At 42.0% G+C, this 72,089-nt stretch overlaps 1 protein-coding gene and 1 non-coding gene across 2 annotated transcripts; both read right to left on the bottom strand.

Annotated features, from left to right (window-relative positions):
• Positions 1–20,017: 20,017 nt before the first annotated feature.
• Positions 20,018–69,616, bottom strand: LANCL2 (LanC like 2). Its single transcript, XM_041723010.1, has 9 exons — positions 68,514–69,616; positions 58,993–59,110; positions 36,919–37,126; positions 35,937–36,084; positions 34,700–34,846; positions 32,929–33,111; positions 25,183–25,359; positions 24,850–24,922; positions 20,018–22,669 (listed from the first exon to the last, which is right to left on the bottom strand). Exons 1-9 carry the CDS (start codon positions 68,715–68,717, stop codon positions 22,566–22,568), a joined length of 1,362 nt encoding a protein of 453 aa, XP_041578944.1. The 5' UTR covers positions 68,718–69,616; the 3' UTR covers positions 20,018–22,565.
• LOC121472469 lies at positions 48,287–48,392 on the bottom strand. The gene has a single exon (XR_005982933.1). It is a non-coding gene; the product is annotated as a U6 spliceosomal RNA (small nuclear RNA).
• Positions 69,617–72,089: the final 2,473 nt, after the last annotated feature.

Below are 72,089 nucleotides of genomic sequence, written 5' to 3'. Positions count from 1 at the left end.
CCCCATCAGAAAGGAGAATTACAGATCAATATCCATGATTAACATGGTTGCAAAAATTCTCAACAAAATACTAGGGAATATGATCCTACAGTACTTTAAAAGGATTATCACCATGACCAAGTAGGATTTATTCTTGAGCTGCAAGGATGGGTCAATATTTGCAAATTAATCAACATGATACATCACCTTAATAAAAGAAAGGACAAGAGCCATATGATCTTCTCAGTAGATGCAGAAAAAGCATTTGAAAAAATATAGCATCCTTTATTGATAAAAACTCTCCACTGTGTAAGGACAGAGATAATATACCTCATTATCATAAAAGGCATACACAAAAGACTTACAATGACTAAGAGCTTTACCCCTAATGTCAGGAGCACAACATGGATGCCCACTCTCACCATGGTTGGAAGTCCAAGCCTCAGCAATCAGACAACAACAACAACAACAACAAAAAGGCATCCAAATCAGCAAATAAGTCAAACTTTCACTCTTCACAGATGACATGATACTTTCTGTAGAAAATCCGAAAGACTACCAAAAAATTGCTAGAACTGATACAGGTATTCAGCAAAGTGGCAAGATATTAAAATCAGTACACAGAAGTCTGTTGCATTTCTGTACACTAACAATGAAGCAGCAAAATCAAGGAATCAGTCCCATTTACAATTGCACCAAAAAACAAAAGAGACCTAGGAATGAACTAGGTCTATGAAACTAGAACACTTATGAAAGAAATTGAAGAAGACACAAAGAAATTGAAAAACATTTCATGCTCATGGATTAGAAGAAAAAATGTTGCTAAAATGTCTATGCTACCCAAAGCAATTTACACATTCAGTGCAATCCCTATCAAACTAACAGCAGCATTTCTTTTAAAAGATTTTATCTATTCGTGAGAGACACAGAGAGAGGCAGAGACATAGGCAGAGGGAGAAGCAGGCTCCTTAAGGGGAGCCTGATGTGGGACATGATCCCAGGACCCAGTACCATGCCCTGAACCAAAGGCAGATGCTCAAATGCTGAGCAACTCAGGTGTCCCACACCAGCATTTTTCACAGAGGTGAAACAGTTCTAAAATTTGTATGGAACCAGAGAGATCCTGAATAGCCAAAGTAGTGTTGTAAAAGAAAACCATAGCTGGAGTCATCACAACCCCAGACTTCAAGTTGTATTACAAAGTTATAGTCATCAAGAGAGTATGGTACTGGCACAAAGACAGGGATCAATGGAACAGAACAGAGAGCCCAGAAGTGGACCCTCAACTGTATGGTCAACTAATCTTTGACAAAGCAGGAAAGAAGATCCAATGGAAAGAAGACAGTGTCTTCAGGAAATGGTGTTGGGAAAATTCAGTTACATACAGAAGAATGAAACTGGGCCACTTTCTTACACCACACACAAAGATAAACTCAAAATGGATGAAACACCTAAATATGAGACAGGAATCCATCAAAATCCTAGAGGAGAACACAGGCAGCAACCTCTTTGGCCTCAGCCACAGTAACTTCGTCCTAGACACATCTCCAGAGACAAGAGAAACAAAAGCAGATGAACTATTGCACGTCATCAGGATAAATAGCTTTTGCACAGTGAGCGAAAAAATCAACAAAACTAAAAGACAACTTACAAAATGGAATGGGAAAGGATATCTGACATATCAGTTAAAGGGCTCATATCCAAAGTCTAAGAACTTGAACTCAATACCCAAAAAATATAAAAAATCAAGTCAAGAAATGGGCAGAAGACATGAATAGACATTTCTCCAAAGAAAACATACAAATGGCCAACAGACACATGGAAAAAATGCTCAACATCACTCATCATCAGGGAAATACAAATCAAAATCACAATGAGATACCACCTCACACCAGTCAGAATGACTAGCATTAACAACTCAAGTAACAACAGATGTTGGCAAGGATGCAGAGAAAGTGGAACTTTCTTACACTGTTGGTGGGAATGCAAACTGGTGCAGCCACTCTGGAAAACAGTGTGGAGGTTCCTCAAATTTTAAAAATAGAACTACTCTAAGACCCAGCAATTGCACTACCAGGTATTTATCCAAAGGATACAAAACTAGTGATGTGAAGGTGTACATGCACCCTCTTGTTTGTAGCAGCAATGTCCACAGTAACCAAACTATGGAAAGAGCCCAGATGTCCATCAACAAATGAATGGATAGAGAAGATGTGGTATATTTATTCAATGGAATATTACTCAACAAAAGGAATGAAATCTTGCCATTTGAATGATGCGTTGAGGTATTATGGTATACATAATACCACAAATGGGTATTATGTTAAGCAAAATAAGTCAGAGAAAGACAAATACCATATGATTTCACTCACATGTGGAATTTAAGAAACAAAACAGATGAACATCAGGGAAGGGAAGGAAAAATAAAGATAAAAACAGAGAGAGAGGCAAACCATAGGAGACTCTGAACTATAGGGAATAAACTGATGGTTGCGGGAGGGGTGAAGGGTGGGGAGATGGCATAATTGGGTGATGATCATTAAGGAGGGCACTTGATGTAATGAGCATGGATGTTATATGCAGTTGATGAATCACTAAATTCTATCTCTGAAACTAATACACTATAAGTTAATTGAATTTTTAAAAAAAGTTAGAAATAGATCTACCCTATGATCCAGCAATTGCACTACTAGGCATTTACCCAAAGAATATGAAAACATGAATTCAAAGCAATACATGCACCCCTATGTTTATAGCAGCATTATTTACAATGGCTGAGATATGAAGGCAGCTCATTTGTCCATACATTGATGGATGGGTAAAGAAGATGTGAGATCTCTCTATCTATATATAATGGAATATTATTCAGCCATAAAACAGAATGAAATATTGCCAATTGTAATGACATGGATCTACTATAGCATATAATGCTAGTGAAATAAGTCACTCTGGGAAAGACAAATACCATATGATTTCACTCACATGTAGTTTAAGAAACAAACAAAAATAGCAAAGGAAGAAAAAAAACACAAATTAAGAAAAATACTTTTTTTGGCATATTTTTTATTTAAATTCAATTAGCCAACGTAAAGTACATACTTAGTTTCAGATGTAGAAATAGACTCTTGGGACGCCTGGGTGGCTCAGCAGTTGAGCGTCTGCCTTCAGCTTAGGGCATGATCCCAGAGTCCTGGGATCAAGTCCTATATCGGGTTCCCTGCATGGAGCCTGCTTCTTTCTCCTCCTGTGTCTCTGCCTCTCTCTGTGTATGTCTCTCATGAATAAATAAATTAAATCTTTAAAAAAAATAAAGAAACAGATTCTTAATTGGGTAGAACTGATGGCTACCAAAGGGGAGTGGAGGGTGGATGGGTTAAATAGGTGATGAGAATTAAGGAGTTCACTTATTGTGATGAGCACAGGATGATTTATGGAATTTTTGAGTTACTATATTATACATCCAAACCTAATATTACACTTTATACTAACTGGAATTAAAACAGAAACTTAAAAAAAGAAGTAGTCATGCCAAAAATGTTTATTCTGTATATAACTCTCAAGTGTAGTGTTATCCAATAGAATATTCTACGATGATGGAAATGTACTGTATTTGCACTGTCCAATACAGTAGGTACTAGCCACGTGTGGCTATTGGGCACTTGAAATGAGGCCAGTGAGATGGAGGAACTGGATTTTTTTTTAAAGATTTTATTTATTTATGAGAGACATAGAGAGAGAGGCAGAGACACAGGCAGAGGGAGAAGCAGGCTCCATGCAGGGAGCCTGATGTGGGACTCGATCCCAGGACTCCAGGATCACACCCTGGGCTGAAGGCAGGCTCTAAACTACTGAGCCACCCAGGGATCCCCAGGAACTAGATTTCTAAATTAAAGTTAATCTTGACATTAAAGCAATTTAATGTCAAATATTTATATGTGGCTAGTGGCTACCATTTTGGAAATGTAGCTCTAGGCTTCCAAGTTACAGGAAGTGGGAGATGGCAAAACATGTTAAATGACACCATGGGGAATTAGACTAATCCACAGGGGGAAGTTTTCTAAGACACTGGAGTCCTCAGAAAGTCGATGTCATAAAAACAAATTAAAAAAAAAACAACACAGGTAGGGATGAAGAGATGAACAAAACATACAGCATTCACCTGGGTTGGATCTTGATTTTAAAAAAACCCCAACAATACAATCTTAAAAGACAGATGCAACATAGTATTATAAAATCATTGCTAGTTTTCTCAGATATAATATTGAATTGTAATTATGTGTCAGGGTATTATTTTTAGAAGATGCATGATGAGTAAAGGGTCGTATGGTCTACAACTCACTTTAAATGATGCAGGAGATATATGAGTATGTATGCGTAAAGAGAGCTAGAGAAACCTAAAGCAGACACAACAATCTTTTTTAATAGTCCGGGCATGCATGATATCTCTTCTAAAAGAGTAGAAAATGTACCTATTAAACTGACTGACTTACAAGATTTCCATGCAGAATCTTCAAGATGCTGTCTGGCTTCCTCTTACTCTTTAAAGTACAGGCATACTTCATTTTATTATACTTTGCCTTATTGCACTCTGCAGATATTGCATTCTTTACAAATTGTTTTATTTTATTTTATTTTTTTATTTTTTACAAACTGAAGGTCATGTCAAGTTAGTCTATTGGCTTGATTTTCCCAGCAGCATTTGCTCAGTATATATCTCTGTGTCATATTTTGGTAATTCTCAGAATGTTTCAAACTTTTAAATTATTATTATATTTGCTTTGGTGGCTTCTGATCAGGAATTGACCTGCTAAAAGCTGAAATGATGGCTAATATTTTTTAACAATAAAGTATTTTAATTAAGATACGTACATTATTTTTTCAAACATAAAGCTATTGCACAATTAATAGAATTCAGCATAGTGTAATTATAATTTTTATATGCACTGGGATATCAAAACATTCATTTGACTCACTTTATTATGGTATTTGCTTTATTGAAGGGGTCTGGAGCTGAATCAGCAATATCTCCAAGGTATGTCTACAAAATATATATGAGCTGAGAAAGAAGCTAAAGAAAGGACTATTAAATATAAAGGGGTCATGACTTCCTGGTTTTGAAAATTCTCAGACCTCTATATGGCAAATAATGTTAAAATTAAGAAATGGCTTCCGAGCAGAGCTTTATCTCAGAAAACTATGGTGTAAGGAAGGCAGAGTGTAGCTATAAAATATTTTGTTAAGAATTGTGTTAAAAGAAACTTCTAGGGTCAAACCTCAGACAGTTGTTCAGATAAACAAAAAAGCTAAGAACCTGAAGGTCATTGTGTTTAAAAACCTAACAGAAGCCAGTGTTGTAGCGGGATGAGCATTTAGGAGGCCTGGGGAAGGGATGAATATATTTTTCAAGTGGAGAAATGTGTATCATGTAGCCAGCCTCCAAACTGGCCCTCGGTGATCCCAGTTTCCTGATATTTGTGCCCTGGTCCAATCCCCCCACACTGAATACAACACAGTGGATGTGATGGTATGTGACATCTGATGTCTGGCTATAAATGAATGGCCTTGGCTCTCTTAGATCCTTGCTCTGGGAGAGCATTTGCCATGTCATTTAGACTGTCAAGCAGCTCTATGAGGAGGCCCAAATGGAGAGTGCACTCTGTTAGATACTGTTCCCTCCAAATTTATGTTCTTTCTAGACCCAGATATGACTTTATTTGGAAATATGGTCATGTAATCAGTTAAGATGATGTCATACTGGAGCAGGATCAGCCCATGATCCAATATGACTAGTGTCCTCATATGAGTTAAAAAAGGGGCACAGACTAGGATGCCTGGGTAGCTCAGTTGGATAAGCATCCGATTCTTGATTTTGGCTCAGGTCATGATCTGAGCCCCATCTTAGGCTCTGTGCTGAGACTGTGGAGCCTGCTTAAGATCCTCTCCCTCAAAATAAAATATGATGAAAACAGAGAGGGAGGCAAACCCTAAGAGACCCTTAAGTATAGGAAACAAACTAAGTGTTGTTGGAGGGGAGGTGGGTAGGGTGATGGGGTAATTGGGTGATGGGCATTAAGGAGAGCACTGAGTATTGTATGCAACTGATGAATCACTGAGTTCTACCTCTGAAACTAATAATATAGTGTAGGTTAATTAAATTGAATTTAAATTAGAACTTTTTAAGAAAGATTCTTTCTCCCTCTGCCCTCCCCCCCTCCCAGCTTGCATGCACACACATGTTATCTCTCTCTAGGTGTAAAAAAAAAAAAGGCACAGACACACCAGTGTAGAACAAAGGTAAAGACAGAGGCAGAGATTGGAGTGATGAATCTGCAAGGCCAAGAGTGCCAAGGATGGCTGGCAACAGCAGAAGCCAGGAGAAAGGCAGGGACCAGATCCTATAGATCCTCCAGAGGGAGCATGGCCCTGAAGACACTGGTACTTCAGATTTCTAGCCTCCGGAACTGTGAGAGAACAAATCTATTGTTTTAAGCCACCCAGATTGTGGACGCTCAGGGAAATGAATACAGAAAGTAACTGAGGCCTCCTGCCAGCACAGCACCAAATTGCCAGTCAAGTGGGCGAGCCATCTTGGAAATGCTCCTCCAGCTTCAGGCAACATCTAACTGCAACCTCACGAGAGACCTAAGCCAGAATTGCTCAGCTAAGTTAATCTTGAATTTCTGTTCTATGGACATAAATATAATACATTTTTTGTTCTTTTTAACCCACTAAATTTTGGGGTATCAGCAATACTGCAAAGATCTTGGGGGAAGGCCATACCTTTAAATGAATAAATAAATAAGTTCAGTTATTTGATATATTTACTAAATTATGTGCTCTGGTCTAGAGCTTTGATGATGGTTTGGACGCTTGGCCCGAGTAAGCAACTGAAACTAGAGATTATCAGAAAGAGTGGTTTGGGAAAATGGCATTACTTAAATTGCTTTAAGAGTGGTTGAAAGACCGTAATTCCATTCCATTACTGTCTGTCCACTAGGCTTTAGCTATTGTGCTGTCTCTGTACTGCTCATATTAACGGGTTCTCTTCCTTCACTGCCCTCACCCCTCAGCAAGAATGGAAATTAGTTCCATTTTCATCCTTGACCTTGAAATGTCTGATGCTACTCCCATAAATTTGGGTCTGGTTGAACACTGAGCTGCTCTCCTGATCCTAAGCTGCCTCATAGCTAGTAAAATGTGGCTCAGAAGCCTCCACACAGACTTTTGTAAGGCCTGAATGGGGTAATTGAATGCAATGATGCTTATCAAGTGCTTCACACAGTGTCTAGCTCAATACATGATCGATATTATTACTATACATTAGAAATAAAATGCACTCAAGTGATTAAACCCATTAAATGTATGAGAGCCTAGGAGAAAGGATGTGAAGAATCCCTATTGCTATACTCCTTGAGTGGGCCATTGGGAACATTACCAATGACTCAGAATGGGCTAGTTTAAAATTAAATACTACATCTCTTTGGAAGAGCTAGCCATATGTGGGATATGTGTGTGCTGAAGCTGCAGCATCTAGGGGGAGGAGCAAGAGCGCCCTGAAGAAAGATCTCGTGATTACCAGAAGCAAGGAAATGGGGCTGGAATGGAAAAAGAATGATAAAAGCTACCTGGCTTACTTCTGGGGTAGCAGAGGCAACCTGTTCCATTATTACAAACTTCTTTCCTTAGAGAATCACCCCTAATTCAGCTGTAAAGGTGACATTGATTTTGCAAACATTTTTACTGTGTCAGCTGCTCTGCTCAGATTATTTAATTGCCCCCTAACAACCCCATAAGGAAATACTGAATGCGGCAAAGCCGAGACTAGAACCCAGACTCTGACATTAGAGACTATTCCTATCTCAGTGCCTGTAAATGTTGATGAGCTGCTGAATAAAATGTACCTCCATCTCCCCAAGGCGCCTTAATGTTACAGCTTCTCTCTTGGTGTGGAGTGCAGGAATTTCAGGTGTCAGCATCCTGTGTATGGTTGACTAGTTTTCAAAGCGGGGGGAGGTTGAGTGCGGAAGGAGGGTGGCTTGCTTTGCAGCTGTCCTGCAGGCCCATTGCAGCTCCCATTTCCTTTCTCTTCCCACCTGCCCTACCCACCCAGCTTCTGTTCTTGTTGACCTTCAGGGTCTCTTCTTTCAGAAATGGCTAATATTTGTGATGGTAAAACGATTGAGAAACTCTGGTGTTTTGTAAACACTTGACATTCTTCATTTATGAATTTTCCCGTTTGACAAAAATATGGGACAAAATTACAAAACTAAGATGTTAGCAAGACAATTGAAACCAGAGTGGCCTGGGGCATGCAGGGTAGGAAACAGCACCCATCCTTCACTAGTCCCTGTTTGAACACAAGACAGTGATGCTGACAATTAAGTAGAGGGATGTTTAAATTCTGCTCAATTTGTGATGATTGTGGTCGCTGGGCAGTGCTTAGTATATTTTAGAAAGAGTCCCAGGAAAATTATGGAGACAAAAACTATTGAGGGATCAAAACCACTGGGCCATTCTTGGCCCCTCAAGCCAGCCAGGGAATCTCAGGAAAGTGAAGCTGCAGGGTTGAGGGGCACACTTGGGCTCTCTCCCAAAGTCTCCTGGAAAGCAGCCATGCCCTCTCTCCACCCCAGTGTATTTTCACAAAGAGCATGAGATCAAGAGGGGAAGAAGCAGCCACATATTTGGGGAAGCCGAAAAGCAAATGGATGAATGATTAAAGACTGAGCAGAGGAAGGCCAATGGGAGGAAGGAGGGGCAAAGTGAGCCCAGAGCCCCCAGCAAGGAGAGCAAGAGCCACCTGGCCAGTTACCCAGACCCCACTCAAGGCTTTGGGACTGACAGCTCCAGGCCCTCTGGATGGCAGTGAGGAGGTTGAGTCTAGTTGGTTTTGACCCCAGTCAGTTCTCTAGATGCCTCCTCCATCTACCCAGTGGCATCACAGCCTTCTCCCCAACCCTAGCACAAAGTTGGAAGCTTCTTTTCTTTCTTTCTTTTTTTTTTTTTTAAAGATTTTATTTATTTACTTATTTATGAGAGACACAGAGAGAGAGGCAGAGACACAGGCAGAGGGAGAAGCAGGCTCTATGCAGGGAGCCTGAAGTGGGACTCCATCCTGGGTCTCCAGGATCAGGCCCTGGGCTGAAGAGGGCGCTAAACCACTGAGCCACCTGGCTGCCCAGAAGCTTCTTTTCTGAAAAAAAGTTCTGTCTTTGGCCCAGAGGACACTGGATCTAATTGAAGGTCGGACTATCTGATGAAGATAGTCACCCAGCTCACTGTCCCTACTTCCTTCTGTCACCTGCTGGCAGGAGGTAGGGTCATCTTAGCAGGGATTGAGGAGCCCCAGAAACTGAACCCAGCAGTTCCCCGACTGAGAGGATAATGAGATCGTACCACATGGACCAGAATTTCCATCTGTTTCAGTCTCTTGTCATAGCTCAGTAGTTTTGGAGTTGATGGGGTTAAGATGGCACAGTAGTAGGGAGACCCTATGCGTGCTTTGTCCCTCAAACACAGCTGGATAAGTATCAGATCATTCTGAACACCCAAGAAATCAATCTGAGGACTGAGAGAACTGCACAACTAGAGTGAGAAAAGAGGCCACATTGTGGAAAACAGGAGGTAAGGAGACTAACGATTTGGGAAAGAAAAGGATCATGGATGCTGTAGTGGGGAGAGAGCCCTGATTACTTAGAGAGGAGAGAGAGAGCCCGAGATAGCAAGCACAGTGCACAGGGGATTGCACAAGAAAAATAATTCCCCAAAACCCTTGACTGGGAAAACGAGGGAAAACGAGGGGTTGACTCTCATGCATTTTTACCACCAGTGGAGCTCAAAGACTGAAGCTTTAGAAGTCTCGCCATGGCCAGGATGGAGCCCGACACGTGCAGTGGTGTTCCCACGGAGAAAGAGGGCAGAAGCCTGGGAGCAGACAGCATGGTCTCTGGATCCCCTGGGTCACACTGGAAGGATAGTTCCCTTCTCGGAGTGCATTTGGAGGTGTGGCACTGCCTCTCAAGAGATGAGAGTGGTGGGTGCCATTCATTAGCACAGGGGCAGAGCCACCTGCTGAGGGCAGCTAGCCTGGACGCCTGAGTTTTGCTATACTTTACTCTAAGCTCCAACCTCCTGTGTATTGGTATGACTACCCTTCTGGGATAAACTGGCACCAGCCCCAGTATGGTGAGACCCCTCCCCCACAGAGGATCACCACAAGTCCATGCTGCCCTGGATCCCTAAAATTTGGAGTTTTGAAACTCAGCCTGTATACCTGAGATAAGACACAAGTGCAGTGCACTGCCAGGCAGGCATGTGGCCCAGAGAGAGATGGGGTGAAGGCAGGGATCTGAGGGATGCCTAGGACACATGAGCAGAGATTGCTTGCTCTTCTGTGAGGGCTTCCTGCATGGTGCAGGGTGCAAACTCCTCCCTCCAGGGACAAGGGAGCAGGCTGGCACCATTCTTCTCCCCTGTCCATCAGCAGACAGACTTCAGTGAGTAGCACAGCACCCAGAGTGGAGGCTTGAGCCTCTTACACCAAGCCATGCCCCCTAAACTCTGCAGGAGCTTTGGTACTAGGGCACGTGTGGCTGAGAGCTAGAGCAGGAGTGGTCCCCCCAGCACAAACACCCTACATACACCATGTCTACTGATCATAGGGGTGACCAGGTGGCTCAGTTGTTTAAGCATCTGACTCTTGATTTCAGTTTAAGACATGATCTCAGAGTTTTGAGATCAAGCCCTTCATCAGGCTCTATGCTCAGCAGGGCGTCTGCTTAAAAATCTCTCTCTCCCTCTCTCTCTCTTGCCCACCACCTGCTCTCTCTCTCTCTCTCTTTCTCTCTCTCCAAGATAAATAAATATGTCTTCAAAAAGAAAAAGTCTACCAAGTATAGACTGCTGCAAAGCTTCAGCTCTATTGGAAATAGGCCCTGGCTTCTTTTAACAAGCAGACCAGAGCACACCTAGTTAAAACTTGGCACACACTGGACAAGGTCCAAACACTCCCCACTGCAGGCAAGGAGAAACTCTGCAGAGGAGTAACCTGAGGGAAAGAGCAGTCAAAACACAGCAAAGTACACACAGCATATACTAGAAAGACTTCCTGAAGGCCCTAGACAGCGTATGACCTCTTTTAATATAACTTCCAGATGCAGGAAACATAACAGGCTTTCCTAACCCAGAGAAGCAGAGACTTACACAAAATGCTAAGATGGAAGAGTTCATCCCAAAGAAAGAACAAGAGGTCATGGCCAGGGATCTAACTGAAACAAATACAAGTAAATATGCCTTATCCAGACTTTAAAACAAAAATCGTAAGGATTCTAGCTGGGCTTGAGAAAAGCATAGAGGACACCAGGGAATCCCTTACCATAGAGACAAAAGACCTAAAAACTAGTCAGGCCGAAATTTTAAAAAATGCTATAACTGAGATGCAAAATTGACTGGATGAAATGACCATGGGATGGAAAAAGCAGAGGAGTGTGTGATATAGAAGATAAAATTCTGGAAAATAATGAAGGTGAAAAGAAGAGGAAAAGAAAAATATTGGATCACAAGTATAGGCTTAGGAAACTCAGTTACATCATAAAGCATAATAATATTGGTATCATAGAAGTCCCTGAAGAAGAGAGGGAAAAGGGCGGGGAAAGGTTTATTTGAGCAAATTATAGCTGAAAACTTCCTAATCTGGGGAAGGACCTAGACATCCAATCCAGGAAGCACAGAGAACTCCCATCAAAATCAACAAAAGCAGGCCAACACTAAGACACATCACAGTAAAATTTGCAAAAATACAAAGATAAGAAAAAAAAAATCCTAAAAACAGCAAGGGAAAAGAAATCCCTAACTTACAAGGAAAGACAAATTAAGTTAGCAGCAGATCTATCCACAGAAACTTGGCAGGCCAGAAGAAAATGGCGTGATATATTCAACGTGCTGAAGGGGAAAATAGCAGCCAAGAATTCTCTATCCAGCAAGGCTGTTGTTCAGAATAAAGAGAAAGAGTTTCCCACACAAACAAAAATTAAGGAGTTCATGACCTACCACTAAACCAGACCTACAAGAATAATTAAAGTGGACTCTTTGAAAGATCAAAAGTGATGGAAAGAAACAGAAAATCTTCAGAAACAATGACTTTACAGATAGTACAATGGCACTAAATTCATATCATATCTATCAATAATCGCTCCTACTGTAAATGGACTAAATGTTCCAATCAAAAGGCATAGGGTGTCAGAATGGGTAGAAAAACAAGATCCATCTATATGCTGCTTATGAGAGGGTCATTTTAGACCTAAAGACACCTGCAGATTGAAAGTGAGTGAATGGAGAAACATTTATCATGCTAGTGGGCATCAAAAGAAAGCCAGAGTAGCCATATCTATTATCAGGAAAACTAGATTTTAAACCAAACTAGATTTTATAACAAGAGGTGAAGAAGGGCACTATATCATAATAAAGGGGTCTAGCCATCCAGAAGATCTAACACTTGTAAATATTTATGCCCCCAACTTGGGAGCACCAAAATATATAAGTCAGCTAATAACAAACATAGAGAAACTCATTGATAATAATACAGTAATAATAGGGGGTTTGAACACTCCAGTCACAGCATGGAAAGATGATCAAGGCAGAAAACCAACAAGGACAAAAGTCCACACTCTTGTCCCACAGCCTGCATGTGTGCCACCGGGGGCCACTGTCCTTGCGGCTGTGGCCTCTTGCTCTGTGTAAGCCTTCTCTCTGCTCCAGTGAGCCTGGGTTCCCTGTGGGGCAAGGTGCTGCTCACTGAGAATGTGGCACCAGATGAAGGAAAGCAGGGCCTGGACCCAGGGCCTGGTCACACGTGGCTTCCCAGGCAACCAGTTCCAACATCAGGAATGCCAGGAAGGAGGAGATCTTGAATTCCCTCGAGTACATCCCACCCCACACAGGTGGTAGTTGGAGCCCGCCTTTACACTTTTTGAGAAGTGTGAGGTGAACAGAGTGCACACACACCCTCTTCACCTCTCTCCGCCCCCAGTGAAAACACCACTGTGCTCATGACCCCTCAAGTTCACTTGGTCTAGGATATGGCACAACAATGTTGCCTGGAATTTTGAGAAGTTCCCGGTGGGCCCAAACGGTGTGCCTGTGAACGGATACAGCCGCTGCTTTCCAACCATTAATACTGAGCCTGATGTCAAAGCCCTGCTGTCCCAGGGGCCCAGCTGTGCCTAAGCAACCCGCCTATTTCTGCTGCTTGGCAGTCACAGCACCACCCTCTGGGGATTTCATCCATGATAGTGTTTCCTCGAAATCTGCTTGGAGGAATGCCCAATTTCCAAGAAAATCCCCTGAGATGAGAGCTTCTTGTCCATCCCAGTACCCTCTCCCCAAGCCAAGTCGTCTCACTAAAAAACTGTTGGATGTCAGGGAAAAAAAAGAAAAGAAAAGAAAATCAACAAGGAAATGAGAGCTTTGAATGACACGCTGGCCCAGATGGACTTAACAGATATATTCAGAGCATTTCATCCTAAAGCAGCAGAGTGCACATGGAACATTCTCCAGGATAGATCACATGCTGGTCACAGGTCAGGTCTTAACCGGTACAAAAAGACTGAGATCATACCATGCGTATTTTCAGACCACAACACTATGAAACTTGAGGTCAATGAAAAGAATAAATCTGGAAAGACCACAAATACATGGAGGTTAAAATAACATCATACTAAAGAATGAATGCGTTAGCCAGGAAATAAAGAAGAGATTTAAAAAAAAAAAAAATACATGGAAACAGGGACGCCTGGGTGGCTCAGCGGTTTAGCGCCACCTTCGGCCCAGGGCGTGATCCCGCAGTCCCAGGATGGAGTCCCATGTCGGGCTCCCTGCAGGGAGCCTGCTTCTCCCTCTGTGTCTCCCTCTCTCTGTGTGTCTCTCATGAATAAATAAATAAAATCTTTAAAAAAAATACATGGAAACAAATGAAAATGAAAACACAATAGTCCAAAATGTAGCAAAAGCAGTCCTAAGAGGGAAGCATATAGCAATCCAGGCCTTCCTGAAGAAGCAAGAAAAGTATCAGTAAAGAAACGGAATCAGCCATCAAAAATCTCCCAGCAAGCAACTCTGGGCAGCTCTCTGCTGCATATAATCGAGGACCCTAAAATTTGAAAGGTAAAAACGAAAGCCAACCAATAGAAAAAAGCAACTCAGCTCAACTAAACTAAAAGGCAGGCTGAATGCGGCAGGAGAAAAACTCCCAGGCCACGGACCGGGGCTCACGAGCCTGTGGCCCTGGGGTGGGGGTGGGGGTGACACCGTCCTGGCGTCCTCACAGGCATCCTGACTCTGCACCGAGGAACGGGGACGATCAGCAGTGTATTTCCTGAAGTGTGGGGTGCCTCAGTCAGCAGCACTGGTGTCGCCCTGGGGCTTGTCAGCAAATTCTCGGACTCCACTCAGACCTAGTGAATCAGGCACTAGCCCAGCGATCTGTGTGTTAACCCGTCGGTCGCCTCGTGATTTCTGAGCACGTGGCTGTTTGGGAGCCACTGATGCCTGTGCCGCTCCCCTGGGGAATGTCCCCTTTCTCTTCCCTCGTCCCATCCCAACACTACTGCCTCCTCTATCGTCCCCTCGGCAGATGCTGCCTCATTCCCTACTTCGCTGAGAAGACTGAAGAAGTCGGAAGAGGACTTCCACAGCTGCCACCACCTGCCACCCACGCACCAGCACCTGTGCTCCCGGGGGCCAAGCTCCTGTCCACAGCTTACCTGCGCTCAGGCACTGGCTCCCACCTCGTCCACCTCCTAAGGACATCACTCCAGTGCTGTCCCCGGTCTGTCCAGGGGCACTTAAAAAAAAAATCTACTCAATTGTTCACACTCATCCACTTACAAACATGCTATTATTTTTCTGAACTTAAAAGTTTTTTCTTGATCTTATTTCTCTCACCAACTATGGCCCCATTTCTTTCTTTTACAACAAAACTTCTTTATTTATCTTAATTTTATTTATTTATGAGAGAGAGAGAGAGAGAGAGAATGAGCCCAAGCAGGGGGGAGAGGGAGAAGCAGGCACCCCGCTGAGCAGGGAGCCCCACACGGGGCTCGACCCCAGGACCCTAAGATCATGACCTGAGCTGAAGGCAGACGCTTGACCGACTGAGCCACCCAGGCGCCCCTACAATAAAACTTCTTCAAAGTACTGTCTACACCGCTGACAAATTCACCAGTGACCTCTAACTAACGAGTTATGACTATGATCAATTCTTAGCCCTTCTCTTACCAGAAGCACGTGGCTCAGTTGCCCTTTCCTGCACGCACATCCGTTTTCCTCACCGCTTCCGGGAAACACGCTCCCTATCCCAGTGACTGCTGCTTCTCACCGTCTTTGGCTGGTTCTTTCTCTTCTCCCAACTTACCGCTGGTGTGGCCCAAGCTCTTTGGCCTCTTATCCTCTTCCCCGGTCTCTATCCTCCCTTCCTGGGGGAGCTCATCCAGCCCTGTGGCTTTCGGGTAACACTGACCTGACTCCAAAGGGACAGCTCCATCCTGGATTTCTGGCTGAACTCCAGACTTTCCAAGTTTGTCACCTCTAGCTCAATACGCTTAAGATGGAGCCCTCCCTCCTCTTCCTGCCTGGCCTCCTCCACCCCTGGGCTTCTGGCCGCGCCCCACCTCTGCTTCAGGTTGCTCACCGTGATCATCTCACCTCCGAGCTGTCTTTGTCTGCTCTTTCTACTCTGCCGCTGATTAGAGGGGATACAGGGAGCTCTACCGAGCCTTGCTGCAGGGGATTCTGGCCACTTCTTACCAACTCCACTGCTCCCCACCATGACAGGGGCGGGGGGTGGGGAGGAGCCACCGCCACCATTTCTTCCTTGGATTGGCTGCTGATTTCCCTGCAGCTACCCTGCAGCCTCCCGAATGACCCCTTTAAAGCACAGACCAGAAAATGTCCTTCCTTCACTCAAAACTCCACAGTGGCCCTCTGCCTCGCCTGGAGTGAGAGCCGTACTCCCAGGAACGGCCTTCCTGGCCCAGCCCTCCTGTCCTCTCTCACCTTCCTCCTCACTCTTGCAGCCAGGCCTTCTTGTGTTTCCATGAACATGGGCCGCATGCTCCCACCTGAGGGCCTTTGCACAGGGAAGTCTGTCTGCGTGCCCTCCCACCATTCATCTGGCCGACTTCTTCACTTGCTTCATGTCTTGGCTCAAATGTCACACTGTCTAGTCTTACTCTGATCATCCTGTTTTTTTTTTTTTTTAATTTGTATTTATTTATGATAGTCACACACAGAGAGAGAGAGAGGGGCAGAGACACAGGCAGAGGGAGAAGCAGGCTCCATGCACCGGGAGCCCGATGTGGGATTTCATCCTGGGTCTCCAGGATCGCACCCTGGGCCAAAGGCAGGCGCCAAACTGCTGCACCACCCAGGGATCCCCTATCATCCTGTTTAAAATAGTAACATCTTCTCTCTACCACTGTCAATCCCAATTATTCTGCTTTATCTTTTTTCCGTATTATTACCTTAACATGAGACAATTTGCTTATTTGTATTCATTGTTCATCTCTCTGTGCTATACCTCAAACTCTGCAAGGTAGGCATCTTTGTTTTGTTCACTGATGGATTCCAAGTGCCGAGAGTAGCGTGTCTGGGGTTGAATAAGCTCTTAATGACTATTTGTTGGGATGCCTGGGTGGCTCAGGGGTTGGACATCTGCCTTCAGCCCAGGGCGTGATCCTGGAGACCCCAGATGGAGTCCTACATGGGGCTCCCTGCATGGAGCCTGCTTCTCCCTCTGCCTGCGTCTCTCTCTCCCTGTGTTTTTCATGAATAAATGAATAAAATCTTAAAAAAAATTACTATTGAATAAGTTAACATCCTCAGAGAAATAAGAAGACAGTACATATATAAGGTACCTTAAGTACAAGGAAACTCCTGGACATGAAGAAAGGAAATACTCAATGGAAGGAGTGGAAAATAGAGTTGAAATCTCTTGGAAAGTAAAGCAAAGGACAAGGGGGTGTGAAAGGGAAAAAAAAAAAAAAGCTAGAGACCATCATAGGAGGTTTAAAACTCAAATAACAGGTGTTCAAGAAGAAGATAAGAACATCAGAGGGGGAAAAAACATTAAGAAATAAGAAAAGTTCCTAGAATTGAAAGACACATGTTTCCAGGCTGCAGGGACCTACCAAGAGCCCAGGACCTGCTCATTATTGTGACAGAGAAAAGACAAAATCTGCACCTTGCAAAATGATTACGTACAAAACACAAGATCACGCATAAAGAAAACAGGATCACAGTGGCTACGACATTCTCAGAGGCAACGCTGGAAACTAGAAGACAGTGCAGCAATGCCTTGAAATTTCAGCAGGAAAGTGATTTCCTGTCCAGAATTCTATAAATAATGTGTGATTTCAGTGTCAGAGCAGAACAAGGACATCTCTCAGGCACGCAAGGTCTCAGAACATTTAGCCCAGGTGCCAAGAGGGAGTGTGGACCTCCCTCCTGCCCCTGGTGAGACTCAGGCCTCCTTGGGGCCGGGAAAGCAGGCCTGTTCCTTCTCTGCCTCCCCCCTCCCTGTTCCCCACGGCTGATACAGAATTTGAGAACTTCCTCTGTGAAGAAATGGTTTGAAAGGCCAGCCTATCCCTTCTGGGGACTGTGGGGAGTATTTATTTGGTTATGACGTGTGATGGCATTGCTCCGGACACGTTTTATTCTCTTATGGGCAATACTTTAAAGGCTGGTGTGAACTCCCCATTGACATGTGATGGGCACTGCTCTGGTGGATGATCCTGTGAAGGCCACCTCGGCCGACCGGGGGCAGAACGGAAAGATCTCCGTGGGTCACTAAACAAAGAATAGGCCAGAGAAGTGGAAGACCCAACCTCTCTCAACTCTCAGAGGTTTTTTTGTAGGCCTGAGATTGTGGCTTGGTTACTCCTTGCTCCTATGGTACCTCCTCCCCTTGGAAGACCTTGGGGCAGGGAGGTGTGCACTGCACGCGCACGCGCACACACACACACACACACACACACACACACACGCGCGCGCGCGCATAGGTGGCCGGAAGCGCCAGGCTGCCAGGGGCAGCAGTGATACTGCATTGTCATGAAGCGCGGGATTCTGGAGCTGCACAGACCTGGGTTTCATTCCACTACTTCGGGGAGTGAGCCTGTTTCCTCACGTAAAGCTACTACAGCTTCCTCCCCACCCCCCAGCACTTACATGTGGCCACGTTCTCAACTTAGCTCATTTTAACCCTCCCACCAACCAAATGAAGCTCTCCTGATTATTGTCCTGATTTCCTGGGGAAAAAAACACAAGAAACAACCTTGAGGCTCAGGAAATTGTCTGAGTTCACACAAGTGATTGAATCCGAGGTAAACACAGGCGTTCAGGTTCGTAACCTCCACTACCTAAGCCCCTTGATGGTGGGGCTCGGCCTCTTCTTCACGCCAGAGGGCGTCACACTGCGAGGCTGGGTGGGCACTTACCTGGAAGCTTCACCCGGGAGGCTTACTGCCCCCGCCCCACCATTCGGAGGAGCTCTGTGGTGTCCCGCAAAGGGGGGGCCTTCTGTGCATCTGACCGCTCAAGGCTACTCACTCCCGACAGGTGTTCAGCAAGCAGGACTGTGAACTCAGAGGACTGTGCCCACGAGCGTCCGTCAGGTCACTCTCAGCACCTGGCACAATGCCTGGCACCCTGTAGGCGTGCAACCAACCTGTGCTGAACCAAGGATTCAAGCCTCCCATCTCCAAGTAGCGTTTGTGTACAGATCCCCAGCCCTCTGGGATCACTGCTGCTTCCAGTGACCTGACTCCGGGGAGTCGGTCTTGGTGAAACGGGGCCTCAAAGGAGCCTGCAACCTTGCTCTGATCGGGAAGGGCAATGATGCGACACTGACTTCCGGGGCCATGGGCCAGATGACTAGCAGGCTGACGGGCATCAGGAGGGGACAGTGATTTTGAATATTGACATCTGCTCTCCTTAAGTCAACGTGCTATGGAAAAATTGAGACCTGCGGGTGGCATCTTCCACTGTGATTGGGGTTGTCCGACGCCCTTGCCGGGCCAATCTTCCACAGCGTCCCTGTTTCGAAGCCCAGCTCGCGGACATGCTTTACTCCAGAACCTGAGTTCTCACCCTTTGGAGTCCAAGACCACGTCGAAGCTCTGAAGAAACTAGGAACCCTCTCTCCAGGTAAATATTCACAGGCAGATGCGTATAAACCGTCACACACAATCCAGTGGGCTCCTGGCTCTCCCAAACTACCGTGGCCCCATCCCCACGACAACCCAGCTGCAGGCTGGACTTGAGGCCCATGAAAGGGCCCCTCCAAGCTGCAGCAGAGCCGGGGATGGAGGAAGGGCCGTCTGTCAAAATGTTTAGGGAACCTGACTCAGGTCGGATCACTGCTTTTGTGAATTCGGCAAATGAAGAAATAGATGCTAACAGCAGTACAGTTACACGGAGTCCCCCCACACCCCCGGCCTGGAGGTGGAGGGCAGGAGACCGGAGCTGAGGACAGGACAGAGAAAGGGGCCCTGCTGCTCCTGTCCTCGTCATGTGCTGCTGCCCAAGGGCTCGCCCAGGTTTCAATTCTTACTTTTGGGGGGCGGGGGGCACCTAGGGGAGGGGTAGTGGGTGCAAGTCGGAGTAGGACCACTGGCGAGAACTGTCCGGGTCTGTCCTCCATCCCAGCGCTAACCCTGGGCCAGGCTGTCCGCCTTCCCACAGCGCTGCATGCCACCTCCAGCAGCGTGGTCGCCACATGTCACCAGAAGGCCCATACTCTGCACCAGCTGAGCCTGTGCTGCTCTTACCATCACTGTCCAGCTTTCAGGGAGCCTTGGGGTTCACAGGGGCCGCACGGGCAGAGACCTTCAGTTACGGTTCCACTGAACGATCAGGACGTCGTAAGGACGGCAGCTGCCCTGTGTTTAAGTGGAGAATGAAATCTTCGCAACCGTGACGGATGCCCCTGAACAAACCTCACTCACATGCGCACAGAGGTGAGAACAAACGAGGAGCCCGCAAGTCATCATCGCAAAACTCTTTACTAACAAGACCAAAGAACCCCACACACTTTTTAGTGGCCATCGGCCTTTTTTTTTCTTTCAAATTTTAGAATGGGATTGTGCATACATTTATTTTTTAAATTAAGACACATCTTGGAGGTCACAGACAAGTCAAGGGATCACTGTGAGAGGTTTCGAGATCTGAATTCCAAACACTTAGAACCGTGAGCCTAGCCGTCTGCTCCTTGAAGGGGCTGCCGTTTTCTGCCCTGCCCTCGGGGACAGACGCTGGGCCTGTCCTGCCACAGCCACGGGGCAGGCGCTAGGAAGTGGCCTTGGTACATTCGTCAGAAGGAAGCCGAACGCTTAATTGTCATACGTGGTGAGAGGCTCAGGGAAGTGGGTCACCTGCTGTTTCCGGTCTGGAGACACGTGTCCAGGATCAGGGCTTCGGCGCTCCGGGTGGGGCAGGCTGTACGGGACGTGTCCGGGCGCACCCCCCGTGTAGTCCCACCGGCTTCCCCTACGGAAGGAATGAGGTCGGGGCAAAGCTCTCAGCTGCAGCCCCGAGGCAGGCAAGGCCTTGGAGGTGGGCTGGCGTGTGCGTGGTTTGGGTGAGGAGGGTGCAGAGGGAGGGAGCAGTGCTGTTTGGCTGGGCCGTGGGGTCGGGTGAGCACTCCTGCCTGACAGCCCCCCTCAACGCATTCAGGACGACGGGGGTGGGCTGCCCGAGAAGCACAGGAGCAGGCCCCGGGGCTGGCTAACAGGTGACCATGAGCGTTTATGCTCTGGAAGCCATCAGCCTACCTTGAGAGAAGGCAAGCATCTTAGGAACAGTGTCTGGGGGCTGCCTGGGGGCCCAGTGGTTGAGCGGCTGCCTTTGCCCAGGGCGTGATCCCGGGAGCCCAGGACTGGGTCCCCGCATCGGGCTCCCTGCAGGGAGCCCGCGTCTCTGCCTCTTTCTTTGTGGGTCTCTCATGAATAAATAAAATCCTTAAAAAATAAAAAAACAAAAACAAAAACCCCAGTGTCTGCAATGAAGGGATCCGTGAGGCATCATTTAGAGATGGAAGGTCACATGTTAGGGTGCCGGCCCCACAGACAGGGCTCAGCAGCAGCCTATGGACTGCATACACGTGAGGAGATTTGTCTTTTACATCGATTTTCTTGCTCCTTTATGAAAGGAGTGGAAACTAACTAGGGCTGACACATGATTAGACCGTCCCTCCTAGACAGGGACCACGCTGCCAGAGAAGCCTGTCTAGGCTCCTAGGACCCATGCCTTAGCTCCCAAGAGGAAAAGTACATGGAAAGTCCTAGGCCACTCGTATCGTGATGACAAAATTTTCTAAAAAGTGAAATCCCCATGAGGGTGTGCTTACCCAAATTAATGTCCATCTTTTTACATAAAACATGTCAGACCCACAACTTTCTGGGTTCACGTTTTCCCTATGTATAAATGCAGACTAATCCCGTTTTGGCTTAATAGGTTTCAACAAACGTGAGATTTCAATCACCCAAAAGTAGACCAAAAAAACGACTGTATTCCTCCCAAATTTATAGTGTGATAACTCAGGAAACTTTGCACTAAGTTTAATTGTAGGGACATGGGAACAGTTGACTATCTGCTTATTGCCATCTGGAGTTGCATACACTGAACTTATAATAAGTTATGATGTTGATAAAATTGAGGTGCCGTCCATTTTAATACCGTAAACCAAACGTAGAATTCCAATGCTTCGTCACTGCTGCTTGACTTACAATGTGGCCACGAAAGGGCTTCCCTTGAACGTTCTCTGCCACCAAGCCCACTGCCTTCGCTGGGACCGAAGGAGCCCCGGGAGCCCCACACAGGGGCCCGACACTTGTGCTGAGGACAGGGAGCCCCGGGAGAGCTGCCCTGCATGCCCGGTGGTCTCTTAAAAACACTGAGGGTGAACACAAGACACAAAGTGGGAGCGTTCAACTACGCTGTGCAACGGCTCAACCCGCACCCCCAGCCATTCCAGCAAAAGCCCTCTTATCTGTTCTGTTTCTTTTCAGCTTTTGGAACGGTCTCTGCCTCGTGCTTGTCTGAACGGTACTCACAGGAGCGCTGACAAAGTTATCACCAGGACATCACCTTCGAGAAGCTTTCTGACAGGTAAGAGAGACACCATCTGACTAGTCCCTGCCAATACACAAGACACCTCACTTTAGGTATTATGTACAGAGAAGGGGTTGCTGCCGTGCTCTCGCGTACGGCCAGCTCAGGGCTCACGGCAAGAGCAGGGCTTTCTGTTTGGAACAACTTACACCTACAGACAACAAACACCAAGAAACATGCAAATGCTGCGGAAGGCTGGGTGTGAAGAATTCGTATTTTACACCAGTGAGGGGGACACTGCTACAAAACGTTGATGGGATGGTTTCTGTCGTCCATGCTCGAACACGAGGGTCTCTGCAACACAGGGGCCCGGGAAGGTGTGTGCTTCTCCTTTTTTCCTTCTTCAGGATTCACAGTTGGTTCTGTGTCAGGCACTGAGCAATCTGGCTTCTGGTCCGAACAGGTGTCTTAGGAGAGTCACTTTATATCTTTCTGTCCCTCTGCGGAGGAGCAAGTTCAAAGGCCGGGAACCGTGAGGTCTCTGGTGCCAGGATGTCGGAGAGAAAGTGAATGGCACCGGCCATGCCTGCAACGTAAATGTGGATCCTCTTACTAAAGGGCACACAGGGATGGTCGGAAACACACTGACCTTTAATCATTTCCTGTACCAGGGGCTGTGACGCTGATGGAAAAGGCACTGAGGACTTTACGAATGACTTCATAAAAAAAAATAAACAGAAAATGGAACGAAGAAATTCTGATATTAGCACCCAGCAGATAACAGTAAATTTTCTTCCCTGTCTTATTTTTTAAAAAAAATCTGGGCTTTAATCTCCTAACAGAATGGCTCCCTAAATAGTTATGGGTGCTGCTATCCCTATTTCAACAAAAAACCTTCCTTTCTCAAAGCTTTATTCTTAGTCCACACAAGAGGCTGCATTTTATATCTTCTTTAGATTTTAGGAATGCTACTTTAATTTTTGAGAAAGTTTGAGTTTTCATTCCAGTATAGTTAACATACACCGTTAGCTCCAGGTACAATTCGGTGATGCGACACTTCATACATTACTCAGCACTTGTCAAGTGGACCCTTCATCCCCAGCACCTGTTTCCCCCACTCCTGCCCCTCCCTCTGGTGACCAGCAGTGTGTTCTCTATAGTTAAGAGTCTGTTTCTTGGTCTTTCTTTTTTCCCTTTGTTTTTTTCTGTTTCTTAAATTCCACATAGGAGTGAAATCACATGGTGTCTTTCTCTGACTGACTTACTCTGCTTCAGCAGAATTCACTTAGCTCCATCTATGTTGTTACAAATGTTAAGATTTCATTCTTTTTATGGTTGAATAGTATTCCATTATTCACACACACATGCGCGCGCGCGCGCGCAAATGCTACTTTAAAATAAACTTTGTTTTTGGGGCGCCTGGGTGGCTCAATAGGTTAAGCATCTGACTTCAGCTCAGGTCATGGTCTCAGAGTCCAGGGATCAAGCCCTGTGTTGAGCTGTGTTCAGTGGGGACTCTGCTTGTCTCTGCCCCTCCTCCTGCTCATGTGCTCATTCTCTCTCAAATAAATAAAATCTTTAAAAAAAAAAAAAAAAGAAAATGAACTTTGTTTTTTTTTTTTTTTTAACTTTGTTTTCATCAAAATCCCCATCCCAGGCCACTGCAGTCTGCATTAAGATCGGGCTTTAAACTGACCTACAGGAGGGTGGGCGAGGAAGCCTGTGAGCTGGCTCCAGCCTGCAGGCCTCTCATCTCCCTTTTCAATCAGAACAATTCTTCCCTTACTGGATTTTTGTTTATACTTTTTCTTTTCTTTTTTTAAAAAAACCCTTGAAAAAAAATTTTTTAAGACTTAATTTATTCATGAGAGACACAGAGAGAGAAGGCAGAGACACAGGCAGAGAGAGAAACGGGCTCCATGCAGGGAGCCCAATGTGGGACTCGATCCTGGGTCTCCAGGATCATGCGCTGGGCTGAAGGCGGCACTAGCACTAAACTGCTGAGCCACTCGGGCTGCCCTATACTTTTTCTTTTGATGTAAAATTTACATGCAACGAGACACACAAGTCTTCCAGGGGACTCCTCTGAGTTTTGACAAATACATACACTTGTGCAAAACAAACTCCTCTCAAGAGATAGGGAATATTTCCATCACCTCCCCCCAGAAGTTCCTGTGTGTTCCTCTGTAGCCTACCTCCACCGCCATCCCCAGCATGGATTAGTTTGGCCTGTTTCAGAATGTCCTTCGAATGGAACCCCATGATACACAGCCTGTTGTGTCTGGCTTCTTCCCTTAATGATTTTGCAATTCATTCATATTTTGTGTGTGTCACTAGCTGTTTTCCTGTATTTTGGTTGTTCCCGAAGTTCCCTATAACTTTTTGTTTGAAGAAAAGGTTTTAGTAGCTTAAGAAATCTGAAAACCACTGACTTATTAGAACCTATTAGAAATAGACAATGACTCATGACACCCTAAAGTGGTCCATGCTGAAATGACCTTTGTTTTCTTTTGGTGGGGTGGAGCACGCATCCTCCATGAAAAGATTTAGAAATATTTGAAGGGCACTAACAGCTGCACAATATAGGTAAGGCAGAGAGACTCAATACAAGTTTCAGCAATAAACTACCTCGTTCACAGTTACTTTACAGTTGTGGAGTTATTACTCAAGTAAGAGCAGACGTAATCGACCCGGTGCCGAGAGACACAGAAGGACCAAATTCACTCAGGCAGAGAGTTAAACCTGGTGTTTTCTGCTCACTCTTACCTTCAAAGAGAGAATAGGGTCTGTCAGGAATGCGGCACCCGTGTGCTCCATATTCTAGACACCACTCTGCAAACTAAGGAGAAACATATTTAAGAGCAGAGATTTCACTTGGTGAAGAGGCAACAACGAATTCACCAAGAACCCAAGGAAGAAGATTCCTGAGGACCAGAGAGGGATCAACATTGCAAAGACAGGCCAGGGGTATGGCTGTGCCAAGAGACACAGGGGAGACCACAGAGGTGAGAAAAACAGGTTAAGAGGAGAGAAGCTGTATTTTTGGATTTTGTGCATGCTCTGGAGTATTCAAAAGTTGGCTGGATAAAGACTCCTTACTTTGCAAGCTCGGTAGAGATACTTTTTATCCTGCGTGAGATGGTACAGGGACAGGAAAGAGTAGCCATTCCCAGCTGTCCCGTGGCAGATCCCATAGCCCTTCCGAAGCAAACCTCGCTGCCAAATGACATCACTACACTCCATGGCATCTTTCAAGTATTTCTCCTCCTTAAAGACCTGGGGAATGAAAAGCAAAGCAGTGTTAAAAAAAGGTTTTTAGGGACTTCAGGAACACCTGGGTGGCTCAGTGGATGAGCATCTGCCTTTGGCTCAGGGTGTGATCCCCGAGTCCCGGGATCGAGTCCCTGCATGGAGCCTGCTTCTCCCTCTGCCTGTGTCTTTGCCTCTCTCTGTGTCTCATGAAAAAATACAATCTTTTTTTTTTTTAATTTTTTTTGTTTTATTTATTTATGATAGGCACACAGTGAGAGAGAGAGAGAGGCAGAGACATAGGCAGAGGGAAAAGCAGGCTCCATGCACCGGGAGCCCAACGTGGCACTCGATCCCGGGTCTCCAGGATCGCGCCCTGGGCCAAAGGCAGGCGCTAAACCGCTGTGCCACCCAGGGATCCCCAAAAAATACAATCTTTAAAAAAAAAAAGGAGGTTTTCAGTGATGAGTTAGCAAATAGTTTCCCTTTCTGGTGAGTAAATGATACAACATTAAGAAACCTGAAAATAGTTCTGGGGGTAAAACAAAAACTACCAGCAACACCACAGTACAGCACCTTACAATCTGCCCATCTCTTCTCCTTGTCCTCTTTGTTCGAAGTTTTGCAAGAGCAATTCTAAAATTCAGTTAAAAAATTAAAACAAGGGTGCCTGGGTGGCTCAGTCAGTTGAGCGTCTGCCTTCGGCTCAGGTCATGATCCGGGGCCTGGGGTCAAGCCCCACATCAGGCTCCCCGCCCAGGGGAGAATCTGCTTCTCCCTCTGCCTACTGCTCTGCCTGCTTGTGCGCTCTTGTTCTCTCTTTCTCTGTCAAATAAAAAAATAAAATCTTAAAAAAAAAATGAAAACAAAAGCTACCAGAAACTCTTTGGTTAAGATGTTACATCACAAATAACCATTCTGTGCTTCCTAGAGCAATATAACCTGTAGTGCTAAAACCTCTGCTTCTGGTCAACTTCTGAAGTCAACTGAGGGATTGATGATTCCACAATATCCTGTCACCTAGGTCAAGAATCCTCCATATCCTGGGGCAGCCACATTATCAGTAAGACCCTGAGGGCCTGGCACTCTCTGGGTTGGGAGTTGTGTCATAATCCATCCCAGGGAAACCTGCACGACGCCTCCTGCAGTTCCTGGAGCAGACTTGCTGGGCTGCAGGACTCACTGGCGCTGCCTCCACTCAGTGCTTTACATGCAGAGACACAAATGAGCTCAGTGAAGACAACTACCTGGCAGGAGGAAGCGGCTTTCGCCTCCTCAAATTCCCTTTTAAATTTTCTTTTCTTTCTCCTCACATTTCATTTATTCTGTGTCTCTAGTCCTTCCTTCAGAATCTATCAGTAATCTCCACTTGCTTCCCTCATTCCATGCTAGTGTAAGTCAGTTTTGGACAATGAATTTGAGGCAAAAAGGTCACCAGAGATGATCTCCTTGGGGGTAACAAACAGGATTCATCTACCTGTGACTGATTAGTAGTGGCCAAAAAAAGAAAGAAAAAGGGATGAACTATGTGAATCAGTGTCTGCAGAGAGCAGGAGAAGGGGAAAGAGAGAGACATTTGCGTTTTACCCACTATTCCTGATGCAGAATCTATTCACCAGGGTGGGAAGCAATACTCTTAACTCATGAAAGCAACTGAGATGGGGACTCTGGGGTCAGAGCGCCTGAGATTGAATCTCAGCTCTGTCACCTTTTAACTATGTGGCCTGGCCCTGGACAAGTCGCTCAAGCTCTTATATCTCAGTGTTCTCAACTATAAGAGAATACTACTAGTTCTTCATCTCAGTGGCTTGTTATGAGTATTGATGACATCAAATCAATCAAATGGGGGAAAATAAAAATCTTTTCAATAAACAATGTAGGAACAATCAGATATCCCGATTAAAAAAAAAGAATCTCTCTTCTTACCTCACATATACCAACCTAATATATAAAATATACATATAATATACAAAACTGATTCAGAGTTCTGAATCTAAAACCATGCAGTGTGAAGAATATTAACTGTATAAGCTGGGGGTGAGTAAAATTTTGTGACATATAAAGGGAAATCTCACTAAGATGGAGGTGGGAGGTTAGAAGGGAAAGCTCGCCACTCTAGTCAATTCCAGAAAGACTTGTCAATTATAGACCCCAAGAGAAGAGGAAACAGAACAGAATTACCGATTATAGGCTCCAATAGGGAAAAAGGCCCACTGCATCTCCTACTAGTCGATTTGACTACCCCTGCAACTCTGCCAATGAGAAACTGTCATGACCCTGAACTTTTTTCCAATGGACTTACATTCAAAACAATCTCTCCCCCCTTCCTCCTTCTCCATAAAATAAGGTTCGCCTCCTTTGTTTGTTGGATTTGCCTATGGTTTTGTCATAGCTTGTTTATCCCGAAATGTACTTCTCTGCTATTCTCGAAGAAGACTGTTTTGCTGGTAAAATAACTGGCTGTTTTATTATTTAGGTTAACAGCTTCTTAGACAAGATACTGAAAGAAATTACCATTAAAAACTTTATAAAACATAGACTTTATCAGAATTAAGAACTCTACCCATCAGAAGATACCATAAAGATTATAATTAGCCAAAACATATATGTAAAACAGATACCTCACAACTTAATAATAAAAAGATAAAAGAATAAAACATGGGTAAAAGAAATGAACAAACGTTCAACAAAGGAAGACATATAAATGACCCATGAACAGAAGCAAAATTGCTACCCATTAAAAACTACAATGAAATATCCACCAGAATAAAATTAAAAAGCCTTTCAGTATCAAGTGCTGCCAAAGATATGAACTCTCTTACATTGCGGATGGAATGTAAAAGGTACAACAACTGTTACTCTTTAAAAAGTAAAAGCAGTTTCTTACAGTTAGTCTCTGATCCAGCAATTCCACTCCTAGATTTTGGCCCAAAAGAAATGAAAATGCACGTCTACAAAAAGACCTGTACAAGAATGTTCACAGCAGCTTATTCGTAAGAGTAAAAAATGAGAAACAACTGGAAAACAAATTGCTAGAGTGTGGTAGATTTATATAAAAGTGATGCTTAAACTTATTAGGAAGGCATCAAATCTGGAGGAAGAGGGGAAGAAAGCATAATTTGAAAGAATCTCTCCAGCTGATCCTGATATGCACTCCTAGAAAGACAGTCCATGCTTCAAATAATCAACTTACAAATGAGCTTTGGGAACACAGTTTATATGAAAGCGTTTTCTGACATCCGGTCAACAGCTAACCATCAGGGAGCATTTCTAATACAGCTCTCCTCTGGGGTTTTCAGCTTGGGCGTGTAGGTACAGGCGTGGGGAAGGCATGGTGGCTTCAGACATTAGCACAGAATCAAAAGATTACATCAGTAGCACTGTGGTTTGACCAACACGGTTCTCCTGGGCAAGTAGGTTTGTAAATACCTTCCCAAACACAATTTTCACTTGACCAATGTTAGCATTTGTTTATAGTGCCTGAAGCCACAAAACCTGCTAATGCCAGAGGGCCCATAGTGTGCAGTTAGAAGAAGGTAGAATTTGTTATCATTACCTGTAGTTTACTGTCAGATAATCAAGAACTGCTCAGCAAAATAGCTTCCAGCCATACGGTCTGCAATGGACCTTGTTAGAAAATCATTTGCAATTGATAAAAGTCCTAATATAGCATAGACTATTATTAAAACCTTGACATTTTTTCAAGGATCATTTAAAATCCCATATAATTTTAAATTAACAAATAATATATGTTCATACAAAGTAGAGTACACCTAACTACACGAATGATTAGCTATAGGAAGGGAAAACAAATTAAGTGAACCTAGACTCAATTTGCAGTTTTCTTTGTGAAGGATATTAGCATTCTTCCAAATACCTGAAAACCTATGCTTTCATAAAGATTCTTGAAGTACTCATGAGTTCACATGCCAGCAAGAGAAACTGTTGGAAACTTATTACATAAAATGTAAGCACTTTGTAATTCTGAGAGAGCTTCAATGAATGCAGATGCTTGTAATTTGAGTTAACAATACCCTGAGAGTTGGGACGCCTGGATGGCTCAGTGGTTGAGTGTCTGCCTTGAGCTCAGGGCGTGATCCTGGGGTCCTGGGATTGAATCCCGCATCGGGCTCCTTGCAGGGAGTCTGCTTCTCCCTCTGCCTGTGTCCCTGCCTCTTTCTGTGTCTCTCATGAATAAATAAAATCTTTAAACAAACAAACAAACAAACAAACATAAAAAACCTCAATAACTTGAGAGAAAATGGAGCCTTGAGCTGTGTTTCTCTAGCTTTGCATTTCTACCTCTCCACCCACCAACTGTGCCCTGTCTCTGCCCGCACCACCCTCTGCCTTGGTCAAACACGAATCTCACACTTCACTCACACCTCTGATTGTAAAACTATGCCATATATGCCTTTTCATTTTTTTAAAAAGACTTTATTCATTCATTCATGAGAGACACAGAGAGAGAGGCAGAGACACAGGCAGAGGGAGAAGCAGGCTCCATGTAGGGAGCCCAATGTGGGACTCGATCCCGGGGCCTCAGGATCACGCCCTGGGCTGAAGGCAGGCACCAAACCACTGAGCCACCCAGGGATCCCCCATATATGCCTTTCCAAATTAAAATTGATGCCTTCTGCCCCCAGAGATTCTGGTGTTCCTTGCCTTCCTCATGTTTGAGAATCTGGATGTAAATGGACAGAACTGAGCTTTATTGGTCTTAGTATGTCTTTGTTCCATGCTTTCTAGGAGAGAACTTTCTGTTTTGGAGTAAACAGAGCAGGGACAGAGGTTCAAATGATATTCTGAGCCAAAGCTGGACAGGCAGCAGCTGGTCTGAGACATCTGTGGCATTGCTAATAGCAGAGCTCTGCTATGTTTGCTCCCGGCGTGACTAGCAGTGGTGGAAACAGATGGCAGTGCTGGTCAGCAGGCTAGTAGAAATGGACCTCCTTACACTGATGGACCCACTGGAAGCCCCGGCTCCTGATTATCTGCTTACCACTGGCTCAGGGGTAGGGGTGGGGGAGACCCTCAGAAGGCAAGACTATTAGTCATGCAGGGTGCCTCCTTGTATTGCTTATTCTCTTCAGTGTGAAAGACAAAAACGAGTCTGACAAAAGTTTTTACTTTTTATCAGTTATGCAATCTTTTTTGAGTATCAAAGGGTCCTTTTTTGTCAACAGTACATTCCTATTATGGTTGGATATTTATGATATTATAGATTTATCTCTGTCGCTGAAATTACAACAATCACTCTAAAGCCTCTAAAAAGGGAGGCAGCAATTTGAACAGAATTCTCTTAATTTAAAAACTGAGGTGCTGTTAAGAAGATGAATCATAAAGTTCTTCTGATTTGCAAAGAGTTTATTTCACTGTGTTTTGCTCTGACCGAATATCATAACTTTCTGAGTTATTTTCTTAAATGCTCATGCCTTTTATATTTGAATACTTTAGGTGTTACTGTTGTGGGGGGGAGGTGAAAAATTCTAAGAAATTAGCCTAAATCATGAGTGGTAATTCCCCACAATTTTTCTAAATAATTTATTATGGTTAGTCACAAAGGGAAAATAAAATTGATTCAGAAACTTTTGTTATTTCCAAGTAGAAATATGAATTCTGCTTCATTAATTCTGTCTATTTCTACAAAACAAAGAGACTTTGCCAAGACACTAATCATTCATTGTGGTTACTGTTAGGTACTACTGGGCAGAGGACTTGAAAAGACATTCTTGCAAAGAAGACCTACAGATGGCTAACAGGCAATGAGAGGACATTCAACGTCACTAATCACCAGGGAAATACAAATCAAAACTATAATGAAGTATCATCTCACACCTGTCAGAATGGCTAAACTCAGAAAGACAAGAAATCATAAGTGTTGGAGAAAATATGGAGAAAAAGAAACCCTTGTGCATGATTGATGGGAACGTAAATTGGTTCAGCCACTGTGGAAAACAGTATGGAGGTTCCTCAAAAATTTAAAAATAGAGATAAGCATGTGGTCCAATAATTCCACTACTGGGTATTGACCCAAAGAAAAAATAAACACTAATTCAAAAAGATATATGCACCTCTGTTTACTGCAGCATTATTTATAATAGCTGAGATATGGAAGCAACTTAAATTTCCATTGACAGATGAATGGATAAGATGTGGTGTGTGTGTTTATATATATATATTTCTCAGCCATAAAAAAAAGATGAGATCATGCTATTTGGGAAAACATGGATGGAGCAAGTGGATATTATGCTAAATGAAATAAGTCAGACTGAGAAAGGGGCAAATAGCGTTAAGATTTCCCCCATATGTATTATCTAAAAAAGAAAAATGAATAAACAAACAAAAAGTAGAATCATACCTGTAAATACAGAGAACAAATTGACGGTTTTGGGAGATGGGCAAAATAGGTGAAGGGGAGTGGGCGGCACCGGCTTCCAGTTGTGGAATGAGTAAGTCATGGGAATAAAAGATACAGTGTAAGGAATGTAGTCAATGACACTGTGATAGCCTTGCATGGTGACAGACGGTGGCTACATTTGGGAGCACAGCATAACACAGAAGTTTGTGGAATCACTACACTGTATGCCTGAAACTAGTAAAACATTGTGTGTTTAAAAATTTTTTTTTAAGATTTTATTCATTTGGGAGCTGGAGTATACAAGTGGGGTGGGGGAAGAGCAGAGGGAGGGGTTGAGAAGCAGACTCCCTGCTGAGCACAGAGCCCAAGGATCATGAACTGAGTTGAAGGCGACACTTAACTGACTGAGCTGCCCAAGGTGGGCTCAAGTAAGAAATTTAAAAAATAAAATGTGGTAGTTTTCTAAAAAAACTTGAAAACATATTTTCTCTTTACACATTCATTTTTTTTCCAAGAAAGGATAAAAAAACTTAAATGTTACAGAATATAACAATAAGCCGTTTATAATTTCAACTCCTATGTAAAGTGTTAAGAAAACACTTAAAAACACGTGAAAAAAAAACCAGAAGCATTGTTTGCTTTCAACTTACAAGGTTAATTCTTAGTTCAGGAGAAAAATCAAAGTATTCTTAATATTGTGTCTAAATATTATCTTGAGACTACCAAAATTAATCAGTAAAGGTACTGCCTATTTTTCTGTAACCCTTCATATGTGTAAAACTTTAAACATCACACTTATCCCTTATGAGTGATTTTATAACAATTTTAAACCCAAATTTAAAAGGCCCTGAATAAGCATCATCATCCAATAATAGTCTTGACTCAAGCAAGAAAATAAAATGATCTGAAGTCAAAAAAGCATTTGGTTATAAGAGCGCCTCTGCCTTATCGGACAGTCATACTCTGAATAAAATCATCACTATGCTGTCACCCAGGTTTTCTTTTACACATGAATATAATTCCCACTAACACACACAAACACATACACTTACACTTACAGCTCCAACCACAGGGGTGATAAAGCGAAACAGGGAGACTTTGTTCTGTAAAAACATGAATTCTAAAAGGTTTTTAGTTTGCAATCAAATGTGCTGGCCAGGATCAAACTGCAAACCTAGTAGAGGAAAAAGTGGATTTCTAAATATTAAATGCTTATGATATGTGGAAGTTCTGACCTTGTAAGCTTGCATAAGCATGTGGATGACACCTGGGGCACCGTGACACCAGTGGACCAAGCGATCTGTTTCGTTGCTTAATGATGACGGATAATTCCCAGATCGGAATCTTTTGTGGCGCACATAATCAATACTAGGCTTCACCATTTCTGTCAAGGTTTCTTGGTCCACTTTTGCTGCTGGCTTTAAATAAATAAATAAAAACAGAACAATGAACTTATTTTTTCTTAAGTTTTTTTTTTTTTAAGCCTTTGTATTATAGTTAATATAACAAAGCATCAATTACCTGGGCTACTTGAGAAGCATATAAAATTCAAATTAATTCAATTATCTGGGTATTTAAGACTTGGGCAGGCCTTTTTTTGTTTTAGCTTTTTTTGATGCTGAAGATAGAGACTGAAGGGCATCTGCTGGAGAACTGCCTTGCTCAGCGCAGATCAGGAATTGCTCCGTCCCACTGCCAGGAGGCTGCACTGTGGACGGGCCCTAAGTGCTCAGCAGGGAAGAAGCTCGAAAGAGTCAGCTCCAGCATACCACTGTCTAGTGGTCGCTACGAGAAAACTGACACTGATTTATATAGAGAATTTTGACTAAATAATACTTCCACGTTCTTCACTTTAAAAACAGATAAACGGGACAACCTCACGGGCGTTTCTCTCAGGGAAACCCCTAATATCTAACAAAATTAATCTCAACACCTACATCTAAACTAGGTTATGTCTCACTGGTGTGGTTTCCGTATTGTTATGTTCCCCTAACATTATCATTTAAAAAGAAAGTTTCGAAAGCTAGTGGTAAAACATTTTCCTGGGGAAATAGAAAACACACACAAACCAACTTTCCAGAATAACAATGCTATTTCTAAATGAGATAAGGAATTCTAGTTACTTTGGAAACATGTGTCTGCACTATAAAGAAAATGTCACAAATTGGAATATATTGTTTTACTGTCTACAATAATAAACAAAGACAACTAAGTACCAGAAAAGGGCACATTAGTCCTGATTAGATATGAATTTCCTTTACTGACAGAATAGGTTTAAGAAGGGAATTTGAAATAAAAATTTTAAAAAAGGAATATATGGATTTTTAGTAAAAAAAATATCTGAATTCTAGTCCATGCTTCTTGCCCAGCTTTGCGATTCTGAACATTAATTAACTACTCTGTTGTGGGTGTGGCAGATAAAGAAAGGTATAATTGAAAAAAAAAAGTAGGCTACACGTGTACAGAGCAGGGGAGGGAACCGCAGGCCACAAGGCTGGAAGCAGGGTGACGCAGTATTCGGGGTGGAGTCTCCATCTGCCGCACAGAACAGCAAAGACTCAACCCAGTAGATGTCAAGTATGATTAAGAGACAAGAGTATACACACAACAATACACTAGTAAAAATTTAGAATACAACTGATAGCAAGTTGGGGGTACCTGGATATGGAAAGTCTCTGCCCCTGTTTGGATTCTGGAGGCCCTTCTGCTCCCTGAAGGTTCCCCTCTATCCAGAGAGTAACTACTTCAATGAGCAGAAAAACATGGACAAAGAAAAATGTAGGCAACAGACACCTAACCCAGTACAAAGCTGCGTGTGGAATGTGCTCTGAGCACCTCCCTGCTTGGGGTTCATGAAGCAGAGCTAAGCATCTATGATTCAATGTAGGATCCTTAGTTTATTCCAGCCTGCTTGACTTATACTAAAATTTCAGTCCCCATTTTCTATTTGGTCAAACACTTCATGCTGCAGTCACTGTATTAGTATTTCAGAGCATTTGTACTTACCTGCATTAACATGTAGTAGATTCCAGCCATGCCATGGGCTGCTCCTACATACTGCTTCCTGTGCCACTGATACAGCAGCGGACAGCGCTCGGCCTTCCTTTCTTCCCTTGACAGAGTCTTGCCTGATTCAATAATAGCACAGACCACCTATGGAGATAACGAGACCGTGTCATTCTGGACACCATCCTGCTTTCATCTAATACTAACAATTCTATATAGATTACCTAATTTAAAAATCCTTAAAGCAGCCAGTAGCCACCACTGTTATTGTTAGTTTACAAACTAGTAAATAAAGGCAGAGAGAAATCAGAAGACGATCTCGGAGTGAAAAAAGAAATTAGGAAGTCAAATTAAAAGTTTTTTGTATGAACAGTTTACTGGAATATAGAAAAACTTCCTTATAAAAATCAGACTGAGTTGCCTTGTCACTGCAATGCTTCCTCCAAGACTGGTCGTACATCTAGGAGAGGCTGGAGGAACTGGCCTTATTTATGAAAGGCTAATGAAATGAGGTCTATTGAGGAAAGCGGATTTTAGTTAAATCAAAAGAATATCATATCTGTAATGACTATGTAGCAAAGACACAAATTGTTTCCTCCTATCCTTTCTCTCTTCATACTTCGGTAACCACGCTCCAAGTTCTAGCTGGGCATCGGGCCTCTTCGCTACAAACAGACACAGTCCTTTGACTAAGTTCTGGAAATAGGATGTGAGCAGAAGTGAAGCAGACCACTAACTTCTGGATCACAGCCTTAAAAAAGAAGGTACTTATCCTCTACTTCCCCCCCAGTCTTGAGTGGAACGGTGCTCAATTAGCTTTAGTCTTGCAGATAAGGGCATGCCCCTAGGATATGGGAGAGAATGCGAGAAGAACCCAGATCCTTAGCCATATTCACTGGGACAGCCTACCAATTCAGATACTTTATGAAAGAGAACTAAATATTCAATCTTTTTGAAGCTGCTGTTGTTTGGTTCTAGTTAAAACGGGTGAATTAACAGGCTAAGAGGACAGATTTTTATTTTTTATGATTTTGTTTTATTTTTTTTTGAGGACAGATTTTTAAAGAACATTCCTAGAAAGGAAAAAAAAAGGAGCTATTTATTGATTTTATGAGCTGCCTTAAGAAATCACTCGTTCCTACCTAGATGCAGAGTCCAGCCACTAACATAGTTCTGTGCTAACAGACGGGTTGGAATGATAGGGATGGCCCCACAGTTGGCGGCAGCCCCACAGTACCTCTTTAATAGCTGACTCACACACGGTGCCTGGACCGATCTCCGTGTTCAGGTAGAGTAAGGCATACAGATAACCTGCCCGTCCATAAAGCAGCTCATCGGGAAGGTCTGAATCGCGGCACACGATGGTTCTCTGGAGCTGTAAAAGTCTACCCAACAAGAAAAATTCTGTTTTCCCAGAGAATGTCTGAAATACCTCTTCCTAAAGCTGTTGGTAACCTAACACCTTAGAAATTACCTGTTATTTGTTTTTAATTTAGAACTGATTTCAAGAAATACAAACAAAACCCAAACAACAAAAACCTATGACACTAATTTCTGTCTCAGATGTCACATTAATAACAATACATCCTTCTGTTCAAAATATCTATCTTTATATCAGTCTAAACCATGTAAGAGACGATATTCAATTTTGAAACCCAGAATTAGAAGGAAGTGATTTAAAATTTAAAAGAAAATAGTACTAAAATGTAGTCAATGCTTGGGAAATAGCTTGAGTCGCTCTGTCTTCCAGGCAACATCAACTGAGCAGCATGTGCCAGATACTCCGCCAAACCAAGGGAGTAGGCCCTGATTTCTACCCCTTAAAAAAAGAATGTAAACCAATGGGTGCAATAAAAATTTTATACTTTCTAATTGTTCCAAAACAATAGAACCTAAAAATAACTTGGTTATGGTACTGAATCTAAGGCATATGAGCTAATTTTCACGTGACGAAGGCAACCAAAAGTTACTTAGGGAAAAGATTAGAGTAACATCATGTTTATTTGTTCCAAAATTAAGGCCGACACAAGCTTGGATAGAAAGGGAGGCATATGATCTTATCATTATGTTTAAGGTTAATATACAAACCTCTTCACTTCTCAGAAAGACCTGTTTGCAACAGCAGATTAATTAAAAAATAATTTCCTTTTTCAATGTCTTTCTACATAAGACCTTGAATGGAGAATTTAGACAAAATACTTCCAGTTTTAAAAACTCACTTTGTGATGCATTCCTGGGACTCGCAATCGCTTTTGAGTTTATGATATACCACAGCTCCTACAGCAAGGGGTCCAGCATCTCCACAGAGGAAAGTGACCCTGCGGCCGTTGAGATTCCGAAGTGTTCTCTTCACGTAATCCAGGGATCGGAGCAGGTAGGTCTGGTCGCATGTAACCCGGTACAACTGTAGGTACAAAAGAGCTATGCCTGCAAAATTCCCCCACCCCCAAAGAAAAGCATGATTACCTTTCTTTTTCACTTTCAGGGCATTATTTTATGATCCTATGAAAAACTTAACCTAAACCCTATGTTTCTGAAGGAGCACCATCAAATAAATTACGTATGGTACAACTTTTAAAAACAGAAGGAAAAAAAAGAAAAAAGAAAAAAAACCCCTCAGGGTAGAAAAAGCTTAAACCATTTAAATTAAATCCATCACCTTGCCAATGGCTCTGATACAGTGACTCAGTACTTCCTAGACAAGGTAAAACTTAACACTTCCCACGCATTCCCATTTTCTGTACATCCAGTTCAAGATTTTATTCCTTCTCTGGATTGTAAACTAACTTGGATCCTTTTCCTTTTACTTCTCATATAATCCTTTCTCCTATCTTATCCAAGTTAAATAATTACTTTCTAAGTTTTACATCCTCTTTCTAATTTTTATATATTTCTCACAATTTTCCAATTTTTTTTAGTGACTAACCTATCCAAATGACCAACGAACCAGTGAGTCAACTCACTGCCTATGGAAATGCCATATGAGGCAGAGCAAGATAACAAACACACAAGGCAGTTTATCACCTATGCAACCTTCTTATCTTAAAGATTTTATTTATTTATTATTTAGGGAGAGAAAAGACTCCCGAAGATTCCGAGCTGAGTGTGAGCCCGACAGGGTGCTTGATCTCAAGACTCTAAGACCATGACCTGAGCTAAAACCAAGCGCTGGAGGCTTAACTGACTGAGCCATCTAGGCACCCCACAACCTTCCTATTTTGAAGAACAAATCTGGACACGTAAGTGAACCAGAGAGATCTTTTTCCAAAAATCTACAGAGGATGACCTATATGGCTTCTGAAAGAAGCCTATTATTCCTGGACTCCAGTTACTATGATGGTTACATAAAAAATCCATCTGTATAAATATAAACTTAATAAAATATAAAGTATTGAAGGAAATGTTGGGATTCTCTAATATTATGTTGTCTAATATCCTACTCTCACTTCTATTATTTTTCATTTTGCTTTTTACTTTGTTTTGTTTCATTTGAGTATAATTGGCACACAACATTACAGTAGTTTCACATGTACAACATAGCATGTTGTACAACTGGTGAACAAGTCTGTGTTCTGCTACACGTTTTGCTTTTTAAATTTCTCTAAATAGGTAGCTTCTTTTTTCATTAATTCTCCATTTCAGGGTATCCTCTTTCCCTTTCAGATGCTTAACATCTCTCTCTCTCTCTCTCCATACATTTGGAAAGTCCTTTTCGCATTATCCATTTCCTGGAAGTTGTTAAGTCAGACAGATATAAAAGTACGCATTTGTAAGCCTTGGAAAAGTATCCTTCCATATGAATTAGTTACGCGCTCCTGTATTTGTTTTTGTATTCAAAAAATTCAAATTATATACATATAGAAAGCAAGTCAGGGGTGCCTAGGTGGCTCAGTTGGTTAAGCAGCTGCCTTCAGCTTAGGTCATGATCCCAGGGTCATGCCCCCTGTGGGGAGCCTGCTTTTCACTCTGCTTCTCCTTGCTCCTGCTCTCTCAAATAAGTAAATAAAAATTAAAAAGTTTAAAAAAAGTAAGTTAAATACCTACAAATTTCAAATGTAGTCATTATAAAAGGTTTACAAATAAGTACTTCATGATTGACTCAGAAATCCCTAAAAAATAGAATGATGATGTGGGCAGCCTATGAACCTTAAAACCTATCGTTATGTATGTATCATATCTTAAATATTTTAATTACTACATTAATTTTATAGAGGGAGCAAAGGCAGAGGGGAAGATAAGGAATCTTAAGCAGGCTCCATATCCAGCACAGGGCCCAATGTGGGGCTTGATCTCACAACCCCGAGACCATGACCTGAGCCAAAAACAAGAGTTGGACACTTAACTGACTGAACCATTCAGGCGCCCTATTTATTTTCTTAATGTTACAGTCAGGTCTTTTTTTTTTTTTTTTTTATTTAATTAATTTGTTTGTAAGTAATCTCCACACTCAACATGGGGCTCGAATTCTCAATCCTGAGATCAAGAGTCACATGCTCTTACAACTGAGCCAGCAAGATGCTCCAATGCTCAAGTATTTTATTTTATTTATTTTATTTTATTTTATTTTATTTTATTTTATTTTATTTTATTTTATTTTATTTTATTTTATTTTATTTTATTTTATTTTATTTTATTTTATTTTATTTATTTTTATGATAGTCACACAGAGAGAGAGAGAGAGAGAGAGGCAGAGACACAGGCAGAGGAAGAAGCAGGCTCCATGCACCAGGAGCCCGACGTGGGATTCGATCCCGGGTCTCCAGGATCGCGCCCTGGGCCAAAGGCAGGCGCCAAACTGCTGCGCCACCCAGGGATCCCTGCTCAAGTATTTTAAAGCAAATGATAGGCAAAATATTTTTTTTGAAAGATTTTATTTATTCATGAGAGACACACACAAAGAGAGGCAGAGACACAGGCAGAGGGAGAAGCAGGCTCCATGCAGGGAGTCTAACGGAGGACTCGATCTTGGGTCTTTAGGATCAGGCCCCGGGCCGAAGGTGGCGCTAAACCTTTGGGCCACTGGGGCTGCCCCGGCAAAATATTTAAAAAAAAACTCATCCTAACATTTCACCTTTAAACACTTCAGTATGATTATCTAAAATATATAAACCTATTTCTATAAGTCAAAATAGCACTATAACTATCGAATGAATAATTGATAAGTGAAACTGAGCTGTGATTTTTTTTTTTTTAAGTAAATCTTTGTCAGTTTTGGTACCACTATCATCCTTGCTTCATAAAAGTAACAGGAACTATTCCTTATTTTCAGGAACTATTCCTTATTTTCCTAACCTCTGAAACAGTTTATTTTTTATTTTTTAAAAGATTTTATTTATTCACAAGAGACACAGAGAGAGAGAGTCAGAGACATAGAGAGAGGGAGAAACAGGCTTCCTGTGGGGAGCCTGGTGCAGGACCAAATCCCAGGACCCCGGAATCATTCCCTGAGCCAAAGGCAACCACTCAACCACTAAGCCACCAAGGCATCCCTGCCTGAAACAGTTTAAAAGTAACAAAGAAAAAAAGTAACACTGAGAGTTCCTGTTGTCAATTATTATTAAACATTTTTTTTAAAATTCAGAATAGTTAAGGTACAGTGTTATATTTGTTTCAGGTATACAAAACAGTGAGTCAACAATTTTATACATTACTCGGTGCTCATCACAAGTGCACTCCTTAATCTCTATCACCTGTTTCACCTACCCTTCCCCACCCACTTCCCTTCTGGACGCATCATCTTTATTCATCAGTCAATGGACATTTGGGCTCTTTCCATAGTTTGGCTATTGTTGATATAGTGCTGCTACCAACATTGGGGGGTGCGTACTCCTTCAAATCTGTATTTTTGTATAGTTTGGGTAAATACCTAGTAGTACAATGGCTGGATCATAGGATAGCTCTATTTTTAACTTTTTGAGTATGGAGGACGCTCCATACTGTTTTCCAGAGTGGCTGCAACAGTTTGCATTCCCATCAACAGTGTAAGAAGATTCCCCTTTCTCCACATCCTTGCTAACATCTGTTGTTCCCTGAGTTATTTTAGCCATTCTGACTGCTGGGAGGTGGTATCTCATTGTGGTTCTGATTTGTATTTCCCTGATGCTGAGTGATGTTGAGCATTTTTACATGGGTCTGTTGGCCATCTGGATGTCTGCTGTGGAGAAATGTCTCTTCATGTCTTCCACCCATTTTTAATTGGATAATTTATTGGGTGTTGAGTTGCATAAGTTCTTTTTTTTTTTAGAAGTTATATTTTTTTATAAGTTCTTTTTTTAAAATTTTTATTTATTTATGATAGAGAGAGAGAGAGAGAGAGGCAGAGACACAGGCAGAGGGAGAAGCAGGCTCCATGCACCGGGAGCCCGATGTGGGATTCGATCCTGGGCGCCAAACCGCTGCGCCACCCAGGGATCCCCGAGTTGCATAAGTTCTTGATAAATTCTATTCCTTTATAGGTAAGTTGTTTGCAAATATCTCCCACTCAGTACATTGTCTTTTAGTTTTGCTGTCTCCTTTGCCTGTAAAAGCTTTTTATGTTGATGTAGTCCCACAAAAAAAAGTGGCACGAGCATTTCCTGTTCTTTTAAAGAAATTGTCTATTTTAATTAGTTTATTGTTTGTTTTCCCCTAGTTTTACTGAGGTATAATTGACAAAATTGTAGATACATGTGTACAAAAGGGCGCTTTGATAGACTTATTCATGAAAACATTACCACAATCAGGCTGACACGTCTATTACTTCACATATCATTTTTTAAAAGTGTGTGATGAGACCACCTAAGATCTACTCTCTTAGGGCAGTTCAGCGGTTTAGCGCCATCTTCAGCCCAGGGTGTGATCCTGGACTTCCAGGGTCGAGTCCCACGTCTGGCTCCGTGCATGGAGCCTGCTTCTCCCTCTGCCTGTGTCTCTGCCACCCCCCCCTCTCTCATGAATAAATAAAATCTTAAAAAAAAAAGATCTACTCTCTTAGCAAATTTTAAGTATACAATACAGTACTATGAACTATAGTCACAATGCTGTACATTAGATCTAAAGAACTGGTATATCTTGTAACTGAGGCTTGTACTCTCCCATTTTTCCCACTCCACAACCCCTGGTAACCATGATTCAACTCTGTTTCTATGAGTTCAATTTTGTTTTTGTTTTTAGAATTCATATTTTTGTGAGATCATAGTCTGGTTTATTGCACATAGCATAATGTCCTCTAGACCCATTTTTGTTGTCACCAATGACAGGATTTTGTTTATTATTCATGTAAACATAGACAGAAATATATAAAAATACCACAACTTCTTTATTCATTCAACCATCATTGAATATTAAGGCTCTTTCCATATCTTGGCTATTGTGAATAATGCTGCAATGAACATAGGGGTGCATATATCTTTGTAAGTTAAGTTTTACTTCTTTGGAAAAAACCCAGAAGTGGAATTGCTGTATCATCTGGTAGTTCTATTTTAAACTTTTTACGTTTACATTTCCACCAAGAGTGTACTAGGGTTCCCCTTTCTCCGCATCCTTGCCAACATTGGCCATCTCTTCTATTTTTGATAAAAACCACCCTAGGGGATCCCTGGGTAGCTCAGTGGTTTAGCACCTGCCTTCAGCCTGGGGCGTGATCCTGGAGTCCTGGGATCAAGTCCCACATCGGGCTCCCTGCATGGAGCCTGCTTCTCCCTCTGCCTGTGTCTCTGCCTCTCTCACACACATCTCTGTGTTTCTCATGAATAGATAAATAAAATCTTAAAAAATAAAAATAAAAACCACCCTAACAGGATTAAGGTGATATCTCATTACGGTCTTGATTTGCATTTCTTGATTAGTTAGTGATGTTGAATATCTTTTCATGTATGTGTTAGCCATATGTATGCCTTCTTTGGGAAAATATCCAATTGGGTTGTTGGATATTTCTTACATATTTTGGATACTGACCTTTGAGCATAAATGTTTTGCAAATATGTTTTGCCTTCTTTGGGAAAATATCCACTCACGTTGTTGGATATTTCTCATGTATTTTGGATACTGACCCTTTAGCATAAATATGTTTTGCAAGTATTTTCTCCCATTCTATGAGCTACCTGTTTTGTTAACTGCTTTCTTGCTGTTCAGAACTTTTTAGTTTGATGTAGTCTCCCCTTGACTACTTTTTCTTTGTTGCCTATGCTTTTGGTGTCATATACAAATAACCATTGCCAAAACCCAGGTTAAGGAGCTTTACCTCTATGTATTCTTTTAGGAGTTTCATTGTTTCAGATGTTACATTTCAAGTCTCTGATCCATTTTGAGTTAATTTTTGAGAGTGGTGTAGGATAGGGGTCCAGTTTTATTCTTTTGCATGTAACTCTCCAATTTTCTCAAAATGATTTGGTGAAGAGATGACTTTTTCCCCACTGTGTGTTCTAATTGCCTTTGTCAAGGATTATTAACCATTTATGCATGGATTTATTTCTGGGCTCTCTATTCTGTCCCATTTCAACTATTTTTCTGTTTTCATCCCACTACCATATTGTTTTGATTACTATACCTTTGCCATATATTCTGAAATCAGAATTGTGATGTCTCCAGCTTTGTTCTTTCTCAAGACTGCTATTCTACTCTGGTTCTTTTGTAGTTTCATGCAAATTTTAGGATTTTTTTTCAATTTCTGTATATATATATATATATACACCACATCTTCATCTTCTTTATCTTTTCATCTGTCGATGGACATCTGGGCTCTTTCTATAGTTTGGCTGTTGTGGACTCTGCTGCTATAAACAGTGGAGTACAGGTGCCCTTCTGATCACTGTATTTGTATCTTTGGGGTAAATATCCAGTAGTGCAATTGCTGGGTTATAGGGTAGCCCTATATTCAACTTCTTGAGGAACCTCCAAACTGTTCTCCAGAGTGGCTGAACCAGCTTGCATTCCCACCAAGAATGCATAGGGTTCCCCTTTCTCCACATCCTTGCCAACATCCGTTGTTACCTGACTTGTTAATTTTAGTCATTCTGACTGCTGTGAGGTGGTGTCCCATGTGGTTTAGACTTATATTTCCCTGATGCCAAGTGATGTTGAGCATCTTTTCATGTGTCTGCTGACGATTTGTATGACTTCTTTGGAGAAATATCTGTTCATGTCTTCTGTCCATTTCTTAACTGGATTATTTGTTTTTTGGGTGTTGAGTTTGATAGGTTCTTTATAGATTCTGGATACTAGCCCTTTATCTGATGTGTCACTTGCAAATATTTTCTCCCCCCTCCTATAGGCTGCCTTTTGGTTTTGTTAACTTTCCTTTGCTGTGGAAAAGCTTTTTCTCTTGATGAAGTCCCAATGGTTCATTTTTGCCTTTGTTTCCCTTGCCTTTGGAGACATGTCCAGCAAGAAGCTGCTGAGGGTGAGGTCGAAGAGGTTGCCTCCTGTGTTCTCCTCTAGGATTTTGATGAATTCCTATTTCATATTTAGATCTTTCATCCATTTTGAGTATATTTTTGTGTATGCTGTGAGGAAATGGTCCAGCTTCATTGCAGAAGCATGTGGCTGTTCAATTTTCCCAACACCATTTGCTAAAGAGACTTCTTCCATTGAATTCTTTCCTGCTTTGTCGAAGATTCGTGGAACATGGCATTGAGGGTCCATTTCTGGGTTCTCTCTTCTACTCCATTAATCTGTGTGTCTGTTTTTGTGCCAGTAGTATACTGTCTTGGTGATTATAGCTTTGTAATAGAGCTTGAAGTCTGGAATTGTGATGCTACCAGTTTTGGTTTTCTTTTTTAACATTCTTTCGGCTATTCAGGATCCTTTCTGGTTCCATACAAATTTTAGGATTATTTTTTCCAACTTTGTGAAATAAGTGGATGGAACTTTGATAGGGATTGCACTGAACATAAAGATTGCTCTATGTAGCACAGACATTTTAACAATATTTGTTCTTCCAATCCATAAGCATGGAACGCTTTTCCATTTCTTTGTGTCCTCCTCAATTTCCTTCAGGAGTATTCTACAGTTTCCTGAGTACAGATCTTTTGCCTCTTTGGTTAGATTATTCCTAGGTATCTTATGGTTTTGGGTGCAACTGCAAATGGGACTGATTCCTTAATTTCTCTTTCTTCTGTCTCATTGTTAGTGTATAGAAATGAAACTGATTTCTCTGCATTGATTTTATATCCTGCCACTTTGCTTAATTGCTGCATGAATTCTATCAATTTTGAGGTCGAGTCTTTTGGGTATTCCACATAGAGTATCACGTCATCTGCAAAAAGTGAGAATTTGACCTCCTTGCCAATTCGGATGCCTTTTATTTCTTTTTATTGTCTGATTGCTGAGGCTAGGACTTCTAGTACTATGTTGGACAACAGTGGTGAAAGTGGACATCCCTGCTATGTTTCTGCTTAGGGGAAAAGCTCTCAGTTTTTCCCCATTGACAATGATATTTGCTGTGGGCTTTTTGTACATGGCTTTTATGATATGGAGATATGTTCCCTCTATCCCTATACTGTGAAGGGTTTTAATCAAGAAAGGATGTTGTACTTTGTCAAATGCCTTTTCAATGAGGTCTTTCACCTCATTGATTAAATTTATTCCTAAAGATTTTTCTTTGATGCTATTATAAATGGAATTTTTTTTTTTAGTTTCTTTCTCCAGTAGTTTATTCTTAGTCTACAGAAACACAACTGATTTTTGCATATTAATTTTGTACCAAATTTGTTCATCACTTCTAACAACTTTTTGTTAGGACCTTTAGGGTGTTCTCTTATCTAAGATCATGTTACCCTGCAAACAGAAAAATTTCACTTTTTCTTTCTGATTTGGATGGCTTTCTTTTTCTTGCCTAATTACTCTGGGTGCATGTATATATTTGTTATTTCTTCTTGATGAAGTAACTTTGGGGGGGGGGAAATGTCTGCTGTCAGCCCTGCTAAGGATTCTGAGGCTTTATCACAGCTTCCCTACAAATATGCCTACTCCGAACTTCTTGTTCCCGCTTAGGGGTGAATTCTTAGAACTGTATGCCTTCTCGTAATTCCATAAAGCCAGGCTATGTGTGGAGTCTCCTGTTTGCTCTCGCTAAAGAGTGCTGAATGCTCAAGTTTGTATGCTGTCTTCCAGTTCTACAGGGTTGAGCTGGCTTTCTACTTATTCTCAGTAACTGCCCACAAAGACTTGCACTCATTGCTCTCAGAGGCACACGCAACTATGGGGTGGAGTAGCATGTGGGTAAGGAGAATAATGCTAGAAATGCTTGTGGTCAGCTGGAGGGATTCAAAGGCCAAGTGTCCCCAGCAGCTTGTGGTCAGGTTTCCTAATGGAGTCTGTGAAGTGGTAAGACCTGTGTAACTTGAGTTTTGAGCACTGGCGGTTAAGCATAACAGCGCAGAATCTCCCTGCCCCTCAGTCATGTAGATCATCCCCGTATTCTGAAAGAGTAGGAAAGAAGTGGGTGTCTTTGACAACATCCTTTATAGCTGGGGAAGTTGGAAACTCACTCACATGCTCTCACTTTACTCTGTGGGAAAAACTGCAGGCCAAGTTTGTCTCTTTTGGCACAGAGCTGTGCCATCTTGGAGATGCAGTGACATAGGTGAAATGAAACTTTTCTGCTTACCCTCTTCACTCTTTCCAATCTCAGATTTTTTTTGTCCTCCCAATGGTGTACTGAACTTCTCTACTGGATTCCTGGGTCCCATAACTCACAAAAACTTATCAAAATCAGTGTTCTTTGGGGGGAAAGACGGTAGATTGCTGAATTGCTGATGCCATTCTCCTTGGATTTACTATTCTTTCAAGGTTTGGTAAAATTTCCCAGTGAAATTTTGAGGGTAGATCTTTAACAATATTCTCAAGTTTTTATTTGGAAGTTTGTCTATTTTGATGTTCCATCTCTTCTAGGGTGAGGTTTGGTAGATTATGTATTCACAAAGAATTATTCATTTTATTTACATTGTAAAATAAATTTATATACAGTGAAATGGAGTGTGGCTTCTAAATTTCCTGTTTCAATAGTTTCTCCGTCTCATTAATAGTGTTTCTGTGCCTTCCTCCCCTATCTGCAAACTTCCGTTTGGAACTTAATTACATAATTAAAAATAATCAATGTCACTATAAGCTTATGCTGGTTTCCCCAATCATATCTTGGCTATGGATTCCTCTCCTGTGGGACTGGAATAGTATTTGTCCTTTTGGCGGAAAGGGCCAGATAGCAACTTTATATTAAAGTCCCCATTCAGGGCAGCCTGGGTGGCTCAGTGGTTTAGTGCCGCCTTCAGCCTGGGGCATGATCCTGGGGTCCTGGGGCTGAGTCTCACGTCGGGCTCCCTGAATGGAGCCTGCTTCTCCTCTGCCTGTGTCTCTGCCTCTCTCATGAATAAATAAATAAAATCTTTAAAAAAATATAGAGTCCCCATTCAGTCTCATTGCATGCTCTTCTGTTTATTTCAAAATTCTTAATATAAATATATGCTAGCAGTAAGTGAGAGCTCTGGTTGCTCCACATTTTCATGAGGAATTGGTATTGTCAGTGTTTTGGATTTTGTCAATTCCCTAACAACATACGATGTTGACTACCTTGCATCTGTATTATCTTGTTTGGTGGGGGTCTTTTCAGGTATGTTGTGCATTTTTTATTTTTTATTTTTTTTTATTATTTTTTTTGTTGTTGTGCATTTTTTAATAGGGGTTTTGTTCTTATTGAATTTTAAGAGTTCTTTGTATATGTTCCATAAAACAGATTAAGTCTTTGCAAATATTTTTCTTTTAAAAAAACGGTATTTATTTATTTGAGACAGAGGACGAGCAAGAAAGAGAAAGAAAGCATGAGCAGGGAAGAGGGACAGAGAGAGGGAGAAGCAGACTCCCCACTGAGCAGGGGGCTCAATGTGGGGCTTGATCCCAAGATCTGGGATCATGATCTGAGCCAAAGACAGATGCTTAACCGACTGAGCCACCCAGGCACCCTACAAACATTTTCTTCTAATCTGTGACTTATCTTCCCATTCTCTTGACCTTATTTTTCACAGAGCAGTTTTTATTTTTAACATAGGCCAGATTACCATTTATTTCTTTGACTAATCATGCCTTTGGTGTCATATGTAAAAAGTCATTACCATACCTAAGGGCATCTAGGCTTTCTTCTAGGTTATCTTCTAGTTTTATAGCTTTCCATTTTATATCTAGGCCTATGATCCACTTTATTACTTTTGAAAGGTGTCTAAATTAATTTTATTGCATGTGCATGCCCAATTTTCCAGCATCACTTGTTAAAAATAACTATCTTCCATTGTATTGCTTAACTCCATTGTTAAAAACCAATGGAGCATCTACAGAAGACTAGATTTAAGTGAGTCTATTTCTGGGCTCCCTATTCTATTCTCTCCATCTATTGGTCTATTCTTGCACCAGTCCCACACTGTTTTGATTACCACAATTTTATAATATAATATAATATATTATTATACACACATGTGCACAAGCAGGGGGAGCAGCAGTGGGAGAGGGAGAAGCAGATTCCCCGCTGAGCAGGGAGCCTGACCTGGAGCTTGATCCCAGGACCTGAGCCAAAGGCAGATGCCTAACTTACAGGTGCCCCTGTGTTGTGTTTTGTTTTGTTTTTTAATGGAACACTTCATGATTTGTGTGTCATCCTTGCAGAGGGACCAGGCTAATCTTCTCTGTATACTTCCAATTTTAGTATATGTGCTTCCAAAACAAGCATAGATGGTATTGTGTTTTTAATTTCATTTTTTTATTTATTATTTTATTTATTTATTTATTTATTTATTTATTTATTTATTTATTTATGATAGTAACACAGAGAGAGAGAGAGAGGCAGAGACACAGGCAGAGGGAGAAACAGGCTCCATGCACCGGGAGCCTGACGCGGGATTTGATCCGGGGTCTCCAGGATCGCGCCCTGGGCCAAAGGCAGGCGCTAAACCGCTGCGCCACCCTGGAATCCTGTGTTTTTAATTTCAAATCAAACTTACTCATTGCTGTTACATAGAAAAGTGACTTACTTTCCTGCTTATTAACTGATATTTTTGTTATTTCTGATTTTTGACATAGAAAGATCATGTCATCCACAAAGCCAGTTTTATTTCTTCCTTCCCAATCTATATAACTTAAAAGCAAAAGACAAAAAAGTCTTTACTACAAGGGAAAACCCATAAGGCTAATAGGAGACTGTTCAACAGAAACATGGCAAGCCAGATAGGAGTGGAATGATATATTCCAAGTGTTGAAGGGGAAAAATATGCAAGGAGCTCGACGTGGGACTCAATCAGGCTATCAGGCCCTGGGCTAAAGGCAGCGCTAAACCGCTGAGCCACCCGGGCTGCCCCTAGACCCTTTTAACAGACCAAAACACACCCAGTATCTAGTTTTTTTGTTTGTTTTATCTTTTTTTCTTTCTTTTTCTTTGTTCTTTTTTTTTTCTTTCTTCTTTATTTTATGGACAAAACGACAAGATGGATAAATTCACCCCAAAGGAAAGAAAGTAGAACTCATGGCTAAGGGCTTAATCAATAAAGATATAAGTATGATGTCTGAACTAGAATTTAAAACAATGATTATGGGATGCCTGGGTGGCTAGTGGTTGAGCATCTGCCTTTGCCCCAGGGTGTGATCCTAGAGTCCAGGGATTGAGTCCCATATCGGGCTCCCTGCGTGGAGCCCGCTTCTCCCTCTGCCTGTGTCTCTGCCTCTCTCTGTGTGTCTCTCATGAATAAATAAATAAAATCTTAAAAATAAATAAATAAAAATTTTAAAACCCAATGATTATATGGATACTAGCTAGGTTTGAAAAAAGCATAGAAGACACTAGAGAATCCTTTATTACAAACATGAAAGAACTAAAATCTAGTCAGGTCGAAATTAAAAATGCTATAACCAGGCTGCAATCCCAAATGGAGGTCATAAAAATGAGGATGGATGAAGCACAGGAATAATACTGATATAGATGATAAAATTATGAAAAATAATGAAGCTGAAAAAAAAAAACAGGGAAAGAAAGGTAGCGAACCACCAAAAGTAGACTTAGGGAACTCAGCAGCGGATAAAAATGTAATAACATTTGTATGATAGTAGTCCCAGAAGATGAAGAGAGAGAAAAGGGGGCAGAATGTTTATTCAAACAATTGATAGCTGAAAACTTCCCTGAGGGAATGACACCGATATCAAAATCCAATAAGCACAGAAAACTCCCATGAAATTCAACAAAAGCTGACCATCAACAAGGCATATCATAGTCAAATTCACAAAATACACAAACAAGGAAAGAATCCTGGAAGCAACAAGGGAAAAAAAAAGTCCTCTATCTACAAGGGGAGATGGATCAGGTTCATAGCAAATCTATCCACAAACAGGAGTGGATGTAAATGTACAACCCTATTCCCAATGGGAAAAATATGCAGCCAAGAAGAAGTCCTTATCCAGCAAGGCTATTATTCAGAATGGAAGGAGAGATAAAGACTTTTTCCCAGACAATCAAAAACTAATGGAGTTTGTGATCTCTAAAACAGCCCTGCAAGGAATTTTAAGGGGAATTCTTTTGAGTGGAAAAAACCAAAACCAAAACAACAACAACAAAAAAAACAAAAACAAGAAAAACTAGAAAGGATGTAGAATATCACCAGAAACACCAACTTCACAGGTAACACAACACAATGGCACTAAATTCATCTTCCAATAATCACTCTGAATGTAGTAAATGGACTAAATACTCCAATCAAAAGACAGAGGACATCAGAATGAATAATAAAAAAAGATCTCTTAATAAGCTGCCTACAAGAGACTTATTTTAGAACTAAAGAATCCTGCAGATGTAAAGTGAGGAGATGGAGAAATCATCTATCATGCTAAAGGATATCAGAAGGAAGCTGGGAGTGGCCAAACAAAAAGAAATAAAAGGCATCCAAATTGCAAGGAAGGATAAAGCTTCCATTCTTTGCAGATGACATGATGTTCCATGTAGAAAATCCGAAAAACACCACCAAAAAATTGCTAGAATACGTGAATGCATCAAAGTTGCAGAATATGAAGTCAAATATGCAGAAATCTACTGTATTTCTATACATCAATAATTAAGCAGAAAAAAAAAAATCAAAGAATCATCCCATTTGCCCTGAAAACAATAAGAAACCTACGAACAAACCTAACTAAAGAGATGAAAGATATGTACTCTGAAAAATGATAGATTGCTTATGAAACAAATTGAGGAGGACACAAAGAATGGAAAAGGTTTCCATGCTCATGTATTGGAAGAACAAACACTTTTAACATGTCTGTGCTACCCAAAGCAATCTACACATTTAATGCAATCCCTATCAAAATACCATCAGCATTTTTCAGAGAGCTAGTACAAACAGTGCTGAAATGGATGTGGAACCAGAAAGGGCCCTGAATAGCCAAAGCAATTCTTAAAAAAAACAAAACTAGAGGCATCATGTATTCTAGATTTCAAACTATACTACAATGCTGTAGTCATTAAGACAGTATGGTACTGGCACAAAAACAGATACATAGATCAATGGGACAGAAGGGATCAGCTGGCTAGAGATGGGTGCTGGGTATTAAAGAGGGCAATTGTTGTGATGATTGCTGGCTGTTGTATATAAATGATGAATCACGGAAATCTACTCTAGAAACCAATATTGCACTCTATGTTAACTAAAATTGAAATTAAAAAAAGAGAAAGGTACTATATAATCATATATAAGGGGGACAATCCAATAAGAAGATATAACAATTGTAAATATTTATAAACTCAATATGGGAGCACTCAAATATATAAAACAATTAATAATAAACATAAAGGAGCTAATTGATAATAATACAATAATAGTAGGAAACTTTAACACCACACATACATCAATGGACAGATGATCTAAACAGAAAATCAAACAGAATTCAATGGCTTTGAATGATGCACTAGGCCAGATGGATTTAACAGATATATTCAGAACACTGCATCCTAAATCAGAATACTCTGGTGCACACAGAACAGTCTCCAGAACAGATCGTGCATTAGGTCACACAATAAGCTTCAAGAAACACAAAAAGACTGAAGTCATACTATGCCCCTTTTCTCACCACAACACTATGATATTAGAAGTGAACCACAAGAAACTATCTGCAATGGCCATAAATACACAGAGGTTAAACATGCTACTAAGCAATGAATAAGTGAACCAGGAAATCAAAGAAGATATTTAAAAATACATGGAATCAAATGAAAGTGAAAGCAAAACAGTCCAAAACCGTTGGGATGCAGCAAAAGCTGTCCTAAGAGAGAAGTATATGGCAATATAAGTCTACCTTAAAAAGGTAGAAAAACCTCAAAGAAACAACCTAACTTAACTGAAGGAAGTAGAAAAAGAACAAACGAAGCCTAAAGCCAGCAGAAGGAAGGAAATAATAAAGATTTGAGCAGAAATAAATTATATAGAAATTCAAGAAACCAATAGGACAGATCAATGAAACCAGGAGCTGGTTCTTAGAAAATATTAATAAAATTGATAAACCCCTAGCCAGACTTATCAAAAAGAAAAGAGAAAGGACCCATATTAATAATAAAATTAGAAATGAGACAGGAGAAACAACAATGAATACCACATAAATACAAACTATTTTGAAAAACAGACAATCTGGAAGAAATGGATGAATTTCCAGAAACATATAAACTACCAAAACCCAAACAGGAGGAAATAGAACAATTTGAACAGACCAATAACCGGCAAAGAAGTTGAATCAGTAATCAAAAATCTTCTAAAAAGACTAGGACCAGATGGTTTCAAAGGAGAATTCTACTAAACTTTTAAAGAAAAGTTAATACTTATTTTTCTCAAACTATTCCAAACAATAGAAATGGAAGGAAAACTTCCAACTTGATTCTATGAGGCCAGCAATACCCTGCTACTAAAACCAGATAAGGATTCCACTACAATAGAGAACTACAGGCCAATATCCCTGATGAATATGGATGCAAAAATTCTCAATAGAGTTACAGCCAACTTAATCCAACCAAACATTAAAAAAATCATTCATCATCATCAAGTGGGATTTATTCCTGGGTTGTAAGGTAGTTGAATATTCACAAACCAATCAGCATGATAACATCATATTAATAAAAGAAAGGATAAGAACCGTAAGATCCTCTTAATAGATGCAAAAAAAGCATTTGACAAAGTACAGCCATTCATGATAAAAACTCTCCAGATAACAGGTTTAGAGGAAACATATCTCAATGTAATAAAGGCCATCTATGGAAAACCTACCACAAACATCATCCATAATGGGGAAAAACTGAGAACTTCCTCTTAATGATCAGGAATAAGGCAAGGATGTCCACTCTCACCACTGTTATTTAACAGAGTACTGGAAGTCCTTGCCACTGCAATGGACAACAAAAAGAAATAAAAGGCATCCAAATCGGCAAGGGAGAACTCAAACTTTCCCTGTTTTTATTTTATTTTTTTTAAGATTTTATTTATTTATTCATGAAAGACACAGAGAGAGAGACAGAGACAGAAGCAGGCTCCATGCAGAGAGCCAGATGCGGGACTCGATCCCAGGTCTCCAGGATCACACCCTGGGCTGAAAGCGGCGCTAAATCACTGAGCCACCCCGGGATTCCCACTTTCCCTGTTTTTAGATGAAACGATAATCTAGATAGAAAATCCAAAAGACCACCAAAAATTTGCTTGAACTGATACATGAATTCAGTAAAGTCACAGAACACAAAATCAATGTACAGAAATCTGTTGCATTTCAATACACCAGTAATGAAGCAGCAAAAAGAGAAATTAAGGAATGAATCCCATTTACAATTGCACAATATCGAGGAATAAACTTAACCAATGTACTCTGAAGACTATAAAACACTGATGAAAGAAACCATGATGCAAAGAAACCGAAAGACAGTCCATGCTCATAGATTGGAAGAACAAATATTGTAAAAATGTCGATACTACCCAAAGCAATCTATATACACATTTAACGCAATTCCTATCAAAATATCAACAGTTTTTTTTTCAGAGCTAGAAAAACAATCCGTCAATTTGAATGGAATCAGGAAAGACACCAAATAGCCAAAGTATCTTTAAGAAGGAAAAACAAAGCTGGAGGCCTCACAATTCTGGACTTCTACTTATATTACAAAGCTGTAGTCATCAAAGCATGTAGTACTGGCACAAAAACAGATACACAGATCAATGGAACAGAATGTAAAACCGAGAAATAAACTCACAGGGGTCAATTAATCTTTGACAAAGCAGGAAAGAATATCCAATGGGAAAAAGACCATTTGTTCAACAAATGATGCTTGAAGAACTGGACAGCAACATGCAAAAGAATGAAACCATAATAAATAATAGAATAAATGCAAAATATGCAAAAGAATAAATGCAAAATGAATGAAAGACCTATATGTGAGAGCTGAAACCATAAGAATCCTGGAAGAGAACATAGGCAGCAAACGTGTGACATTAGCCATAGCACCTTCTTTCTAGATATGTTTCCTGAAGCAAGGACAAAAGCAAAAATTAACTATCGGGACTATATCAAAATAAAAAGCTTCTGCACAGCAAAAGAAACAACCAACAAAACTAAAAGGCAACCTATGGAATGGGAAAAGATACTTGCAAATGAAATACCTGATAAAGGGTTAGTATCCAAAATATATAAAGAACTTATAAAACTTAACATCCAAAAAACAAATAATCTAATTAAAACATGGGCAGAAGACACGAACAGGCATTTCTCCAAAGAAGACATGCAGATGGCCGACAGACACAGGAAAAGATGCTCTATGTCACTCATCATCAGGCAAATGCAAAACAAAACTACAAGATATCACCTCACATCTATCAGAATGGATAAAATTAACAACACAAGAACAACAGATATTGGCAAGGATGCGGAGAAAGGGGAACCCTCTTGCACTGTTGGTGGGAATGCAAAGTGGTGCAACCACTTTGGAAAACAGTATGGAGGTTCCTCAAACCTAGAATTATCCTATGATCCACAACTGCACTACTAGGTATTCACCCAAAGGATACAAGAACACTAATACAAAGGGATATGCGCACCCCGATGTTGATAGATAGCAGTATTATCTACAATAGCCAAAACATGAAGACAGCCCAAGTGTCCATCCACTGAGGAACAGATAAAGAAGGTGTGGAGTACATATGTATAATGGAATATTACCCAGCCATAAGAAAGAATGAAATCTTACCACTTGCATTGACATGGATGGAGCTAAAGATATACTAACCAAAATAAGTCAGAGAAAGACAAATACTACATGATTTCACTCATGTGCAATTTAAGAAAAAAAAAATACAAGCAGAGTGGAAAAAAAGAGAGGAGGGCAAACAAAGAAATACTCTTAAATATGAAGAACAAACTGATGGTTACCAGTAGGAAAGTCAGCAGGGGTGTTGGTTAAACAGGTGATGGGGATTACGGAGTGAACAGCTTGTGATGAGCACTGGGTGTTTATGGAAATGCTGAATCACTATACTGTATACTTGAAAATAATATTACACTAACTGGAATTTACTAAATAGAGACTTAATAAGAAAAAACATTTCCATCTTTCTAGCTACATTATTAATGTATTCTTACATGTTTACTTTTTTCACTAAAACCCTTAGCATATTAATAATAGTATTTGAAAGTTCCTGGTTTGATAATTGCAACATTCCTGCCATAGCTGATTCTGGGTCTGATGTTTACTTAGTCACTTCAAACTGTTTTAATTCTCTTTTCTTTCTTTCTTTCTTTCTTTCTTTCTTTCTTTCTTTCTTTCTTTCTTTCTTTCTTTCTTCTTCTTTTTTCTTTCTTCTTTTTTCTTTCTTTCTTTTCTTTTCTTTTCTTTTCTTTTTTCTTTTCTTTCTTTTTTCTTGCCTTTTTGTATTCCTTGTAAATTTTTTTTTTAAATTTTTTTTTTAATTTTTTATTTATTTATGATAGTCACAGAGAGAGAGAGAGAGAGAGAGAGAGAGAGGCAGAGACACAGGCGGAGGGAGAAGCAGGCTCCATGCACCGGGAGCCTGATGTGGGATTCGATCCCGGGTCTCCAGGATCGCGCCCTGGGCCAAAGGCAGGCGCCAAACCGCTGCGCCACCGAGGGATCCCTATTCCTTGTAAATTTTTATTGCAAGGTGGACATAATGTACTAGAAACTTCAGTAACCAGTCCTTTAGTAACGTGGCGCTGAGGAATAGGGAAGTAGCAGCATCCTATGGTCCTATGATTAGGTCTCATCTCAGTCTTTTGGTGAAGCTGTGCCCCTGGACAATGACTTTTACTAGTGCTTCTCAGTGTTTTCCTCCCTGTAGGTTGGACAGGATAGCAGTTACAAGGGGCTGGAGTTGGGTTTTCCCCAGACCCAGCCAGAGCAGGGTGGAGTCAGGTATTTCCCTCCCCGCAGGGATGTCTGGCTTCAATAAAATTCCACTAGGTTAGGCTCTGGTAAAATAGTTTTTCCTGAGGGTGGGTCTGGTGAAGAAAAACAGAATGCTCTGGCATATTCCAAAGGGTGCCTTTCCAGCCACCTCCAGAAGCACAAAGGGATTCTCCCCAATATCAATAGTGAGAACCTGAGAGAACTTCTGGCATTAAACTTGCAAAAGTGAAGAAGCCTCCTTATAACTGGGTATACCTAGAGGCATTTTATTCTCCTGCTTGTTCACACTGAGCCTCTAGCAATTCATCAATTAACCTTTAAATCTCTTATCCCCACACTGGTTCCCACGGATGTACCTTCTTGGGGATCTCTGCTCCAGGAAATTGTGATTTTCTCCAGTAAACTGCTGTGTTTTCTTTCTTCTAGTGTCAGTTCTTTCTTCAGCCCCTTGTCACTTAGAATTCATTTTTGAAGTGATTTTACCTTTTCCTTCAATTTCTTAGTTCTTACAATTCTCATTTCACATCATCTTACTGTCTTGCCATCTCCTTTCGGGGCTCCTTTACTTCTGTTTTGTGATTCAACTGCTTAATTAAGTTCCAAAATTAATGTTGAAAATGCTGCAATTCTTCCCCACATTGTAATGGCATTTTCCTGGTGATTTTTCTTCCATTGCCAAAATGTGATATTCTGTTTTTTTCTAATATTATGTATACAATTGAATTTTTTCTTAAGTTTGAATTAGGTGAATTTTTCTGAATTAACTATCAACAGGAAGACCCTCTAAAAGAGGGAAAGTGTTAGGATAGCTTTCTTAGTTTTTTTCAGCTCAAGGGCATCCTTTTCTTACTAAGTGACAGTTTATTTGTGTATGGTGACTTGTGGTGACCAGATTTCCTTTGGTTCTCATATCCTTACTTGTTTCACGAGGGCTACTACCAATGACATTTCCTTCCTGATTATCTTCTTAGCCAGTGCCATAAGGGATGTAGTTCCTGCCGCATACAATAATCCCCTTTTGTAGAAGGATGCTGTTTAAAAAAATTCTATGACCTCTTTTCCCGGAATGCTCTCCAAATCTTTTTTCTCTGCCTCTCTTGTCCACTGTACGCTCAGATATACCCTCAAAAATTCCCCGAGTGTGTGTGTCATCCTTCTGAGAATAATTATTTATTGACTTGGGAGAGGGGGAATTGCAGAATACATTTTGCTACCTATGGGTCACTTGGTGGCTTTCCACAGTGTTTTGGATTTTATTTGTTTTTTATTATTATTTGGTATATTCTCTATTTCACAATTTTGCCAAAAAAAAAAAAAAAGTGAGTGCTTCATTCATTCTTCTTGTATTGATTGCATGGTTTCAGAAAGAAAGGTAGGTGTGGGTGTAAGTAGATTCCATAGTGCTACCTGAATTCCAAAGCCCTAAATATTATTTTTAACCATTCACACAAAACACCTCCATGCTGGCTCTATCACTGATTCCAAAAGATGACAACAAATGGGGATTTTTAAGAAATACTGATTCTTGGACTCCTTTGCCAGAGATCCGCATGTAGTTACTCTGGGATGGCTGCAGATAATATGTTGTTTATTATAAAGCCCTCTGACTGTTTCTGATGCACAGCTAATTTAGGACCTAATAATAATCATGGATTTAAATCCCCTATTTCAACAAGAAATGTTTTAAGTAAAATACTTTTTAGGGGAAATCTATGCTAATAATATCTATGTTATTTTTAATAATATCCATCCTGGGGTGCCTAGGTGGTTCAGTCAGACTGATCATCAGTCTTCGGCTCAAGTCATGATCTCTGGGTCCTGGGATCCAGCCCCATGTCCTGTCACTGGGGAATCTGCTTGTCCCTTTCTCTCTCCCTCTGCTTCTTCCCCCTAGCTTGTGCATTCATTCTCTCTCTCAAATAAATAAAATCTTAATAAATACATAAATATGTCCCTCTTTGCTTTTAAGTTCAAGTTAGCTAAAATTATCTAAATTTACATTTAAGATAAATTTCTTTGGCTCTTTAAATTGAACTAGATCCATGTCTTTCTGGGTTTAATAGTTGGGAAAATTTAATTCTAATATCTTTATGTAAATGTTGTATTCATAATAGGCAAATACAAATAAAACATCACAGAAATAAATATAAAAATGAAACAAAAAAAGACCAAGGCTGTCATGTTTGGTTGTACACTGTGAAAGCAGGTACCAGTTCTCAGTGATTCTAACATGAAAATTTATGTCTATGCTGTTGATTGACTAAACCATAAAAACTTAACAAGGGCTATATATTGATATGTAAATTGTTAATAGTGGTAATCATCCTGCAGTCTAATCTCTCAGAAGAAGGTCTTTTATTTCTTTTATACTCTCTAAATAGTTATTACAATGTTCTGGTTACATGATAAAATAATAAGAGCAAAGATTAGTTATGGAAATCTAATTCTGAAATTAAGTTTTTTGACATAGGGTACGACAAGTTGCTTATTCAATTATCACTAAATTCAACATCTTTATGCGTACAAATGAGTCGAATGAGTACAAGCAATAGGTTAAACAGTTTATGCATAAAAGAGAAGTCATATCCTACAACTTGTTGCAAAGATCAAAGTAATAAAGGCAAACAAAAAACTGACCCCAGGGCAAGTTTTTCTTATTATGCATTTTCAGAGATACCCATATATTGGGCCAAATAAATAATGCTATAAAAATATATATACTTAATATCAAACTTCAAGCAGAAAAGATTTCCTTATAAATGAAACTCCAAAGCATCGTGTCACTGAAGAAGTTCAAGATTTCATTTAAAGAATATAAAATCTCACCATTTTAAAAGAAGAAAAATTTTAAATTCTTATAATCGCAAAATAGAGCATACCAATTACTTGTATCCCACATTCCTACCTGTCCAACCAGTATAAGCAGAGCAATCATGGGGATCAGCTGTTTTTAGCCCTTCCTCCATTTGCTGTAGAAGATCTTTGATTTTGGTCTGGATTCGCTTTGTGAAATTCTGAACGATCTGAGAACCAAAAGAACATAGATATTTAAATTGCATAACAATATGGCAATACTGTAATGAATACTTTAATAATCTAAATTGTTGGGCAACCCAGGTGGCTCAGCGGTTTAGCACTGCCTTCAGCCCAGGGCATGATCTTGGGGATCCAGGATCCAGTCCCACGTTGAGCTCCCTGCATGGGGCCTGCTTCTCCCTCTGACTGTGTCTCTGCCTCTCTGTGTCTCTCATGAATAAATAAATAAAATATTTAAAAAAATAATCTAAGTTGTCAGAATATAAGAGAGAAAAATTGTATTAACTGGCCCACTTTAATCTTTCATAGGTTAGAAGGTGTCTACCTTGCTTTTATATGGTAAGTTTTTAAATAAGATAATGCCCTATATAGACTATAAGGCATTGGCAGGATTACAAAAAATTAGTTATAGAAACCAAAGTAAAAAACCATTTTTAAAAAAAGATGGATTTGACTACACAAACATGTTAACTTCTGTAATTTAAAGAACGTGAGAAAGATGACTTAAAAATTAATGACAAGGGGGAAATATCTGCAATATTAAACATTTTAAGTAAAAAAAAAAAAAAAGACCACAATACCAAAATAGACCTAAAGTTATTGATGTACCTTAAAAAAAGAAAAAAATCAAGTAACATGCAAAAAAGGTTTACTTAGCAATTAATGATATGCAAATAAATAAAAGTACCATAGTTTGCCTTATTAGAATAACAAATAATAAAAAAATTTAGAAATATCAAGTCCCAAGGCTGCTAAGAGCTAAGGAAACAAGTATTCTTATTCACTGGTAGTCTTTCTCAAAAGCAATTTAGCAATATCCTTAAATAAGTAGTTGATAGTGTTCAGATTTTTATGTATTTGATGATTTTTTAGAAATCTGCCGCCAATGAGCACTGGGTGTTGTTATATGTTGGCAAACTGAATTTAAATTAAAAAAAATGTAAAAAAAAAAAGTCTGCTGCCAGAGAAACTGCTAAAATATGTTAAAATCCATGACTATGATCACAGAATTTTCTATTTATCCCTTTAATGTCTATCTTTTGTTTTCCTATATTTTGTAGTTCTGTTATTAGCACAAATTTATGACTGAAGCATTTTACTGATGGACTAACTTGTTAAAATGAAATTTTCTCTGTAGTCTCATAGGGGCACATGTTTTTGCATTACTGCACAGCTAGAGCTGTCAGGGAAGATTTTACTGAAATTTGGGATTTTAGACTAAACTAAAAGCAAGTATTAGAAATTAAGTTACAATTGTATATGCTGTAAGAAGTCCAGAGAGGTTTACTGAACCCAGGAGGTACGTGTTTATGTTTCAGGGGGATGAAGCTCTAGAACAGGGAGACATTTCAGAGTTGCAAAACTGACGACAAACAGGCTTATCTTTTTCATAGAGAGATTTATTTACATTCCAAAGACTCAGAGTATAATATTTCCAATGAAACTCTCCGAGAAGGAAAAGGGAAGACAACTGCCTCTTTTCCATTTGTTAAAAGCAGAGAGAAGTTAATTTTCTTCATTATTTGCCTACAACACATAGACTTTGTATATGGAGAACATTTGACTTGGCTGCATGTGTTGTCCCACAGGGAAGACCTGAGGCACATGGAGCCACTTACAGGTTATGGTCTGTCTGATAAATAATAAATGTCTGAACCAGAAACTTCTTGTGTACATTCAGGAAAAAAATTAATAGATAAACATTAAAGACCTAAACCAGGGTGACATCAGCATCACTGCAGCATTAAGATTAGGTATCCCTTGTTTTTGTCCTCCCTTTAACAATAAAAATCAGGCATCCATCTACAAACAGAAGTGCTTTTGCGTGAGTTGTCGAACCCAACACCTTACACCAAGGGACCTGTGGCAGGTCTAGCCCACCAGTCTATCTGGAAATAAGCAGATATTCTGGTACTGGCTGTGGAACCTACAGGAGACTGTGGACTAGTTGTTTCCCCTGCCCCATACCACCCCACCCCCATGAGCTGAGCAATCAATTTCAGATCAGAAAACCTTTGGGGAAGTGCAGATTTTCAAAGGAAAAGTTCCGTCTATTAAAGAGCAAAAAATGAGTCTGTATACATTAAATTGGGTAAGACCTTGTCTTTATCAGCATCATCTCTTCCCTAAGGTGGAACAGCATAGGGTTAAATAGATGGCCTACTGTTACCTCCATGGGGAAAAGGGAGAGAGCCCTTGAATGAATGCCCAGTTTTCAAATCTCTGCAGGACTCTGCTTGAAGAGACTCATTTTTTTTTTTTTTCTCATGGCATCCAGAACATTACTGAGAGAGTGCCATGACTGGGGGAAAAGAGGAAATTTGGGGCAGTGGCATACAAGATTCCCAGAGCAGAGGGCACAAAAGATTACAGTTCTTGCAAATGTGTTCTGGAGTCCATCAGGTTAATGAAAAATCAAGGAAACATGGCATAGCCAGAAGATCACAATAATCTTCCACTAACCACACCCAAACACATGAAAATATATGATTTATCCAATAAAGAATTCAAAATGGCTGCTTAAGGAAATTTAGAGCTACAAGAAAATATAGAAAGGACAGAGGGGAGGCAAGAAGGTGGGAAGAGTAGGGGACCTTGCTTCATCTGGTACCTTAAATTTAGCTAGATAACTATCAAATAATTCTGAACACCTATGAATTCAACCTGAGATGTAAGAAAAGAATCGCTGCAATTTTACAAATAGAAAAGTGACACTTTTTGCAAGGTAGGAAGTGCGAAGAAGTGAATCTGAGGGGATATCAAAAGATAACTGACAGGGAGAGGGAGGGAACCTCCATAAGCTGGCTACCAGAAAATGATGCAGCTGAGGAACATGAAATCAGAAACTTTTAGAAGTCTGCTCCAGTGAGAGACATCCCAGCCTAAAAGGTGCTCAGGTGGTGAAGTGGGGCAGGATCCTAGGTAGGACAGTGTGGTCTCAGGATCCCTGGGGTCTCAGAAAGAATGGGGGTGCCTAAGCTGGCAGAGATCCCAAGCATTGAAACAGGGAAACCAGTTAGGGTCAGCAAGTAGGGGTGGGGAGGGGGACCCTCTCAGCTCAGTTTGCCATAAACTGTGAACCAAGGCATGACTGAGCGACAGCTCTCCCTCTGAGAGCCCTGCAAAGAACAGAAACACTGCCACCCTTCACCTTCTCCTGGGAGGATCAGTGTGGGCATGCACCAGAAGTGAAGACTGCTTATCCCTGAGGGTTTACTGAAGAAAGGGGACCATGATCTCTCAGCTCTGGGGCTGGAGATCAGGCCTGGCCACTTTTATTTTCATCCTCTAAAGAGGCTCAGAAAGTCTTCAGGGAACAAGAGCCACATAGAGCAACCAGTAGAAACTCACACAGAGCCTGGCCCCCTGGCAAGGGGCGGTGCAACTCTGCCCAGGCAGATACCTGAGAATCAGCACAGCAGGTCCCTCCCCGAGAAGACCAGCTGGAACAACAGGGAATATCGAGTTTACAGAGCACACAAGACTATAAACTCCAGCGCTTGGGGAAAATACTATATAGAATTTGAAGATTTTTCTCATTTATTTATCTTTCAGATTAAAATTTTCCTTTTTCTCCTTATCAACTAGTTTACCAATTCTTTGTTTTTAAGTCTTAACGTTCATTTTTTTACATTTACATTTTATAGATTTATTTTTTGGCTTCCTTTCACTGTATTCAACTTTATTTTTGTATATATGTAAGTCTGCATTTTTTACAATTTTGGGGCTTAATGTCTTCTAACACACGGACCAAAATAAACCCAGGATCAAGTGGATCACCCTGTTTTGTCCACCTTTCTTATTTCTTTTTCCTTTCTTTTTGGCTTCTGACCTCTTTGGATTTGTCTAGTGTGTATTTCACTTGAGTCATGGTTGATAATTTTTATTTTGTCCTGTTGTTCATCCATTCCTCTCTGGGCAAAATGACTGGAAGGAGGAATTCACAACAAAAGAAAGAACCAGAGGTAATACTCTCTGCCACAGATCTAACTGATATGGATAGAAGAAAATGTCAGAGATGGAATGCAGGATAGCAATTATAAAGTTACAAGCTGGGCTTGAAAAAAAGCATAAAAGACACCAGAGAATCTCTTAGTACAGAAATAAAACCTAATCAGGTCGAAATTAAAAATGCTTTGAGATGCAGTCTGAATTGGATGCTTTAACAGCTAGAGTAAATGAAGCAGAAAATAGGTGACATAAAAGACAAGTTGATGGAAAGGCAGGAAGCTGAAGAAAAGAGGAAAAAGTAACTGATAGACCATGGGAAGAGGCTTCAAGAAATCAGCGATACCATAAGATGAAACAATATTAGCATTATTGGGGTCCTCGAGGAAAAAGAGAGAGAAGGACAGAAGGTATATTTAAGCAAATCACAGCTCAGGGCTTCCCTAATCTGGGAAAGGAAACAGGCATTCAAGTCCAAGAGGTAGAAAAGACCCCCCCCCCTAAAAAATCAATAAAAACAGATCAATACCCCAATATATAATAAGGAAGCTTGCAAATTTCAGACGTAGAGAAAATCCTAAAAGCAACTCATGGCAAGAGGTTCTGAACCTACAGGGGTAGAAACATTAGGCTGACAGAAGGCCTATCCACAGAGACCTGGCAGGCCTGAAAGGGCTGGCATGATATATTCAGGGCACTAAATGAGAAAAATATGTAATGAAGAATACTTTATCCAGCAAGGCTATCATTCAGAATAGAAGGAGAGATAAAGAACTTGCAGGACAAGCAGAAATTAAAAGAATTTGTGACCATTATACCAGCTCTGCATGATGTATTAAAGGGGATCCTATAAGAGAAGAAAGAGCCCAAAAATAACACGGACCAGAAATAAACAGAAACAATCTGCAGAAACAGGGACTTTACAGGCAATACAATGGCACTAAATGCATATCTTTAAATAGTTACTCTGAATGTAAACGGGCTAAATGCTCCAATCAAAAGACACGGGGTATCAGACTGGATTAAAAAAGCAAGACCCATCCAAATGCTGTCCAGTGAGAGATTCATTTTACACAAAAAGACACTGACAGATTTAAAGTGAGGAGGTAGAGAACCATTAATCATGCTAAAGGACCTTAAAAGACAGCTAGGGTAGCAATCCTTATAAAAGAAAATTAGCTTTTAAACCAAAGACTGTAGTAAGGGATGAAGAGGGACACTATATCATACTTAAATGGTCTAACAAGATCTAACAATTGTAAATATTTATGGTCCTATGTTGGGATGGGTCAGTTACATCAACCAATTAACGACTAAATCAAAGAAACACATTGATAACAATACAATAATAGTAGGGGACTTCAACACCTCACTCACAGCAATGGACAGGTTATTTAAGCAGCAAAGAAACAAGGAGTTTAAATAACACACTGGACCAGTCGGACTGCACAGATATATTCCATCCTAAAGCAACAGAATACCCATTGTTCTTGAGTACACCTGGAACATTCTCCAGAATAGATAACATACTGGTCACAAATCAGGTCTCAACCAATATCAGAAGACTGGTACTATTCCATGCATAGTTTCAAACCATAATGTTTTGAAACTTGAACTCAACAGGAGGAGGAAATTTGGAGGAATTTTGGAAGAAATTCAAATACTTGGAGGTTAAAGAGCATCTTACTAAAGAATGAATAGCTCAATCAGGAAAGACGTCCTTCACCCAAACCCCTGTCAGTAAGTGCCCCTGAATAAAACTCTATAAACTGTATGAAGTCACCTGCTTTGTTTCCCCCATCTCAAAGTCTCTTCTCCACTTGGGAGATACTTTACTGTCCCTCTCTCACCTTCTAACACAACACAAAGAGAGAAAAGATTATATATAACCTACAAAGGAACCTCCAGTAGGATATTAGTGAATTTCTCAGCAGAAATCTTAACAGGCTAGGAGACTAGGATGATACGTGCCAAGTGCTGAAACTCTGAGACACTGATTACTGAACATATGTTTATCTTTCGGCTTCTTATTACAAAGGAACTAAAGATACTTGAGGTCCATTGGTAAATAGGTTTGCCACACTGAAAAATTTACAATGAGGAAGAATTTACTTCTAGAAATTGTGAAATGTATTCATTAAGTAACAAATTCACAGAATGTGGAACAGAATCCATAATTGTCTACTTCTTAGTTTTCACTAGAAATTAATGTCCCTATGGGTTAAGAATTCTTATCGATACATGTCATTAAGACTAATAGAACAAGGCTAAAAGGAAACAATTGTATCAAAAGTAGGCTAAGAAAAAGCACAATGTATTTTTTTTAATAAGGAAAGATATGAAAAATAGGCTTTTTGTTAAAGAAAACCAGTCTGTGTGTGTCCTAAAGTAAAATGACAAGTTGTTCCAGAATAAGAAAGAGGTAAAACCTGAATGGATGAGAAGGCTGTGGAAAAGGAGTCTTGGGAAAGGAATTTTTTGTGTGATCAAGTGGGCTAGGGCTGGAATGAATTTAAGTCTTTAAAGAAGGAGTCTAAATATCAAAAATACACATGCAAAATTAGAATTTGGTTTTCTCCCCGTTAAAAGGACATGCTTTCCTTGGACTGTTGGGTCTACAGAAAGGATGTGAAAGGTCTGTTTTTATGTTTTAAGTAATCTGTCCAGAAAGCAAAGACCCTGTGTCTTACCAAAGTAATTTTTTGTGCTTAATGTTTATCTGTAGCAGGACTTTGATTACTTGCAAGAATTGAGTCTTCAATATTACAAGAGTGAAGTTTTGTTCCCCACTAGGTTACCTTCTGGATTTGCCTTTAAAATCATCTGTTGTCCTTTGGTTATGTGAACCACTAAGTATTATTTCATACTGATCTGTGATCCTATTAATCAATGTTCAAAATTTCTGACATTTTGATAACTTTCAAAACCAAGTTCTATATGGTGTCTTTGACATCAAAACAACTTAGATTTCTCTGAGGGTCCCTGGAAAATCTCAAAGGATTTGTCTCTCACCTTGTAGGAGAGGTAAAAGTAAATATTTTTATTTGTTATGTTAAATTACATGGGAAGCATTGACAAATAAATGATAAACCTTTTTAGGGTAGGTAAGGGCCAACGGGAGGCAGCCCCAAAATGGGCCACTTTGGCATGATGAACATTTTGAGTTAAAAGTAACCAAAACTCAAAACTCAGGGGTGGCTGGGTGGCTCAGGTTTTGATCCCAGGGCCCTGGAATGCAGCCCCACCCTGGGCTCCCTGCTCAGCAGGCAGTCTGCTGCTGCTGCTTCTCCCCCTGCTTCCCCTACCCTGCCATGCTCTCTAATAAAAAAGAAAAAAAAAAGTAAGCAAAACCCAGCAGATACAGGAAAAGCTCTGCCTCCCTCACAATTGCCTACATTTTCATTGCAAAGGAGAGCCCATGGGGATCCCCTGGGTGGCTCATCGGTTTAGCGCCTGCCTTCAGCCTGGGGTGTGATCCTGGAGTCCGGGATCGAATCCCACATTGGGCTCCCAGCATGGAGTATGCTTCTTCCTCTGCCTGTATCTCTCATGAATAAATAAAATCTTAAAGAAAAAAAAAAAAAAAAAAAGGAAAGGAGACCCCGTAACAGGAAGAGAGCTATGACGAGACCTCCCACCCTTTTACCTAAGGAACTTATCTGCCTAACAGGACAACTTTGTTTTTCCAAACATCTCCTTTAGCTTTCTTGCAATGGTCTTTCTTCCCCTTGGTGTCCTCAGACACCCCTCCCCCCCCAACCTCTGCTTATCTCATATAAGCTTCCATTGCCTCACCGCCTTTGGAATCTCCTGTCTGCATGGATTCCCTGTAAGTACACCTGTGAAATTTGATTTCTCTCTGGTTAATCTCTCTCATGTCAATTTGACCCTAAATCCAGCTGGAAGGACCACAGGGCGAGGGAAGGTCTTCCTCCCCAACAGGTGTAGGTGTACGGATACACGGACCAGTATGTCCAACTACCCTAAACTGCCTCACAGCATGAAAATAATCACATTCCTTTATCAAATGAGTTCTCGTCGCATCTTTTAACCATGGTCACTTTTTCAGTCTTTTTTCATTTACAGTCACGGATTTACTCTGATGCTTTTGCAAACGTGCTTCGTCTCCGGAGAAGGTCTGAGGGTAGCCTGACAAGTCGTCCAGAACACAGATTGTACAGGACTTTAAGATCGTAAAACGTTAACTAGGTAAGAATTTCCAGAACTAGGGGATCCCTGGGTGGTGCAGCGGTTTGGCGCCTGCCTTTGGCCCAGGGCACGATCCTGGAGATCCGGGATCGAATCCCACGTCGGGCTCCCGGTGCAGGGAGCCTGCTTCTCCCTCTGCCATGTCTCTGCCTCTCTCTGTGTGTGACTATCATAAATAAAAAAAAAAAAAAAAAAAAGAATTTCCAGAACTAATGGGGGAAAAAAAAAAAAACCCAGTATGCAGACAAAACAAGAATTAACAACACGGAACCAAATGAATGGAGGATGATTGTAATTTTTTTTGTTTTCCGGGCCGCCCGAGTGGCCTAGCGGTTAAGCCCAGAGCGTGACCCCAGGGTCCCGGGATCGAGTCCCACGTCGGGCTCCCTGCGTGGGGCCTGCTTCTCCCTCTGCCTGTGTGTCTCATGAATAAATAAATAAAATCTTTAATAAGTAAATAAATAAATATATTTTTTCCTTTGCGACTTTTTTTCTTTGAAACATTGCTGATTCCTTTTTTTTTTTTAATTTTATTTTTTCCTCTCCAGATTTAAGAAAACCTCTTTCTTTACTCATAAGCTACTTGTGACTGCCGGTAAAAGTACAAAATACATAGGGAAGCGGGGAGAACTAGACCTTGGAACACCAAAAAAAAAAAAAAAAAAAAAAAAGACTTGGAACACCGACGTTAGTGGAAAAAAACAAAAAACAAAAAACAAGAAAACCGGGCCCCCTGCAACCTAGCAGGTGATGGTGCGCTCTTACCGGAGCCGGGCCGTCGCGCGGGCGGCCCCGGAGCGCCTCGGGCCCCACCCAGGGCGCGTCCGCTCCGACATCCCGCGGCCTCGTCGTCGGCGCCCACGGCCGCTCCGCACCACACGGCTGACGGGGCGCCCGTCCGCGGCCGCGACGCAGGAAGTCCCCGGGGGACGGCGCGCCCGGCCGCAGCTCCGGAGGCCGCTCCCCTCAGGCCCGCGCGCCCCCGGCGCCCCCGGCGCCCCCCAGCCGGGTTCTCCCCCGCGCGGGCCTCAGCGCGCATCTCGACGGCAGCAGCGGCCGGCAGACGGCGGCCCGAGGGACGCTGCGGACGCCACCCGGCCCGCCTCGGGGAGGAAGGGCCCGCGGGCGCCGGGCGCCGGCTGCTGACGTCACGCGCCTCGGGGGCGGGGCCGGCGGACGCGACCATCGGCAGCCCCCCCCCGCGGCCCGAGGCCCCGCCACCCGCCGACTCACCTTTCCGTCGTCGTGAAAAGGGAGGCCGAGCTCGTCGGCCGCGGGCGGGGGGCGAGCGCAGCCCGCGTCCTCGGCCCCTCCGGTGGCGGGCCCCGCGGAGGCGGCGGCCTCGTAGTCCGGGAACGGGTTGCCGAACGCCCGCTCCTCCATCTCCGCCTCGCCGCCCAGATGGAACTTGAGTCTCCTGGACATGGTCTCGCCCATCTCAGCCGCGCGCCGCTTCCCCGGCCCCGGGGCCGCGCGGTACGGCGGGCGCGCGGGGACAAACCTCCCGCCGCCGCGCTCCGGCCCGAGCCCCGCGCCGGCCGCCGGGGAGCCCGCGCTCGGCGGGGCGGGCGCTCCCGCCTCGGAGGCCGCCAGCTGCGGGGGCGCGTCTGCGGGGGGCCGGCGTCGCGGCGGGGGCCCGGCACATCTGGCGGCGCCCCGCGCCCCCGCCCCGCCCCCGCGGCTGCCCCGCCCGCAGGGCCCGCCCGCTGCCGCTCCGGGGGCTCCCGGGGCTCCGGGGGCGCCGAGCCCGCCCTGCGCTTGCAGCCGCCGAGCGATCCGCCGCGTCCTCGGGCCCGGCCGCCGGCCGCGCGAGCAGCAGCAGCAGCAGCCCTTGGATGGATGGGGGGGGGGGGAGTCTAGGAGAAAAAAATCATCCTAAAGGAAAGACTGTCAAAGCCGCCCACGACGCTGCAAGCATAGTGCCTCCCGGGGGCAGGGGGGAAACACTGCGTCCCGTCCGTCCCGGGTGGGGGGGTCGGAGGAGGAGCCACAGGCCGCTCCCCCCCCCCACCGCCACGTCTCGTTTCAGCCCCTTTGTTTCAATAGACGGATCCTTGGTAGCGGGAGGCGAACGTGGAAGCATCATCGACCTCAAAGACTCCCGCAACGTGGATGGGGCGGGGGGAGGGAGCGTCACCTGCCTCGTAAAAGGACTCGAGCAAACAGGCCTGGCGGTTTACGTAACTGGGCCGAGCCCATGCAATGGTTTCATTCTCCTGGAGGGGAATATCCTCCCCCTCCCCCAACCACCACCCCCCCTCCCCATTTAGATTTCCGATGCAATAACAGATAGAAGATAGTTTATGCCCTTCGGGTTGCAAGTCAGTGCGGGAGAAAGGTCAGGGTTACGGTATAGGAGGATAAAGATTTTTTTTTTTTTTGGAACCAAGCAGTATGTACGTTAGTGTGATGAAGAGGGATGCGATGCGATGGAGGAAAACACTGTGTCCAACAGGAAAGGACGCTGGCTCCCCCCCCCCCAGCTGCACAGGGCCCTGCAGGTGGAACACCCCCTGCAGATGGGAGGGAGGACCAGGGGCGAGTACCGTGTAGGAGGAAATCATTCCAATGGGGTTTTTTTAAGCAGAAGGATCCTAGAGTTCAAGGAAACAGCCGTCTAATAAAAGTGTGCCTGGGGGATCCCTGGGCGATCCCTGGGGGGCTCAGCGGTCTAGCGCCTGCCTTTGGCCCAGTTGGCCCAGGGCGTGACCCCGGGGTCCTCGGGTCGAGTCCCGCCCGCGCCGGCTCCCGACGTGGAGCCTGCTTCTCCCTCTGCCTGTGTCTCCGCCTCTCTCTCTCTCTCTCTCTCTATCATGAATAAATAAATAAATAAATCTAGAAAAAAAAAGTGTGCGTGTACGGCTGCATCCCTGTCCACTATGTGCTCCATCTCCCTGTCCTGGGGTCCCATCCCCGAGTAAGGGAAATCTTGCTGCTCCCGATTTTCATGCTTTCACCTGAAGTGAATGTAGTCCTCTAACTACTGACCCCCACCTGCCTTAGGGACCATAACCCTCCCACCTCAGGGACTTCAGTAGAGAAGATCATCCATGGCGCATGTTCCCTGAGGCCTGTGTCCTTTAGACCAGAAGGCCACAGGCAGGTGTGGCAGAAACGGCCACTGCTGGCTTTGCCGTGGTAAGGCTGGTGACCTTTGCTCTCTCTCACCTATTTGCTGTCAGGTGAAAAGAGTTTTTCTTGACTCTTCTTAGAATTCGGTGCTTGCCTGCAGACAACCGTTGGCAAGTCCACAAACTCACCCCAAGGATGACCGATATATATTCAAGGACCAAAAAATTCAAAGGCAGTTTAAGGAACTGGCGTGTCTTCTTAAATATTGTCTGAGCTGCAGGTCTGCTGTTAGTGGAGATTTCACTTGCGCTATTTTGCAGAGTTGTGACAGTCCTTCCTTCACGCTCCTGTTTTTCCTGGAGGCTTTTTAAAAATAACAGGAGGTGTGAGGACCCATTTTGCTGCCCTTCCAAGCTGCGGGACTGTCTTCCTCTGGTGGCCACGCTCTGGTAGCACGGACTTGGAGCAGTGCCTTGAAATGATGACTTCTTACTTGCTTAAGGCCAAACCGGATTCTTAGGTAGGGTGTCCTTCCCTACTCATCTAGGTAAGTGAGCGGGGACAGTGCAAGGATTAATGTCAAAAACGAACAGCTAGGAGTGGTGAGGACAACTGGCAATTCCTAGCAAAAGAATCTAGCAGAGAGGGGAATGTCCGTGTTCACCCGGCCGAACCTTGGACAGCGCTCAAGTCCGGGAACTCCATGAGAGGGCCCGGGGAGTGAGTCTTCCTCCTGCAGGAGACAGGTTTTCCTGGGGCAGGGCTGCAGGACAGAAACTTCCAGGGCAGCGTGGATGTCGGCAGAGGGCCAGGTGAAGGAGATCTATTGGGTACATGTGAAGTCCCGAGGTTTTGTTTGCTTGCCTTTTGATTAATTAAATAGCTTTTTAATTTGTTCTTCACTTGTGTGTCTTAGGACAAGCTTTTATTTATTTTTTTGAAGACTTTTATTTATTCATGAGTGACACACACAGAGAGAGAGAGAGAGAGGCAGAGACGCAGGCAGAGGGAGAAGCAGGCTCCATGCAGGGAGCCCCACGTGGGACTCGATCCCAGGTCTCCAGGATCATGCCCTGGGCTGAAGGCAGCACTAAACCGCTGAACCACCCTGGCTGCCCAGAACATGCTTTTAGATTTGTCTGCGTTCCTAAGCCACCGACTGAGTCCTCCAGTCCTATCTGTGTTTGCCAGCACTGCCCAAGCCTCCGTGGAAGACCTTTCCTTTGGGAAGTACAAGGGGAAGCCCCAGTAAAGTCCCTTCTTCTTACACTGCAGTTCCCTTTTGAGGTTGCCCTACACTTTGTCCATCCATCAGCATCCAGGTCGTTGGCTCGTTGGGGAAGAAACAGGCTAGCCAGGGGTACAGAAGAGAGATTTGCTTTACCCTCATTCTCTGCTGATACGTAAGATGGCACCTTCCAGCTGCAAGCCTTATATGCGCTACAGCTCTAGTTTAAGACAAATTTGATCCCTTAAGCCAGTAACTGGTGCTCAAAGTATCATCAGAGGCCTTTTGGGGCAGCTTTTCCTGATTTTTAATTCTGAGAGCAATTTAATATGTTAACTTCAACATACAACTATATTCTGATGTCATTATTTGAAATATAAGGAAATAGATCCTCACAGAACCAAACCAACTCACAGGCCACAAGGTTTTGTCCTTTTCCTTTTCTTTCAATTTAAACACATTTGTACTATGATGTAAACAAACAGGGTAAATGCTGTGAATGTGAAAGC

This window comes from Vulpes lagopus, chromosome 11, assembly GCF_018345385.1.
Source record: "Vulpes lagopus strain Blue_001 chromosome 11, ASM1834538v1, whole genome shotgun sequence".
Classification (NCBI taxonomy): domain Eukaryota; kingdom Metazoa; phylum Chordata; class Mammalia; order Carnivora; family Canidae; genus Vulpes; species Vulpes lagopus.
The sequence above is the reverse complement of the archived record's forward strand: the minus strand, read 5'-3'. Positions and strand labels throughout refer to the sequence as shown.

What these genes read in the sequence shown, in the direction of transcription:
- LANCL2 (XM_041723010.1), bottom strand. Translation starts at nt 68,717, where the DNA reads ATGGGCGAGACCATGTCCAGGAGACTCAAGTTCCATCTGGGCGGCGAG. An exon ending in TCCCAGGAATGCATCACAAA is followed by an intron (nt 36,085 to 36,918) that starts GTGAGTTTTTAA and finishes CTTGTTGGGTAG; the next exon opens with ACTTTTACAGCTCCAGAGAA. An exon ending in GTGAGTCAGCTATTAAAGAG is followed by an intron (nt 34,847 to 35,936) that starts GTACTGTGGGGC and finishes TTATCTCCATAG; the next exon opens with GTGGTCTGTGCTATTATTGA.